At 30.9% G+C, this 72089-nt stretch overlaps 2 protein-coding genes across 2 annotated transcripts; both read right to left on the minus strand.

The window, feature by feature from the left end:
- Positions 1 to 7236: 7236 nt before the first annotated feature.
- LOC101901822 (angiopoietin-related protein 7) lies at positions 7237 to 12188 on the minus strand. The gene is made up of 13 exons (XM_059129673.1): positions 11800 to 12188; positions 11585 to 11700; positions 11360 to 11458; positions 9326 to 9424; positions 9158 to 9256; positions 8977 to 9075; positions 8773 to 8871; positions 8602 to 8700; positions 8440 to 8538; positions 8104 to 8202; positions 8006 to 8026; positions 7447 to 7944; positions 7237 to 7362 (listed from the first exon to the last, which is right to left on the minus strand). The coding sequence occupies exons 1-13, from the start codon at positions 11878 to 11880 to the stop codon at positions 7245 to 7247; spliced, it is 1626 nt and encodes a 541-aa protein (XP_058985656.1). The 5' UTR covers positions 11881 to 12188; the 3' UTR covers positions 7237 to 7244.
- Positions 12189 to 27817: 15629 nt separating this feature from the next.
- On the minus strand, positions 27818 to 59938 carry LOC101899897 (proteoglycan 4). Its single transcript, XM_059129670.1, has 4 exons — positions 59878 to 59938; positions 39828 to 40209; positions 39478 to 39762; positions 27818 to 32071 (listed from the first exon to the last, which is right to left on the minus strand). The coding sequence occupies exons 2-4, from the start codon at positions 39880 to 39882 to the stop codon at positions 28263 to 28265; spliced, it is 4149 nt and encodes a 1382-aa protein (XP_058985653.1). The 5' UTR covers positions 39883 to 40209; positions 59878 to 59938; the 3' UTR covers positions 27818 to 28262.
- Between the last annotated feature and the right edge of the window lie 12151 nt (positions 59939 to 72089).

Here is a 72089-nt window from a genome sequence, read left to right on the forward strand (position 1 = left end):
GTTCAAAGTTCGGTCCGGCCAAAATTACAGTTTTTTACCTGATTTTTTTTTTAAATTTTATTGAATGAAAGCCAAAAATGTCGGAAATAGCATCAAATCTTAGAATAAGTTTAGATTTGTTCGAATTGGTCACCTTTGGCACGAATTATGGCCTTCAAACGGCCAATGAAACCGTCAGACGCTGCCCGAATGTTGCTCAGCGGTATTTTGGCCCATTCTCGTGTTTGTATTTTTTAGTGCCAACCTTGCTTTCCAAAATCCAGAACTCCAGACACAATAGTCCCATGGATTGGTATCCGGAGATTTTGGTGGCCAATGGGCACTGGAAATGAAGCGAGGACCTCATTTTTTGACCATTCTTGGGTGCTGGCACGTGCTGAGTGCGATGGTGCTGAGTCCTGTTGGAATGTCCGAGGTCTGCAGAGGGACATAAAGGTGGAATCTAAAAAAAATTACATGCCTAGCACGACCCCAACAAAAATTTAATTAAAAAATAAAAAAAATTAAAAGTAGATTAAAAAAAAAATACCTCCCATAGATCTGGTAGAAAGAAGGCAGAATATGAAAAAAATTATTATTTTACCGCCACCAAAAATAAATAAATAAATAAATAATAAAAAGTAAATAATAAAAAATAAAAGAAAATTAAAATAATAAATTTTAAAAATATTTTTACAGGTAGATTAAAAAAAAAAAAAAATACCTCCCATAGGTCTGGTAGAAAAAAGACAGAATTTAAAAAAAATATTATTTTTGAAATAATTTAAAAAAAAAAAAAAATAATAAAAATATTATTTTTGAAATTATTTCGAATAGCTACATGATTCTCCATATTGTGTCAGCCCACCTTCAAAGGAATTTCCTTTTCATTGCTCTATCCCCATTTTCTCATTTTCCTTCAATCCAGGAGTCGTCGACTTCATATTTCTAAACTTTTCGTAACAGTGGCGCCCAACGTTTTTCAACTTTGTTGGATAGCATACAAAATTTATCAAAAAGCCTTCTAGCCATGGCAAAGAATTGAATGTGCCTTCTTTTCATTAAATTCAAGAGCCTTCGAATTCTCTTTTCTAAACTCCACGTGTCAGTGGCGCCCAACGTAGCACCACCCAACAAAAATTTAATTAAAAAAAAAAATGAAGAAAAAAAATTTTAAAATATTTTTACAGTTAAATTTTTAAAAAATACTTTCCATAGGTCTGGAAGAAAAAAGACAGAATTTGAAAAAGAATATTATTTTTAAAATTATTTCGAATAGGCCCATGATTGGCCATTTTGTGCCAGCTCACCTCCAAAGGAATTTCCTTTTCATTGTTCTATCCCCATTTTCTCATTTTCCTTCAATCCAGAAGTCGTGGATTTCATGTTTCGAAACTTTTCGTAACAGTGGCGCCCAACGTTTTTCAACTTTCTTGGATAGCATACAAAATTTATCAAAAATTTTCTAAACTCCACGTGCCAGTGGCGCCCAACGTAGCACCACCCAAATAAAAAATGAAGAAAAATATATAAATTTTAAAAATATTTTTCACAGGTAGATTTAAAAAAAATACCTCCCATAGGTCTGGTAGAAAAAAGGCAGAATTTGAAATAAATATTATTTTTAAAATTATTTTGAATAGGCCCATGATTCGCCATCTTGTGCCAGCTCACCTCCAAAGGAATTCCCTTTTCATTGTTCTATCTCCATTTTCTCATTTTCCTTCAATCCAGAAGTCGTCGACTTCATGTTTCTAAACTTTTCGTAAAAGTGGCGCCCAACGTTTTTCAATTTTGTTGGATATCATACAAAATTTATCAAAAAGCCTTCTAGCCATGGCAAAGAATTGAAAGTGCCCAACGTTTTTCAATTTAATTAAAAAATAAAATAAAATAATAAATTCTAAAAATATTTTCCACATTTAGATTTTTAAAAAATACCTCCCATAGGGCTTTGTAGAAAAAAACCAGAATTTGAAAAAAAATATTATTTTTAAAATTATTTCGAATAGGCCCGAGATCTTGTGCCAGCTCACCTCCAAAGGAATTCCCTTCTCATTTTCCAATCCCCAACACCAATAACTAATCTCAACAATATTTTGAATCACCACTTCATTTCTAGAGGCTTACGCCACTACCAACGCGATGATATAAATTATAATTATTATCGTTTTAATAATGACAAAAAACGCCTAGAAAATGTCACCACCGAGTGGCGATAAAGGCATTTTTGCACAGATTGAATGAGTTTTTTAAAAAAACAAACCCTAAAATTTAGAATTTGTGCAAAAATATAGCGAGCATTTTGAAATGCTCGTGATTTAATTTTATTTGCTCATAAATTTTCAATTATTGATTATATTGAAAATTATGCGTTATAAATAATTGGCGAGGCGGGACGTTCGATATTTATTGTGTGGCGTTCCAGTTGGCTAATATTATTATTTAGGTTTTATTAATAGCATGAAACAAATAGATGAGGTCAGAGCTGTGATTGGGTGAGGTGTTGGATGAGAAGGCCTTAGGGTGTTTTCGATGAAGAAAATAGCAAAAGCTCCTCTAGTTTTCGCAGACGACTTATGAGGGTATTTTATCAAAAAAAAAAAAAATAAATAAAATAAATAAATAAATAAATAAAAAATAAAATAAAAAAAAATAAATAAATAATAAAAAAATAAATAAAATAAATAAAAATAATAAAAAAAAAATAAAAAAAAATAAATAAATAAATAAAAAAAAATAAAAAATAAATAAAATAATAAAAAATAAATAAAAATAAAAAAATAAAAATAATAAATTAATAAAAAAATAAATAAAAAATTAGTTTTTAAAAGGACCTCCAAAAGATCGAACAGAAGTCTCCGATGGACCTTTTAGTCGAGCCTCGTATTTCCTTTTACTCCAGTTTCTAAGTTTTACGTACCAACGGCGCCCAACGTTTTTTCATCTGACGACCTACGTCTCGGAATATGGCAAAAGCTCATACGGACGAAGAAAATTCTTCATTTCACTCTTGTTTTTAAAATTTACGTACCAATGGTGTACAACGTTTTTCCATCTGGCGCCCAACATTTCCCAATCTCCAACTCATAGTAAAGATTTTTAAGTGTTTTCTTCCTCTTAATTCCAGGGGGCTTTAAATAATTTTTTTCTAAATTCCACATAACAGTGGCGCCCAACGTTTTTGAACCTGAGCGAAGGTTACAAAAAATTGTTTCGAGGGACCATCCAAACCATGGCAAATAACTGAAAGTCTCTTCTTCTTCATTAAAACCAAGGGTATACAACTTCTTATTTCTAAACACTACATGCCATTGGCGCCCAACGTTTCGCAATTTAGCCAGAGGTTAGACAAATGTCCTCGGAGGACCTTCTAACCATGGCAAAGAACTCATTGTCATTTTTTACTTTCACTCTTGTTTCTAATCTTTGCGTATCAGTGGCGCCCAACGTTTTTCAACTTGTCTTGGCGTAGGTCATACAGATATCCCCAATATCTCAATTGGTTTTCATTCTTCTCATTCCACGGGACTTTGATTTTTTGTTTCCAAACTCCAAATACCAGTGGCGCCCAACGTTTTAAAATCGTTCGGTTGGTTGATCGTTTGTCACTGTAGGAATATTTCCTCCTCTCTTCAAGTCGATACGTGCGGGGTGTTCTATGAAATGCCGTATAAAATAACTTGGGCAACACTTCCGTCTGTCGTCGTCAAAATAAGATAGCGTTGCATGTTTCCATTCTAAGTCAAAATCTCCCTTAATACATCGTTTTTTGGGAAAGATGTCAAATGCAGAATTATTCCTCATCAAATTTCACTATAAGTCACCAAAGAAAGAAAATCTCTATTTTTATTATATATCCAGAAAATATATCCATCAATGTAGACAAAAAAGGAACGCTAAAATATTTCCTATTTTTTTTGGTAAATTTTTCCTTGCTTTTTTTAAAGGTGATGCATGAAAGTAACACATCACTTCATTTAAGGTGGAAAGTCGCAAAGAAAGAAATATTCTTCATAAAATTTCACTATAAATCTCAGAAGAAACCATTTATCTAGGTCTAATGGTTTTTGAGAAAATACCATTCGAAATTCATATATTACAAGTGAAAATTTTTTGTTTAGAATTTTTTGCTGTTAATTAAACACGTTTCAATTCTAAGTCAAAATCTTCCTTAATACATCGTTTTTTGGGTAAGATGTCAAAGACAGAATTATTCCTCATCAAATTTCACTATAATTCACCAAAGAGAGGAAATCTCTATTTTCATTATATATCAAGAAAATATATGCAACAATGTGTCCAAAAAAAGGAACGCGAAAATATTTTCTAATTTTTTCATCAATTTCTCCTTAACCTTTTTTCGAGTTGATCCATGAAAGTAACACATCACTTCGTTTAAGGTGGAAAGTCGCAAAGAAAGAAATATTCTTCATAAAATTTCAATATAAATCTCAGAATAAACAATTCGTCGAGACCTAATAGTTTTTTAAGAAAATTGCGGTCGAATTTTAAATATTTCAAGTGAAAATTATGTGTTTACGTTTTTTGATGTTAGTTAAACACTTTTCAATTCTAAGTCAAAATCTCCCGTAATACATCGTTTTTTGGCAAAGATGTCAAAGGCAGAATTATTCCCCATCAAATATTACTATAAGTCACCAAAGACAGAAAATCTCTATTACCATTATATATCAAGAAAATATATGCATCAATGTGGGCAAAAAAGGAACGCGAAAATATTTCCTAACTTTTTGATCAATTTTTCTTCAACCCTTTTCGAGTTGATGCATGAAAGTAACATATGGACTCACTTTAGGCAGAAAATCTGAAAGGAAGAAATATTCTACACAAAATTTCACTAAAAATCTCAGAAGATACCATTCACCTAGGTTTAATGGTTTTTGAGAAAATACCCTTCGAAAATTATATATTACAAGTGAAAATTTTTTGTTTAAGTTTTTTGCTGTCAATTAAACACGTTTCAATTCTAAGTCAAAATCTCCATTAATACATCATTCTTTGAGGAAGATGTCAAAGGCAGAATTATTTCTCATCAAATTTCACTATAAGCCACCAAAGAAAGAAAATCTCTATTTCCAATATATATCAAGAAAATATATGCATCAATGTTGCCAAAAAAGGAACGCGAACAAATTTCTTTACTTTTTGATCAATTTCTCTTCAACCCTTTTCGAGTTAATGCATGAAAGTAACATATGGACTCCCTTTAGACAGAAAACGTTAAAAGAAGAAATATTCTAGACAAAATTTCACTATAAATCTCAAAAGGAACCATTTATTTAGGTTTAATGGTTTTTGAGAAAATACCATTCGAAATTCATATATTACAAGTGAAAATTTTTTGTTTAGAATTTTTTGCTGTTAATTAAACACGTTTCAATTCTAAGTCAAAATCTCAGTTAATACACCATTTTTTGAGGAAGATGTCAAAGGCAGAATTATTCCTCATGAAATTTCACTATAAGTCACTAAACAGAGGAAAACTCTATTTTCATTATATATCAGGAAAATATATGCATCAATGTTGCCAAAAAAAGGAACGCGAATATATTTCTTAATTTTTTGATCAATTGCTCCTCGACCTTTTTTCGAGTTGATGCATGAAAGTAACATATGGACTCACTTTAGGCAGAAAATGTCAGAAGAAGAAATATTCTACACAAAATTTCACTATAAATCTCAGAAGAAACCATTTATCTAGGTTTAATAGTTTTTGAGAAAATACGATTCGAAATTTATATATTACAAGTGAAAATTATGTGTTTACGTTTTTTTGGTGTTTATCTAACATGTTTCCATTCTAAGTCAAAATCTCCCTTAATACATCGTTTTTTGGGGAAGTTGCCAAAGGAAGAAATGTTCTCCATCGAATTTCACTATAAGTCACCAAAGAAAGAAAATCTCTATTTTCATTTTATATCAAGAAAATATTTGCATTAAAAATAATACGAGTAAGTTTTCTCTAATTTCTTCATCATTTTTTCCTTAGACTTTTTTTTTTCGAGTTTTAGCCTTAAAGTAGCCTAAAATGTAGTTTTAGGCAGATGGTATCAAAAGAAGAAATATTCTAGACAACATTTCACTAAAAATTTCAGAACAGACCATATACCTAGGTATAATAATTTTGAAGAAAATCATATTTGTATTTCATATTTTAAAAGTGGAAATTATGTATCTTCGTTATTATCTGGTCATTTATATATATTGTTTTTATCTGAGTCAAAATCTCCCTTTATACTTCATTTTTTGGGGATGGTATTAAAGGAAGAATTATTCTAGATCAAATTTCATTGCGGGTCTCTGAACAAAAGAAATTTGTACGTTCAATATGTATCATGAAAAAATATGATTAACTTTTGTTAATAAAAAAAACTGTTGTTTCTGAAAAATTTAGCACTGCTGATATTTTTATTTATTTTTTTGATAATATTTTTCCATGCTACGTCTTGATTTTAGAAATTTCTTTTGTTTTGGAGGTCACCATAAAATTCGGTCTAGAATAATTCTTCCTTTGACACTTTTTCCAAAAAATGAAGTATAATGGGAGATTTGGACTTGGTTTGGAAACGTGTTTAATTCATAGTGTATACACAATAAACACATTATTTTTTTGGTTGTAGCTCGGAGATTTCGAATGTTATTGCCTTAAAAACTATTGTACCTATAGATGTGGTATATTCTGAGATTTGTCGTGAAATTTTGTATAGAATATTTCTGCTTTTGACACTTTTGGGCTGAAATGAAATTTTATGTTACTTTCAGGCGTCAACTCGAAAAAACGCCCAAGAAAATTTGTTAAAAAAAATTAAGAAATATTTTCAGGTTTTTTGGAACCGATGTTTTTTTTCGATATACAATGGACATAGAGATTTCCTTTCTTTGGTGACTTTTAGTAAAATTTGGTGAGGAATATTTTTTTCTTTGACATCATTTTTCTAAAATAATGTTTTCTAGGAGATTTGGGCATAAATTCACATAAAGTACAACTTTAACCCTAAAATGTGTTTGTGGTGAAATATGAAATTCCTGGCGTTTAGGTAAATTTTAGACTTTTGATGTCTTCTAGAACCTATAGTAGAATTTTATGACAAATAATTTTGTAGAATATTTTATGGTGCTAAGATTTCGTTTAAGTCGAGTTTTTAACCATATTATCAAAAAAGTGTCATTTATTTAATTTTTTAAACATTTTGCTTTATATTATTCATTTATTAATTTTTTTTTTATAAAAATAACAAATTTTATGCCTTGGATCGTATCATCATCTCTGCCGATTTCAGAGTGTATTTCCAGCCATTCCATGTGCCCCAGAAAATGCCATAAACATTGTCCACCGGCTCATAGTACGAATGTAGATCACTGAAAAGACAATATTACAAAGAATTATTTCTCTCCCACTCTCTATGGGTCTCTCTCTTTCTCTCTCCCCCTATTTTTACTCACCACATTGATTGCACGGAACGCCACCAGCCGCCACCACGTTCTGCTGGGAAATTACCACCATTGTTATTATCTTTGGTAACAAATGAGGCCCCGGCATGATAGCGCAACGAATCACCAGCATCTCCGCTATAATAGCCCAACTCCAAAATGGCGTAGTTTTCCAGCTCACTGCCCACCCGGAAAATATCATATTTGGCATAACGTGTTTGATTCTGATGATCTTTGAGTACGACCAACAATTCTTGGGTCGCCCCATAGGTGGTAAGGGCATGCAGCTTTTCCAGGCCCAAGAAAAATTCACCATTTGGATTGCCAAAACCGGTTTTGTAATCTTCCCAACCCAAATCGAAGGCTACCGAACCATCCAGACGTCGCGAAATTGTCATCCATTCACGATGTTGATTGAGGGAGATTATGTCGGCGGTTTCTTTAAACGAGTAAGGCTTGGGGGTGGTATACTCGAGAATTTGCAGCGACAGGTCATGTTGGGTATTTTGGCTGGAAATGAAAGGCAAAAATGAGGGCATGGGATTATAATTTAAAAGGCGGACAGGCTTACCTCTCCTCCAGCTTATTGAATCTGAAGAAAAAAAAATAAAATTTGAAAAAAGAAGTTTTGAAAATGGGATTTTGAAAATAGTTTTCAGGTAACCTTACCTCTGTTTAACCCCCTCCAGGCTGGCATCCATCAATTTCTGGGCCTCTTCTGTGGCATTTTGGAGAGTCAGCACCACGCGGCCTTCTTGATCCTGGATTCTATTGTAAAAAAATAAAAAAGCGGAGCATGAGTAGAGGTAGCATAAAATTTAAAAATTAAATAAAAAAATAAAAAAAAATGTGTTTTAATTTAATTTAAATATTTAATTTTTTTATATTTTTTTTGTTGTTTTTTTAATGTTAAACTTATTTTTCTTTTATCAGAGGAATATAAACCTTCCGTTTTCCACAGTAGAAAAACCCCCAGGGCCTTCTCTTCCCCTTCAAATCTCTTACCTTTGTCGTATTTCCTCAAAGCCACCTTCCGTGTATTTTTGAGAATCTTTTCTTAGCGAATCGATTAAATTGGCCACCTGGACATCCTGATTATCAAGTCTACAGAAAGACAAATCAAATCTATTAATCCATTCTTGGATATCCCTTGGAGATCGAATTTACCTCTTTTCTAGCTCTGCCATGTTGGCTGCCATCGATTGTTGGGTTTGTATTTTGACTTCCTGCATTATGCTGGCAAGCTTCTCCTCTTGATCGTCTTGTCTGGAAGGGGGGAGACAGAGGAATTGAAAAAAAATATATTTTCATTCCCGAACTGGAATATAATTTCTTTACCTATTTTTTAGGTCCGAAAAGCCCGATTCCAGCAAATCTTTGGTATTTGCGGAGATATTCTCAATGAGCTGCACAAAGCGATCCACTCCCAGTTCTTGTCTAAAAAAATGGGATTAATTCAAAAAATATTTGAAAAAAGGATTTTCAAAATTTCATACACAATTTTAGACTCAATTAAATTTTCGATCCATTTGGATCTCCTACCTTTTCCCCAATTCCTCCTTGATTTCTTCCATGTATTTCTTGGTATTCATTGTAACGGCTTCCACAATATTTTTAACCAGCATCTCCTGGTCATCAAACCTAAACCAAAAAAATACAAATATAGATGCCATAGGTTTCAATTAATGGGCTCTCATGGATCTGTTGAAACCCCACAACTCACCTTTTTTCCAGCCCTCGCAAATTTTCTTCCATAGATTTTTGGACTTTCAGGGTTACCGTTTCAATGAGATTACCAATATTCTCCTCTTGCTGATCTTGTCTGGAGGGGAAAAAGCCACAAAAAGTAGAGAAAAGAAGAGAATCGAAAATTAGAGAGCAGAAAAATTACCTTTTTTGCAATTCCATGAGACCCGCTTGGAGGAATTCTTTAGACTCCGAAGAAACATTATCAACGAGACGTAGAATACGAGATTCATCCACGGAATGTCTGCAACAAATGGGAACATATTTTTGAGGATGAAATATTAAAAAAATAATCATTCTAATTTAAAAAAAAAAATATTTTTGAAGGTCCACGTTTTGCCTAAAAATATTTTTTGAAAGTCTTTCTACAGAAGTGGATTTTTTAAAAAGTTTTTTTTAAGGACCAGCGATAAACGTGGATTTTTTTAGAAATATTTTTTAAGGACCAGCGATCAATGTGGATTTTTTAAGAAATGTTTTTTAGGGACAAACCATAATTGTGGATTTTTTGAAAGTCAATCTATAAACGGTTTTTTTTTTAAATATTTTTGAAGGGTCTTTCCATAAACGGGGGTGTTTAAAAAATATTTTTAAAGATCCCCTTACATAAACGTGGATTTTTTAAAAATATTTTTTTTTAATGTCCAACAAAGGCGTGTATTTTTAAAAATATTTTTTTTAATGTCCAACATAGGCGTGGACTTTTTAAAATTTTTTTTTTAATGTCCAAAATAGGCGTGGATTTTTTAAAAATATTTTTTTTAATGTCCAACATAGGCGTGGATTTTTTAAAATTTTTTTTTTTAATGTCCAAAATAGGCGTGGATTTTTTAAAAATATTTTTTTAATGTCCAACATAGGCGTGGATTTTTTAAAAATATTTTTTGAATATCCTTCCACAAACCTGAATTTTTTAAAAATATTTTTTGAATATCTTTCCACAAACCTGAATTTTTAAAAAATATTTTTTGAATATCCTTCCAGAAACCTGAATTTTTTAAAAATATTTTTTGAATATCCTTCCACAAACCTGAATTTTTTAAAAATATTTTTTGAATATCCTTCCACAAACCTGAATTTTTTAAAAATATTTTTTGAATATCCTTCCACAAATCTGAATTTTTTAAAAATATTTTTTGAAGGTCGTGGACTTTATAAAAATATTTTTTGAAGGTCCTTCCATAAACGTGAATTTTTTAAAAAATATTTTTTTGAAGGCCCTTCCATAAACGAGGATTTTTTTAAAAAATAGTTTTTGAAGATCCTCCCATAAGAGTGGATTTTTAAAAACTAGTTTTTGAAGATCCTCTTATAAAAGTGGATTTTTAAAAACTAGTTTTTGAAGATCCTCTTATAAAAGTGGATTTTTAAAAACTAGTTTTTGAAGATCCTCTTATAAAAGTGGATTTTTAAAAAATAGTTTTTGAAGGTCCTCCTATGAACGTGGATTTTTTAAAAAAGAGTTTTTGAAGGTCCTCCCATAATAAAAATATATTTTCTGAAGGGATTTTTTAAAAATATTTTCTGAAGGGATTTTTTAAAAATCTTTTCTGAAGCGATTTTTTGAAAATATTTTTAAAGGTGCTCCCATAATAAAAATATATTTTCTGAAGGGATATTTTAAATATATTTTCTGAAGGGATTTTTTAAAAATATTTTCTGAAGGCATTTTTTTTTAAATATTTTTTAGGGTCCTCACAAAAACCTAGATTCTATAAAATTTTATTTTGAAGGTCTATTATTAAAAGGGGATTTTTTTTAAAAATATTTTTTAATGTCCTGCCATAAACTTGAATTGATTTAAATTAGTTTTTCAAGGTCTTCCCGTAAACGTGTTTTTTAAATATTTTTTGAAAGGTCCGTCCATAGACTTGGATTTTTTAAAAATATTTTTTAAATGTCTATTATTAAAAGTGAATTATGTAAAGGTTTATTATTAAAAGTTAATTTTTTAAAAATAGTTTTTGAGGGTTTCTAATTTGGGTCTTGGATTTTTTAAAAATATTTATTAAAGGTCTATTATTAAAAGTGAATTTTTAAAGGTCTATTATTAAAATTGAATTTTTTAAAATTATTTTTTGAAGGTCCTCCTATAAAAGTGAATTTTTTAAAAACATTTTTTTGAAGGTCTATTATTAAAAGTGGATTTTTTAAAAATATATTTTTCCATACTTCTTACCTTTCTCTGAGTTTCGTTATGCTGTTTTCTATGAACTTATTCGCTTCCTGTTTAAAGCTCTGCACCATCGTAGCCACATTGGTTTCCTGATCATGCTGCCTAAAATTTTCAGAATAAATATAAAACACAATCAGGGTTTTTTTTTTAATTTTCCTCTATCAAGGATTGTTTCTTCTCTTTGAAGAGAGAAAGCTTGCGGAGAATTTTCTCCGTCAATTCACTTACTTTTGCCTTAGCTCTGCAATATTTTCTCTCAATACCGATGTCTCGTTTAACAGCACATTTAACTTGGCATACAGGACACTCCAGAGACCGGCGTTATTATGTTCCGGTATGGGATCCTAAAGAAATAATTTTTATTTTATAAAATTAATTTTATTTAGATTTTTATTTTGTTTTTTTTTTGTTAATATTTTTTTTAAATATTTTTTCTCACTCACATCACTGTGGGCTATGGCCAAATGACTTTGAACCGCATTTGCTGATGCCCAAATGACAACTAGCAGATAAATAATTTTCATTTTCGTTTTCTGATTTCTGAACGCGTTTAAAGCTCTTTACGCAAGTAAAGTTCGTTAAGTACTAGTTAAGACTGGGGATAAAATATTGCTTTTTATAATTGAATTTGTTCTTGTCTTGTCGACATTGGGGGAAAAAAGTGATAAGAAGCTGAAGCTAGGCTAAGGAAATGGGTGAGAATTTTTGGGTAGTTAAGGTAGCTTGATTGTGTGATTTGCAATGGATCGGCCCCCCTCAACATGAGATCACATCGATGACCAATTTTATGCCATAATCTATATTTTTAGATTATGAAGATATTCGCAGGCCATTTTTTGAAAAAAAAATAATTTGGCAATATTATAAATAATGTTGAGACGCTTGCGTTCGACCCCATAATTGATAAATTTTTATATTTATGACATGTGGGAACAATTGTTTTTATTTCAAAAAAAAAAAATGGAAGTAACTTTTGACGATAAATGTCTCAATATTTGTAATTTTTCTAATTATTTTTTTACAAAAAAAAAAAAAAAAAAAAAAAAAAATATATAAAAAAAATTATACATACAATACAAGATCATACACATATAAACATGTGTCTGTATTTTTTTTACAAAAAAAAAAAAAAAATAATAATAATAATAAATCTAAAACATTGACAACAAATACTATCAGACACACTAACCTTTAGAATGGGTTAAGATAGCAGGCAATAATATGATGTCAACATGGCAAATTGATTTCGACAAATTAAAGCAGAAGCTAAACGGAAGTACAAATCTTTCAAAATTCACTTATTTCATGAAGATACGGGTACATTTTCCAGAATTATGACCCCTATAAAGGGAGTACTTAAAACTCCAAAAATTTTGCTAAATTTAAGTAATTGCCTTTATTTGGTCATATCTCTGGTAATATGGCAATTTAAAATCTAAGGAAACACATTCCTACTCCCAGAGGTCTTAGCTTTCAAGGGCTAGGCTTATCATAATGATATCTAGTCGGTGCCGGAAATTATAACCCCAAGAGTGCGATATTCAATTCACTTCTACGCTCTTGTAAAAATTGTTTCAATTGTTTTTATATTTTTGTTATGAACCTTTTATTTAATATATTTCAAAATTGTATTTAATTTTAAGAAAGGAGGTTCTGCAATTTACAAAACAATTTATTTTACAAAGCTACTGCAATTATTTCCGAAGTTATGGCCTCTGGAAGGCGATTACCCAAAAAACTTGAAAATTGCTTAATTTTTGGGACCTTAATTAATATCCCCATATCTCTGGTAATTTGGCAGATAAATTAGTTCTTGGAAATTGCCTTAACGTGGAAGATCTCCCTCTTTAAAATTCATCTCATTTCATAATGATAGTCGTAGGAAGTCAGAAGTTATGAGCCTAGGAGTGCGGTTATCACAGCAATTGACCAGTGTAGTATGAAACGTAACCTTAAAAAAAGCTAAATTTCAAAACTTTTGCATAAGCTAAACTAAAACTTTTGCCCAGAATTCTAAAACCAAATATTTTTTTTCGTTCAAAATCATTTAATTTCATGAAGATACCTCTATTGTTTCTCGAGTTATCGCCTCCACAAGATGATTACGCAAAATACCCGAAATGTGAGCAAATTTCAGTCACTTTCTTCTATTACCCATATCTCTGGTATTTTAGCAGCTAAAAACAATTTGAAATACAGGATTACGAAGAAGACCTCCCTCTTCAAAATACAGTTACTTTCATGAAAATATTCATCCTGTGTCGGAAGATAAGACCACACGAATGGGACCCTCAATAAAATCGTTCAGCCTAGTATGAAACAGATACTTAAAAAAATTATTTCTCAAAATTTTTTCAGAATTTTTTATTAAAATTTTTTTCTCAGAACTTTATAAACATGTTCTTTTACTTTCAAAATAATTTAATTTCATGAAGATACCCCTATTATTTCCCGAGTTATCGCCTCCAAAAGACGATTACGCAAAAGACCCAAAATTTGGGTACATTTCCGTTACTTTCTTCTATTACCCATATCTCTGGTATTTTAGTAGCTAAAAACAATTTGAAATACAATATTAACAAGGAAGGCCTCCCTCTTTTAGAAACTGTCACTTCTGTGAAAATATTCGTTCAGAGTCGGAAGCTATGACTCCAAGAATGGGACCATCAATGCAATTTGGTAGTCTAGTTTAAAAATGGTCATTACAAAAATTATATTTCGATATGTTTTCAGAATCTTTTATTGACATTTTTTCTCAGAACTTTATAAACATGTTCTTTTCCTTTCAAAATCATGTTATTTCACGAAGATACTTCGATTATTTCCCGAGTTATCGCCTCCGCAAGATGATTACGCAAAATACCCAAAATTTGAGCACATTTCAGTCACTTTCTTCTTTTACCCATATCTCTGGTAGTTTATCAGATATATATATTTTCTGAAATACAATCATAAAGAAAAAGATCTACCGCTTTAAAATTTAACTACCTTTATTAAAAATATTTGTCCAGGGTCGGAAGATATGACCACAAGAATGGGACCCTCAATGAAATCTGTCAGCCTAGTATGGAACAGATACTTTCAAAAACTTTACTCTAAATAATTTTGCGAACATTTTTTTAAAAACTTTTCCCGGAATTTTAAAACCAGATATTTATTCTTTCAAAATAATTTTATTTCATGAAAATACCTCGATTACTTCCCGAGTTATCGCCTCCACAAGATGATTACACAATATAGCCAAAATTTGAGCACATTTCAGTCACTTTCTTCTTTTACCCATATCTCGGGTAATTTAGCAGATATATATTCTCTGATATACAATATTAACGAAGAAGGCCTTCCACTTTAAAATTTAGCTACCTTTATTAAAAATATTTGTCTGGGGTCGGAAGATATGACCACAAGAATGGGACCCTCAATGAAATCGTTCTGCCTAGTATGAAACAGATACTAACAAAAACGTTGATTTTAAAACTTTCGCGAAAAATTTTTTCAAACATTTCCCCGGAATTTTGAAAATAGATTTTTATTCTTTCAAAATAATTTTATTTCACGAAGATACTTCTATTATTTCCCGAGTTATCGGCTCCGAAAGACGATGGCGCAAAAGATCCAAAATTGGTGTCCATTTTAGCCACCTTCTTTTTTTGCTCATATCTCTGGTAATATGGCAGCTAAATAAATTCTTCAAAACTTTAGGCACGAGGAAGACTTTCTTCTCACAAATGCAGCTACTTTTATGAAAATAATTGTCCGGAATCATAGTCATATAATTCCAAGAGTAGAGTAGTTAATTCAGAACTGATAGACTTTTGGTAATAATTACTCAACAAATATTCTCTGGGTTAACGGATTCGAAGTGGCAGGCCGTGTAGAAGTTTTGTTTGGTACCAGAAAATGTATTCTCGAAAAGCTCAGGGTCTAAGTTGTTCATCATTTCTCTTTTATACTATCTAAGGGTTAAGCCTGGCAAAAATAAAACTTTTCAACATCTGAGCATACTTTTAGGCGCCGTATAGATTATTTTACATTTTCGCCATTTGATCAAAATAAGAGATTATTTTATTGAAACATAACAGGGCTATGTAAAATGTTTGAGAGTTTTTTTTTAAGAAGAAATTTAAATTAACAAAAAATCATGAATTTTTTTAAAAGTCTGCCAAGAAACATTGTCTTTTTTTTAAATTTTTCAAAGCCAAAAAGTAGATTTTTTAAAAATATTTTTCCAAGACCAAAAAATTTTTTTCAGTATTTTGAAGATACTCTTTCAATGAAAAAAATAAACAATCAAAATGTGGATTTCTTTTTAAAAATATTTAAAAAAATAAGAAGTGGATTTTTTTTAAATATTTCTTCAAAGACAAAAAATATTTTTTCAATATTTTGAAGATACTTTTTCAAAGAAAAAAAGGTGTGGATTTTTTAAAATTATTTTTTTAAAGCCGAAACAAAATGGATTTTTTGAAAGACAAAAATTAAAAGTATTTTTTCAAAGCCAAAACAAAATTTGGATTTTTTAGAACATAAAAATTAAAAATTATTTTTTCAGGATTACAAAAAAATTTAGATTTAAAAATCATACATATTTTTCAAAAATAAAAAATACAAAACGTGATTTTTTTAAAAATACTTTTTTTAAAGACAAAAAATATATTTTCATTATAGATACATTTTCAAAGACAAAAACTAAATGTGGATTTTTTAATTTTTTTTTCAAAACACAAATAAATCGTATATAATTATTAAAATTATTTTTAAAGCCAAAACAAAATGTGTTTTTCTAAATATTTTTTTCAAAAATATTAAAACAAAGCTAAGATTTATTTAAAATATTTTTTCAAAAATACAAAAAGCAAAACGAATATTTTTTAAAAATATTTTTAAAGCCAAAACAATGAATGGATTTTTTAAAAATATTTTTTCAAAAATAAAAAAGACGTAGATTTTTTAAAAATATTTTTTAAGACAAAATATACGTGGTTTGTTTAAAAATATTTTTTTAAATATTAAATCAAAACGTGGATTTTTTTAAATTATTTTTTTTAAATATAAAAACGTAGATTTTTTAAAAATATTTTTTTAAGATAATAAATCAAAATGTGGATTTTTTGAAAATATGTTTTCAAAAATAAAAAATCAAAGCGTGGATTTTTTAAAAATATTTTTTCTAAAACAATAAAACATAGCGTGGATTTTTTAAAAATATTTTTTCTAAAACAATAAAACATAGCGTGGATTTTTTAAAAATATTTTTTCTAAAACAATAAAACATAGCGTGGATTTTTTAAAAATATTTTTTCTAAAACAATAAAACATAGCGTGGATTTTTTAAAAATATTTTTTCTAAAACAAAACATGGATTTTTTAATTTTTTTTTCTAAAATAATAAAACAAAGCGTGGATTTTTAAGAATATTTTTTTCAAAAATAATAAAGGGAAGCGTGGATTTTTTAAAAATATTTTTTTTTAAAATAATAAAACAAAGCGTGGATTTTTTAAGAATATTTTTTTCAAAAATAATAAAATGAAGCGTGTATTTTTTAAAAGTATTTTTTCATAAATAATAAAACACAGCGTGCATTTTTTAAAAATATTTTTTCTAAAATAATAAAACAAAACATGGATTTTTTAAATTTTTTTTTTTAAATAATAAAACAAAGCGTGGATTTTTAAGAATATTTTTTTCAAAAGTGATAAAGCGAAGCGTGGATTTTTTAAAAACATTTTTTCTAAAATAATTAAGCAAAGCGTGGATTTATTTAAATATTTTTTCTAAAATAAAAATTTGGATTTTCAAAAATAAAAAAAGTGATTTTTTAGAAATAAAATGAAGCGTGTATTTTTTAAAAACATTTTTTCTAAAATAATTAAGCAAAGCGTGGATTTATTTAAATATTTTTTCTAAAATAAAAATTTGGATTTTCAAAAATAAAAAAAGTGATTTTTTAGAAATAAAATGAAGCGTGTATTTTTTAAAAGTATTTTTTCATAAATAATAAAACAAAACGTGCATTTTTTCAAAATATTTTTTCTAAAGATTTTTGGATTTTTAAGAATATTTTTTTCAAAAATAATAAAGCGAAGCGTGGATTTTCTAAAAACATTTTTTCTAAAATAATTAAGCAAAGCGTGGATATTTTTAAATATTTTTTCTAAAATAAAAATTTGGATTTTCAAAAATAAAAAAAGTGATTTTTAGAAATATTTATTTCAAAGATAAAAAACAAAACTTGGATTTTTTAAAAATATAATAAATAATAATATTTTTTTATGTATAAAAAAGATTTTTTTTAAATACACAATATAAAATATTTTTTCAAATATAAAAAACGTGGATTTTTTGAAAATATAAAAATATCTTTTTCAAATTAAAACAAGTAAAAGAGCTGTAAGTTCTGCTGGGTCGAACTTTGAATACCCTCCACCATTTGGAACGAATTTGGCAATTCTTAAAAACAATAAAATCCGTTAAAAATTCTATTAAAATCTTAAAAATACCGAAACTAGCTGTTATATTAGGGTCTATACGACGACATGGACCTGCATACGTAAATTTAGTCATAAGCCATCACAATATTCAAATGCGAAACTTAAAAGAAATCGGTGAATAATAAAGCTAAAGTCATGAAAATACCGAATATTGGGAGGAACCGTTATATTTAAAAAAAAATTGGATTTTTTAAAAATATAAAATATTAAAATAATTTTATCTAAAGTAAATAAAACCAAACGTGGATTTTTTTTAAATATAAGATACAAAAATAGTTTTACGAATATAAAAAAGCGGATTTTGTAAAAATATAAAAATTCTTTTCGAATATAAAATAAATGGATACAATATAAAAATATTTTTTTCAAATATAAAAAAAACTTGGATTTTTTTTTCAAAAAAAAAAAAAAATTATAATAAAAAAATATTTTTTTCAAATATAAAAACAGTCTGGATAAAAAATATTTCTTTCAAGGCTAAAAAATAATATGTAAATTTTTTTTTAAATATTTTTTCAGAGATAAAAAAATAAAATATTTTTTTCCAAAAATAAAAAACAAAACGTGGATTTTTTAAAATATTCAAAAATGAAAACTCGGATTTTTTAAAAATATTTTTTTTTTTTAAATGAAAACTCGGATTTTTTTAACAATATTTTTTTAAGAATAAAAAATCGTTGATTATTCAAAAATATTTTTTCAACAATAAAAAAACCTGATTTTTTTTCTAAATATTTTTTTTTCAAAAATAAATAAAGTTGGATTTTTTTTAAAAATATTTTTTTCGTGAATTTTTGTTCCAAAAATAAAAAAACGTGTGCTTTTTTTCAAAATAAAAACAGAAGGTGGATTTTTGAAAAATATTTTTTAAATTATGGAGATACTTTTTTCAAAAAAAAAAAAAAAAAAAAAAAATGAGATAAAACGAGGATTTTTTAAATATATTTTTCAAAGACAAAAAAAATGTTTTCAATATTTTTAAGATATTTTTTAAAGATAAAAACAAAATGTGGATTTTTCAAAATCGTTTCTAAATATATTTTCAAGAATATTTTTTTAATTGTTTCCAAACGAAACATACAGGGCTGTCATAGAAACCAATTTTGTCACTATTGGTTTTAAAAACGACAAGAAAAAATGCTTTGGTGTCATGAAAATCAATGTTATCGGTTTTATTTTGGAATTAGAATTTTATCGGTTTTGGTTGTCATAGAAGCCAATATTATTGGTTTTGTTATTGGAAATAAACCAAGTTGCTTAGAGCTGTCACTTTTCATTTGGACTAAGAGTGGATTTTTTAAACAATTTTTAAAGGATTTTCAAAGGACTAAAAATGTGGATTTTTTAAACAATTTTTAAAGGATTTTCAAAGGACTAAAAATGTGGATTTTTTAAACAATTTTTAAAGGACAATAAACGTGGATTTTTTGAAGAATTTTTAAAGGACTATAGACGTGGATTTTTTAAAGAATTTTTAAAGGACTATAGACGTGGATTTTTAAAGAATTTTAAAGGACTATAGACGTGGAATTTTTAAAGAATTTTAAAGGACTATAGACGTGGAATTTTTAAAGAATTTTTAAAGGACTATAGACGTGGATTTTTTGAAGGACTATAGACGTGGATTTTTTGAAGGGCTATAGACGTGGATTTTTTAAAGAATTTTTAAAGGACTATAGACGTGGATTTTTTAAAGAATTTTTAAAAGTTATTTAAAGGACTATCAAAGAATTTTAAAGAATTTTCAATAGGATATTTAAAGGACCATAAACGTGGATTTTTTAAATATTTTTTAGAGGATATTTAAAGGACCATAAACGTGGATTCCTTAAGGAATTTTTAAAGGATATTTAAAGGACCATAAACGTGGATTCCTTAAGGAATTTTTAAAGGATATTTAAAAAACTTTAAACTTGAATTTTTTAAATATTTTTTAAAGGATATTTAAAGGACCATAAACGTGGATTCTTTAAGGAATTTTTAAAGGATATTTAAAGGACTATAAACGTGGATTCTTTAAGGAATTTTTAAAAGATATTCAAAAAACTTTAAACCTGATTTTTTTAAATATTTTTTAAGGATATTTAAAGGACCATAAACGTGGATTTTTTAAGGATTTTTTAAAGATTTTTTAAAGGACTATAATCGTGGATTTTTTAAAGATTTTTTAAAGGATATTTAAATGACCATAAACGTGGATTATTTGAGGAATTTTTAAAGGATATTTAAAAAACTTTAAACGTGGATTTTTTAAATATATATTTAAAAATAAGAAAACGTGTATTACTTAAAAATACCTTTTCAAAGGCAAAAACAAAAGGTTGATTTTTTTTTAAATATTTTTTTTTTAATTTTTGTTAAATAATTTCAAATATTTTTTTTTTCTATTTATTTATTTATTTTTTCCTTGAATATTTTGATATATTTTTCGATGAATTTTTCAAATAGATATATATTTTAATCAATCCCTCTGGAGCAAGAGAGTGCATACAATTTGGTTAAAAAAAAACAATTTTCGAACTTTTGTTGATAAGATAACCGGCGAGGGTACATTGTAATGAGTAATTGCTAAAAGCGACCATTTACGCTACTGAAAGAAATTCTACTCTTTCCAAACACCATATGCGGTGGCTTTATTCCATTATAGACATTGCAATATCGCAAATGGTATCAGTCGCATTCGTCTAACAAACCCGTAAACAATTACGAAATTGCTCTCTATTTTCGCCAAAAAAAAAAAAAAAAAAAAAACAATGGATCCTCCTGTCCCAAAAAGTTTGACAACTCATCGTCCCACCATTGAGGATGTCCTTCGACCACCAAAACAAATTATTGTAGATCTGGGAAATGCCACATTGCCAAGATCGAGGGGCAAAAATGCCAATCAAAATGAAAAACCCCCCCTGTCGAACTTCGTTCGTGGTGATCAACAACAACAACCACAACAATTTGTACGTTGGCGTAGCTTCAATACCGGAGAGAAAAATAAAAATGTCTCAACAACTTCTGTGGCAGTTACGGGCCTAAGGCCAACGGGTTTGGATAAATTGCTGGCCCAGGAGGAGAGGGGAAAGGAAAAAGTGCTCAAAGCGAACAATAATTCTCAAAATGGGAAAATCACAAAGACCACCCCGGTGAAGGCTGGGGATCAAGGGGAGCGAAAAACTGGGGAAATTTTCCAGGCCCAGCCAGCTATTGTAGGGAAGAAAATCCACCTTAAGAATATGGATACGATGCAGTCCAAGGAGGAAAGGGAAAATGAAAAAACCCTTGAGGCGCAGAATGGCAAAAATGAAGAGCCCCTCAAAAATGAGGGAATTTTTAAGGCCAGGCCGGTGAAGGTGCTGGACCAGGAGGTGGACAAAGAAGGGGGTATTTTCCAGGCCCGGCCAGCCATTGCAGGCGAAGAAACTAATAACAACAATAATGCGACGGCAGATAATGACATTGAACAACCAACCAACCAACCAGAGGAGGAAATACAAAAAGCCATTAACATACTTTTAGGCGCAGCCAAGGATCACCGAGGCAAAGTCTCTAAACAAAGTGCGGCGAACGCTTCAATAGTTGCCGAATATGCCAAAAACAATACTCCCTTACAACTGAATCTGTCCAGTCCGGGCTCGGTGATAGTCATTAGCATAGCCAACACAGGCAACATGGGCAATTCTAAGGCCACGCCCAGCGAGGCCGATATTGTGCCACAACGTAGGGCGAAAACTTCAGTGCCAAAAACTCTGACACCATTTCAAAGGGAATTGGAGCAGGAATTGAAAGCCATTGGCCAGAAGAGTCTGGAAAATAACTGATGTAGGAGTCGGAATGGGATAATTCTAAATAAAAATTAATTAACAAAAAAAAAAAAAAAAAAAAAAAATCCAAAAAAAAAAAAAATTAAAAAATTTAAAAAAAAAAATCAAAAAAAAAAAAAAAATCAAAAAAAAAAAAAATGAAGCTGGTATTTTGAAATTTTTCCCAAGGGTCAGTCTTGGTAAGTAGGGGTGAGATAAGACCGGGTTCTTCGAAATATAACGCTACCTCCCTATATTTGGTATTCCGGTGAATAACGTCGCTAAAATCATCAAAATCCCGAATATCGGGAGGTAACGTTATATGGGGGCTATACGAAGACGTGGACTTGCATAAACAATTTTCTGTCATAGGCTGTGGTATCCATTACGAACTTCAAATACCAAATTTGAAACAATTCTGGTGAATAATGTCGCTAAATTCATCAAAATACCGAATATCGGGAGGTATCGTTATATGGGGTCTATACGAAGACGTGGACCTACATGGCCGATTTTCTGTCATAGGCTGTAGTATCCATTGCGAACTTCAAATACCAAATTTGAAACAATTCCGGTGAATAACGTCGCTTAAATTATGAAAATACCGAATATCGGGAGGTACCGTTATATGGGGGCTATACGAAGACATGGACCGGCACAGACAATTTTCTGCCTTAGACTGTAGAATCCCTAATGAACTTCAAATACCAAATTTGAAACAATTCCGATGAATAATGTCGCAAAAATCATCAAAATACCGAATATTGGGAGGTATCGTTATATGGGGGCTATACGAAGACGTGGACCTGCATAGACCATTTTCTGTCCTAGGCTGTAGTAGCCATTACGAACTTTAAATACCAAATTTGAAACAATTCCGGTAAATAATGTCGCTTAAATCATCAAAATACCGAATATCGGGAGGTATCGTTATATGGGGGCTATACGAAGACGTGGACCTGCACGGACAATTTTCTGTCATAGGTTGTAGTATCCACTAGGAACTTCAAATACCAAATTTGAAACGATTCCGGTGAATAATGTCGCTAAAATCGTCAAAATACCGAATATCAGGAGGTATCGTTATATGGAAGCTATACGAAGACGTGGGCCTGCACAGACAATTTTCTGCCATAGGTTGTAGTATTCATTACGAACTTTAAATACCAAATTCGAAACAATTCCGGTAAATAATGTTGCTAAAATCATCAAAATATCGAATATCGGGAGGTACTATTATATGGGGGCTATGCGAAGACGTGGACCCACACAGACAATTTTCTGTCTTAGGTTGTAGTACTTATTGCGAACTTCAAATACCAAATTTGAAACAATTCCGGTGACTAATGTCGCAAAAATCATCAAAATACCGAATATTGGGAGGTATCGTTTCAATACCAAAAGTCCTGTAGACATAATATACATTTGAGTAAAATTTTATCAACCTACTTCATTTTGTTCGGAAGCTAGAGTGATTTCCACAGATGGATAGACGGACGGACATGGCTAAATCGAATTCATAGCTCCACATAAATAAGAAGTTCCGATTTTTTTTTGTAATTTCTTTAAAAACTTTATTTATAATACAGTTTTATTTAAACAAAAAAAAATCATACAACACGTTAATTGTTTACAATTCAATATCAATATAATAATTAAATTATTTTTTAAAAATATCATTTTTTTAATAGAATATAAAGTATATATATATAAAATAAACAATATTTTTTATATAGAAAAATAAACAAAAAAAAAAAATAATAATATATAGATATAACTTCGATAATGTGTAAAAATAATTATTAATTTTAAAAATATATATTTATATAATTTACAATTATTAACAAAATGTGAACCATTTGCTTAAAATAACGAAAAAAATTAAAAAATTAAATAAAAATAAAATAAAAATTAAAATCATGGAAATTTTGAAATTTCCCATTTTCCAGAATGTGAGTGGGGCCAATGTGGGGTTTGATTTATTTTTTCAAAAAAATTTTTTTTCAAAAAAAAATTTCAATTTTTTTTTTCAAAAAAAAATCAATTTTTTTTTTCAAAAAAAAAAATTCAATTTTTTCTCCTCATGCCAAAGACCCCTCGCTTGATTGGCCCTCTCATCTGTGAAAAAAAAAATATTAAAATCGTTTTTTTTTTCTTTATAAAATAACAACATTTGGAAACTTTATCAAGACCAGTACCTTTAAAGAGTTGGGGAGTTTTTTTTATAATTTTTTTTTTTCTAAATTTTAATTTACATAAGCATATTTGTGTTGGTTTGTTTGTTTTTTTCCTTAAAACATAATTTTTATAAATTAAATTATTTTTTATATATTTTGTGACTTAAGTAAGGGGGGTGTTTTTGTTTTTTTTTTTTTTTAATAAACATACGCGTTAAGCATGGTTTAGAACCAAGTTTCACTAGAAAGTTTTAACTAAATGACAAAGAAAAAAAATTAACTTAATTTAAATTAAAAAAAAAACTAAATTACACAATTTTAAGAAAATAAAAAACAAGACACAAGGACATAACAAAGTTTACAAAGGCGAACCAGAGAGTCTGTAAAAAAATTATATTTTCCAGAGAAATTCGTATTTAGAGCAAGAGAGGGGGGAGGTAGTAGGGGGTGCTGAATAACAATTTCATGATCTTGAGGCAATTTTTTGAAATTGGGATTTTCTAAAAATTTACAAGTCAATCCAAGAGCATAAAATATCAATAATTGGTCGATTTTTTTTGGGAATTTTTCAAAGTAAATTTTTTTTTGCTTAAATCTGAGCGTTTTTTGATGGAAAAATTTTGGATAAAAAAGATTATTACTATTTTTATTATTTTTTTCCCAATTTCCTTATACCAAAAAAAATAAATAAATAAAAAAAAAAGAAAAATTTTGGTCGAATTATAGGGCATTAAATTAAATTAGAAAACAAAAAATTTGGTCGAATTTTTGGGCATTTTTTAAATGGGATTTTCAAAAAGTTCGGGATTTAAAGAGAAAATCAATGGAGAGATATTCATGAAATTTGTTTTTGAATATTGAGTTAATGCTATTAACAATTTATGGCCAGTTCGACCAAAAAAAAAAAAAAAAAAAAAAAAAAATTACCAAAAATTGGTCGATTTTTCTGAACGTTATTTAATTTGGAATTTTTTAAATGTAGACAAGTCAATCCAAGCTATTACTTATCTTTTTTAATAAAAAGGATGAAATATCAATAGTTGGTCGATTTTTTTTGGGAATTTTTCAATGTTTATTTTCTGCTTAAATCTGAGCGTTTTTGGAGGAAAACATTTTCATAAAAAAATATAAACATAATTTTTCCCCAATTTCCCCCCCCAATACCAAAAAATGGTCGAATTTTTGGGCATTTTTTAAATGGGATGTTCAAAAAGTGCGGGATTTGAAAAGAAAATTAATGGAGAGACATTAATGAAATTAGGTTTTTGAATGTTGATTTAATGCTAATACCAATTTTTTGCCAGTTCGACCAAAAAAAAATTACCAAAAATTGGTCGATTTTGATGAACGTTATTTAATTTGGAATTTTCAAAAAATTTACGAGTCAATCTAAGCTATTACTAATTTTTTTGATAAAAGGGATGAAATATCAATAATTGGTCGTTTTTTGGGAATTTTTCGAAGTGAATATTTTTGCTTAAATCTGAGCGTTTTTGGAGGAAAACATTTTCATAAAAAATATAAACATAATTTTTTTCCCCCAATTTACCAATACCAACAAATTTAAATTAAATTAAAAAAAAAATTGGTCGAATTTTTGGTCATTTTTTTTTTAATGGGGTTTTCAATATTTCCGGGATTGGAAGAGAAAATCAATGGAGAGATATTCATGAAATTTGTTTTTGAATGTTGATTTAATTCTATAACGACCAAATTCTATATTCGACCAAAAAAAAAATCTACCAAAAATTGGTCGATTTTGCTGGAATTTATTTAATTACGAGTTTTTAAAAGAGGACAAGTCAATCCGATATACTAAGCATTTTTTTTAAGTTCAAAGTTGCTTCGACCAAAAAAAAAAAAAAAAAAAAATGTAGTACCAAAAATTGGTCGATTTTGCAGAACGTTATTTAATTTTGAATTTTTAAAAATTTACAAGTCAATCCAAGCTATTACTCGTCTTTTTTGATAAAAAGTATAAAATATCAATAATTGGTCGAATTTTTTTTGGGATTTTTTTTTGGGAATTTTTTTTGGGAATTTTTGAAAGTGAATTTTTGTTGAATCTAAGCATTTGGAGGAGAATTGGTAGATTTTTTTGGGAAATTTTGAAAATGTTTTTTTGGCAGAATTTCTAGTGCCTCAACATGTCGACCAATTATAACAATTTAATTTTTGGCTTTTGATTGTTCTCCCTGGTTATCTACATTAAAATTGTACATATCAAAAATTGGTCGAATTTCCTTCGAAATTCTTGGGAAGTGAACGGACTCTAAAAGAAAGTAATCGATAAAATAAACACTTTGGAGACTTTCATTAGGGCATGCCATGACTATTCATTGTCAAAAAAAAAAAAAAATTGGTCGATTTTTTGGGGGATTTTTAAAATCGGACATTTGGTAAATTTCTGAATTTCCAGTGAGACACTATAACTATTTGCCATGGAAAATGAATTATGGTATGATTTTTTTCGACTATTTCTAATTTAAAATTTAATATACCAAAAATTGGTCGAAATTCTAAGGAACCAAAAAAAAAAAAAAATAAATAAAAATAAATAAATAAATAAAAAATTCATGTCAAATACATTGGATGCATTCAGTCACTATTCTGAGGGCATTCAAAGACTATTCATTGATAAAAAATAGAAAAATTAGACCAATAAAAAATTTTTGGGCGGTTTTTCAAATCGGACTTTTGGCAAATTTTTGGACTTCCAGCGATGCATTATGACCATCTGCCGTGAAAAATTAATTTCGGTACAATTTTTTCTACTTTTCCTACTTTAAAACTTAATATACCAAAAATTGGTCGAATTTTAATCGCAAATTTTTTGGGGAAAAATTTTTCCTCGATAAAAGAAATTCTTCTGTGGCTACAAAAAAGCAATTTAGTTTGGAAAAAAAAGAAAAAAAAAAGAAAAAATGTTTTACCAAAAATTGGTCGAAATTTTTGGACATTTTTTTAAAATCGAATTTGGCTTTGTTTTGACTTTCCACGACATGTGATGGCAATTTATGTTTGTAGAAATGTATATTGTAATAAATTCCTTTCATTCTTTTAAAAAAATTCTACCAAAAATTGGTAAGACCTTACATACCAAAATTGGTCGAATTCTTATAGAACGTTTAAAATGCATGTCAAATACATTGAGAGAATTTCAAATACTATTCTTAGGGCATTCAAGACTATTCATTGAGAAAAATAAAAAAAATTATACTAATAAAAAATTGGTCGATTTTTTTTGTGGGATTTTTCCAATCGGACTTTTGGCAAATTTTTAGATTTCCAGTTATGCATTATGCCCATCTGCCGAGGAAAATTAATTTGGATAACAATTTTTTTGTAGTTTTCCTAAAAAAAACTAATATACCAAAAATTGGTCGAATTTCAATTGATTTTTCAAAACGGACTTTTGGCAAATTTTTGGATTTTCAGTTATGCATTATGCCCATCTGCCGAGGAAAATTAATTTGGATAACAATTTTTTTTTCTAGTTTTCCTAATTTAAGACTCAATATATCAAAAATTGGTCGAATTTCATTTGCAAATTTTTTGGGGAAAAAAAGTTTCTCTATTAAAAAAGAAGTTCTTATGTGACCACAAAAAAGCAATTTAGTTTAAAAAAAAGAAAAAATTCTACACCCAAAATTGGTCGAAATTTTTGGAGATTTTTTTAAATGGAATTTTTGCCAAAATTTTAACTTTCCTCTGAAATATGATGATAATCTATTTATTGTAAACATTTATTTTGAGTTTTTTTTTCCATTCTTCTAAGTTCAAAAATTTTTATACCAAAAAAATTGGTCGAATTTTTTAAATGGGAAAATGTTATTTTTAAGCCATTCAGAGGTGTCATGTGAGACAATGCATAGCAAAAAATCAAAAATTGTATCAACAAAAAAATTGGTCGAATTTTTTTGGGTATTTTTCAAAACGGACTTTTGATAAAATTTTGAGATGACTATCATTAGTTATAACCATATTGCAAGGAATATTTATTTTAGAATTTACTTTTTTCACAAAATTAAGAAATTGGTCGAATTCTTAAAGAACCTGCAAAAAATTTCATGAATACTCTTCCAAACAAGGTTTTTTATGGAAATTCTCTTCTCTCTTTCTCTCTCTCTCTGCTTATTGAAACCCCGTTAATTTGTCTACTCCTTCAAAAAATTCCCCTAAAAAATCCAATTGTCTTCTGCTGCTACTTTCTCCCTTTCTCATTCGACCATAATTTGTTTCAGAAAATCCCTCTCTCTCTCCCTCTCATCAGCACCCACATCGAACCCCCGTTAATTTTTCTTTTCCATAGCAACGAATTCGCCTTAAAAAATCTGTTCTCTTTATCATTTTTCTCTCCCTGACTCTCTGACAATTCTCCCTCTTTTGCTCCCCCTATCAATTCGCCCTATCAAAAGCTCATTTGCCTGCCACTGCCAAGCTAATCTAAGACTTTTTCAAATCGTTTCTCTTGAAATTTCGTATAGCTTCCATTAATTGGTCACGGGGATGGTTGGCGGGTAGGGGCGACCGTTCGCCGGTGACAGGTTTTAAATTGACACTCATGAACATGGGTGGTGGAATTGGGGCCTTGGGTGTTGTTGCTGCGCCCACAGCTGGGACTGGAGGTGGTGTTGTTGTACTTATGACAGGAGCGGTTTTTGGTGTTTGAGGTTTGGGTTTAAGTGGTGGGCTGGGGTTGGAGAGGGGCGTGGTGGTGGTGGTGGTGTTGACAGCTTTTAAATTTAAATGTAATTTGGCACTGGTGGCGGCAGGCTTGACCATGCTGTTCGTGTTCGTATTCGTGACTTTCAATTCACCATTCGTAAAAGCTTTGGCTTGGGTTGGTGTCTGGGCTATGTGCCTTTCCTTCTGCTGCTCCTCTTGGGCCAATATTTTCTCCTTGAAGCCAGTGCGTCTTAGGGTGTTCTGGCCAAAAGGTGCCGGAGTGACATCATTTGCGCTCACCACCATTGATTTGGTTTCCCGTTCCACACGTTTGCCGGAAGACGAGGTGGAGCGTAACAATTGTGGTCCTGGGGCCACATTTTCATTGACCACCATCATGGATTTGGTGTCCCTCGCCGCCGCCGCCTCTTCGCGTTTCGTGGATGGAGAACGCAATAACTGAGGCCCTGGTGGGGTGGTAGGGCTGGAACTTGTGCTAAGCATGGCTGTGCTGGTGAAACGTTTGTTGTTGCTGCGTGGCAGTGTTGCCACATTGACAATACTCTGGGTTTGTGGCTTGAGTACGGATTCTACAGTGGGCCGTTGTGGAGTAAATTTCAGACTGCCATTGGGAATGTTTTTCACCGGCGTTGGAGGTTTGCTGGCCTTCTCAGCAATGGGAGTTGGAAGGTCATTATTGCTGGCCTTCAGCTTGGCCTGGACTTCCACCTTGTCCACAACCACATCCGGCAGTGGCTTCACCAGGATGGGTACCTTAAATTCTTTCTCTGGTATACCCATGCGTTGTATGGTATCCGTTTTGACAATGGGGGCTGCATCTGACTGTCCGAGACTTGGCAGGGTTTTGTTGCCGTTCTGCTTTCCCCCGAAAATGTAGTCTCCCTCATTTTTGATGGCCACCACCTGGGCCTTGGGCCTTTCACTCCAGGTGGAAAAATTAATGCTGGGCGGACCAGAGTAACGATAAACTTTGGGTAATTCTTTGGGTTTGGGTGACTCTCGAATTTCGGATGATGCATCCTCGGAATTGGACACACTGTCCTGACCCGAGAGCGTAGTCTGCCAAAGTTTTTTGTCCTGTTCCTCAGCATGACTTTTGGTTTTCAGTTCCAGGCTGGCAAATTTCAACTCTTCCGAAGGTCTCCGGGTATTGACTTCTATGGCTTGATGGTCCTGTTTCAGCTCCTGCTGCTCCAAACTATTTTTACGGGAATTCAAAATGGTCTTCATGACCTCTAAACTTTGCAGGGAAGGTGATTCGCCAATGCTTAGCTCACTGGAGGAACGTCGACGATTTAGATTACCCGCCATCTGATCCAATGACATTTGTGAGGAGGTACGTTTGCCGAGATTAGCTCCGCTCTCTGGCGTTGTTATGGCTGTGCTGTGGAAGGAGTCGGAACGATTGACGGAACGTCGCTGTTTAAGGCTGGTCACACTGTTGCGCTTGCGATAGAGTTTTTCTTCGTCGGGGGCATTTGTGGGTGATTCCAGTTCCGTTGGCTGTTCTTTGGGGGACATTTGGGCGCCGGATATTTTGTTGAGTTGGTTTTCGGTATTCGTTTCTCTTTGGGTCTTATCATCCTCAGGCAATGATGGCTGGTCCTGCTCCTTTGCAACTTCTTTGGATTCGACTGTAGCCATTTGGGTGGCATTAACATCGCCTCTGATCTCTTCCCTTTGCGGCAATTCCTTCCTATCCAATTCGCCTTTTTTGGTTTCTTCTGGACCCATTTGGGCGCCATTTGAAATGTCTGAACCACCTCTGTTGCCATCCCTTTCCTGTAATTCCTTCCCCTCCTTTTGCACCTCTTTGGGTTTGGTTAGGCACGTTTGGGCGCCAGCTGTTATACTGAAGTTGCTCAGGGTATTCGGTTTGGCCGACTCGATTTCCGGTGTTTCCTCGGACTTTTTAATCAGACTATCCAAAGCGTTATCCTGAATTATGGCCGACAATTCGCCCACACAACTCTGCAGCGGAGTTTGGGGTGTGGTGACTTTGGTTTTCTCCGCCAGCGTGGTTTCCTGTTTGAGTACCTCAAAATTGAGGACAGGTCTCTCGACAATCTTTGGTGTTATGGGATTTTCCTGTTCCGCTGCAGGTGCCGGCGGCTCAAAGGCGGCTTCTGCAAATTTGCCATCGGCAAAATTTGGTGGCGGTGAAATGGGTATGGCAAAATTCCAGGACGATGTTTCCGAAGGCGTCCCCGAACAGGGGACCTGGGTGAGGGGGGTGTTTAGCTCGCTATCGGTTTCCTCCTGGCCTGCATTCAGTAGAGTCAGCTCCTCCAGGGTTTTGGTTTCATTTAGCGGTTTTACCAATGTCTTGCCCAGCTTGAAGTTATAGACCTTGACCATGTCATCATCATCGGAGGATGATTCAAAATTCGATTTCACATCCAAATGGGACACCTCAGAGGGTAGGCTGTCGGGTATGGGTGAGGGTACGGGTTCCCCAATGCCCGAGTCGGCCTGCTTGGAAACGTTGTCGTCTTCGATGGGGCGTTTTAAATTCTCCAACTGGGTTTCATAGCAAACATCCATGTCGGGAGGTTCACAGGAGAGGGAACGTGGTTCTGGAGTGGGCGTGCGATTCAACATGACCTTGGACACATTGTGGCGTGGCTTGTCGGCCCCAACCTCCTGGGGGGTGTTTAGCATGGTGGTGGTGGTAGTTACACGAGGTTGAGGTTTGGGCATCATGTCACTGGTCAGATCTTCCCTGCTCATGGATCTCTCGGCCGGTTTGGGTGTGGCTGGCGTACTGGGTTCCGAATTGACATTGCTGGAGGCAATGGACTCAGTGTCATCAGTGTCCAGGGAATTTCTGGTTGCCGCAGGAGCCGGTGGGGCCACAGTTTTCTTTTTGGCAGCCACCACCACCACAGGTACCACCTTTTTGCGTGGTGAAGGTTCCGGCAACCTACCCACCTCAGGACCTGCTGGCCCCGTTTCGCCATTGAAATTATTCGAATTCAGGGCATTCTTTTTCTGGACCTGGGCATACAACACGGTATCCTCGGTATAGCCATTGCTAAGATTTTTGTTGGCCACATCCAGCTTCTCAGGCTCCTCCTCCTCCTCCTCCTCAGCCAGATGGCCATTACATTTATTGCCATTGATATCACTCTGCGCAAATGAAAAGGTACTCGACGGAGAACTTAGATTTGGTGTTGACACAGAAAAATCTTTGGTGGCCAAAGTGTTTTGTTCCCCCCTTTCCGGTATGGCCGCCTGGCTGGGCGGTTTGGGGGCAGCCCGTTTTTTCCTTGGCGGTGCTGCAATTTTTGGTTGTGCACTCCTCGGCCTTGTGCCCGACGAATCCATTGAGTTCAGGGAATTTGTCGAACTATATGGACTAGTGGTTTTTGCAGTATGCTTCGAATTGCGTCCGCTGAACTCTGACGAGGTCAACGATTCGCGGATTATGGTGGTGCGTTGCAGCTTCATAATCTCATCGCTGTTGAAGTTGTTGTCGTATGACTCGGATTTGTGACACAGACGTATTTCGGAGAGACCCACAGCGCCAATGGTCAGATCGCAGCTGTAGACTTGACTAGCATCAACTGGAAGAGAAAGAGAGAGGGAGAGAGAGAGAAAAAGAGAAAGTTAATAAAAAGTAATGATAAAAAATGGCGCCCAATTAAAAACACTAAAAAATGGCGCCCAACGTTTTTTTGGAGAGAAAAAAATGAAATAATTAGAAAAAAAGGAAACAAGTAGTTAAGTTCGGCCGGGCCACCACTTGGAAGGAACTTGAATTTTTTCAAACAAAAAAAAAAAAAAAAAAAAAAAAAAACCGAAAACTACCACTTAATTGAAATTCGTTATATGGGGGCTATACGAAGACGTGGACCTGCACAGACAATTTTCGGTCATAGGCTGTAGTATCCATTACCAACTCCAAATACGAAATTTGAAACAATTCCGGTGAATAATGTCGCTAAAATCATCAAAATACCGAATATCGGGAGGTACCGTTATATGGGGGCTATACGAAGACGTGGACCTGCACAGATAATTTTCTGTCGTAGGCTGTAGTATCGATTTCGAACTTCAAATACCAAATTTGAAACAATTCCGGTGAATAATGTTGCTAAAATCATGAAAATACCGAATATCGGGAGGTATTGTTATATGGGTGCTATACGAGGATGTGGACCTGCACAGACAATTCTCTGTCATAGGCTCTAGTAGCCATTACGAACTTCAACTACGAAAATTAAAACAATTCCGGTGATTAATGTCGCTAAAATCATCAAAATACCGAATATCGGGAGGTACCGTTATATGGGGGCTATATGAAGACGTGGACCTGCACAGGCAATTTTCTGTCATAGGTTGTAGTATCCGTAACGAACTACAAATACGAAATTTGAAACAATTCCGGTGAATAATGTCGCTAAAATCATCAAAATACCGAATATCGGGAGGTACCCTTATATGGGGGCTATACGAAGACGTGGACCTGCAGAGAAAATTTTCTGTCATACGTTGTAGCATCCATTTCGAACTTCACATACCAAATTTGAAACATTTCCGGTAAATAATGTTGCTAAAATCATCAAAATACCGGATATAGGGAGGTTCCGTTATATGGGGGCTATACGAAGACGTGGACCTGCAGAGACAATTTTCTGTCATAAGTTGTACACTCTATTAAGAACTTCAAATACGAAATTTGCAACAATTCCGGTGAATAAAGTCGCTTAAATCATCAAAATACCGAAAATAGGGAGGTACCGTTATATGGGGGCTATACGAAGACGTGGACCTGCACAGACAATTATCTGTCACAGGCTGTAATATTCGTAACGATCTTCAAATACGAAATTTGAAACAATTCCGGAGAATAATGTAGCAAAAATCATTAAAATACCGAATATCGGAAGGTGCCCTTATATGGGGGCTATACGAGGACGTGGACCTGCAGAGGCAATTTTCTGTCTAAGGCTGAAGTACCCATTACGAACTCCAAATACCAAATTTGAAACAATTCCGGTGAATAATGTCGCTTAAATCATGAAAAAACCGAATATCGGGAGGTATCGTTACATGGGGGCTATACCAAAACGTGGACCTACATGACCCATTATAAATACCAAAGATCTTGCAGACATAATATACATTTGAGTAAAATTTTATCAACCTAATTCATTTCGTTCGGAAGCTAGAGTGATTTCCACTGACGGACGGCCAAATTAAAATAACAAATGGCGCCCAACGGAAGTCAAATTTTTTTTTTGACAAAAAATGAATTTAGGCCTCAGGGAAAGGGAATTCTGATTAAATTTCAAGTTCAATCAACGGAGAATATTTTTCTAATGGATGATGGAATGTAAAATGGGATTTTATTTAAATTATCATTAAAAAGCCTAAAAGTGGCGCCCAATCAATTTTGAAGAAATGGCGCCCAATAATTTTTATGAATTTTTTTTGTGGAGAATTTTTGTAAATTTTTGCAAAAGTATGTAAAGTGCTCAAAATTTCCGAAGGGATTTTGTTACAAAAATATATTCCTAAATATTGAATATTGAAAAGTTGAGCCTTGAAGAGAATTGTGGCGGCGCCCAACGTTTCTGATACCTTTTTGGCCGAATTAAAATAACAAATGGCGTCTAACGAAATTCAAAGCGTAAAAATGGCGCTCAATGAATATTGTAAAAATGGCGCCCAATCAGTTTTGTAAAAATGGCGCCCAATTAGTAACCCACAAAAGTTAAAAAAAATAAAAAACCAATAAGGAAAGGTTAAAGGTCACCAACTATATGATACACCACACCACTATGCGTATTTAGTAGAGCTTCCGCAACAAATAAAGTTTATATTGGGAATTTATGTGAAGCAGATCATATCAACTATGAACCTTTTTGGAAAGCATATCTTGGCTTTAGGGCGGTCACAATTTGGAAAATATATCCAATTCTGAATCGATTTCAAAAAAAAAAAAAAAAAATTGACGGAGGATTGAAACATCGGATGAAGCAAATATATGGGATCTATAGCTATATCTGAACCGATTTTTACCAAATTTGAGGTACTCGCATCTAGGCTAAGTTTCGTCGGAAGTGCCAAAATGCAGGTCATTTGGACTGATATTGGCCATTTGGTGCAGAATAAACCTGAAATAGGTTGAAGATATATATGGGAGCTATATCCAAATCCGAACCGATCTTGATAAAATTTGGCAGAGGTATTTCCGAGCTCTATAGGATTTCTGGTACCAAATATCATTTATGTGGAGTGCATATTCCGCATGTGAGGCACTTAAAACCCCAAATCGGACGAAACATATATATGGGAGCTAGAGCTATATCTGAACCGATTTCCACCAAATTTGAGGTACTCGCATCTAGGCTGAATTCCATTGGAAGAGACAAAATTCAGGTCATTTGGACTGATATTGGCCATTTGGTGCACAATTAACCCTGAATCGGCTGAAGATCTATATATGAGATATATCCAAATTTGAACCGATCATGATGAAATTTGGCAGAGGTATTTCCGAGCTCTATAGGATTTCTGGTAAAATCACTCATGTGGAGTGCATATTACGCCTGTGAGGTACTTAAAACCCCAAATCGGATGACACATATATATGGGAGCTATAGCTATATCTGAACGGATTTTCACCAAATTTCAAGTACTCGTATCTAGGCTGAATTCGGTCAGATGTGCCAAAATTCAGAGCATTTGGACTGATATTGGCCATTTGGTGCACAATTAACCCTGAATCGGCTGAAGATCTATATAGGAGCTATATCCAAATCTGAACCGATCTTGATGAAATTTGGCAGAGGTATTTCCGAGCTCTATTGGATTTCTGGTACCCAATATCATTTATGTGGAGGGCATATTACGCATGTGAGGCACTTAAAACCCCAAATCGGATGAAACATATATATGGGAGCTATAGCTATATCCGAACCGATTTTCACAAAATTTGAGGTACTCACATCTAGACTGTTTTCGGTCGGATGTACCAAAATTCAGGTCATTTGGACTGATATTGGCCATTTGGTGCACAATTAACCCTAAATCGGATTAAGATATATATGGGAGCTATATCCAAATCTGAACCAATCTTGATAAAATTTGGCAGAGGTATTTCTGAGCTCTATAGGATTTCTGGTACCAAATATCATTTATGTAGAGTGCATATTCCGCATGTGAGGTACTTAAAACCCCAAATCGGACGAAACATATATATGGGAGCTATAGCTATATCTGAACCGATCTTCATAAAATTTGGCAGAGGTATTTCCGAGCTCTATAGGATTTCTGGTACCAAATATCATTCATGTGGAGTGCATATTACGCATGTGAGGGACATAAAACCCCAAATCGGATGAAACATATATATGGGAGCTATAGCTATATCTGATCCGATTTTCACAAAATTTCAGGTACTCGCATCTAGACTGAATTCGGTGGGATGTGCCAAGATTCAGTTCATTTGGACTGATATTGGCCATTTGGTGCACAATAAACCAAAAATCGGATAAGGATATATATGGGAGCTATATCCAAATGCGAACCGATCTCAATAAAATTGTACAGAGGTATTTCTGGGCTAGATCTGATATCTGACATCTGGTGAAATAAATTCCGTCGGAAGTGCCAGAATTCAGGCGATTTGGACTAATTTTTAGCCATTTGGTGCAGAAAAAACTGAAATTGGTTGAAGATATATGTGGGAGCTATATCCAAATCTGAACCGATCTTGATAAAATTTGGCAGAGGTATTTCTGGGCTATATCTGATATCTGTATCTGACATCTGGTGAAATGAATTCCGTCAAAAGTACCAAAATTCAGGCCATTTGGACTAATTTTTAGCCATTTAGTGCAGAATAAACCTGATATCGGATAAGGATATATATGGGAGCTATGTCCAAATCTGCTCCGAGCTCGGTAAAATTTTGACCGAGCCATTTCTGGGCTAGATCTGATATCTGGTACCAAATATAATTTTTTTCCTAAATATTTTCAATTTGGCGCCTAACGTTGGGCTGAAATAAGGATTTTTTGTTAAATTTAAAATATGGCGCCAAGCTATATCCAAATCTCATCCGATCTCGATAAATTTTTGTCACAGGTATTTCTGGGCTGTATCTGATACCTGGTTCGAAATATAATTTTTTTCCTAAATATTTTCAATTTGGCGCCCAACGTTGGGCTGAATTAAGGATTTGTTTTTGTTAAATTTAAAATATGGCGCCCAAGCTATATCCAAACCTTATCCGATCTCGATAAATTTTTGACACAGGTATTTCCGAGCTGTATTTGATATCTGCTACCAAATATCGTTCTTTTTCCTAAATATTTTCAATTTGGCGCCCAACGTTGGGCTGAATTAGAAGGATTTTTTTTTTTGTTAAATTAAAAATATGGCACCCAAGCTATTTCCAAACCTTATCCGATCTCGATAAATTTTTGACAGAGGTATTTCTAGACTGTATCTGATATCTGCTACCAAATATCTATTTTTTTCCTAAATATTTTCAATTTGGCGCCCAACGTTGGGCTGAATTAAGGACTTTTTTTTGTTAAATTAAAAATATGGCGCCCAAGCTATATTCAAATCTCATCCGATCTCGATAAATTTTTGACACAGGTATTTCTGGACTGTATCTGATACCTGAAACCAAATATCATTTTTTTTTCCTGAATATTTTCAATTTGGCGCCCAACTTTGGGCTGAATTAAGGATTTTTTTTGTTAAATTAAAAATATGGCGCCCAAGCTATATCCAAATCTCATCCGATCTCGATAAATTTTTGTCACAGGTATTTCTGGGCTGTATCTGATACCTGGTTCGAAATATAATTTTTTTCCTAAATATTTTCAATTTGGCGCCCAACGTTGGGCTGAATTAAGGATTTGTTTTTGTTAAATTTAAAATATGGCGCCCAAGCTATATCCAAACCTTATCCGATCTCGATAAATTTTTGACACAGGTATTTCCGAGCTGTATTTGATATCTGCTACCAAATATCGTTCTTTTTTCCTAAATATTTTCAATTTGGCGCCCAACGTTGGGCTGAATTAGAAGGATTTTTTTTTTGTTAAATTAAAAATATGGCACCCAAGCTATTTCCAAACCTTATCCGATCTCGATAAATTTTTGACAGAGGTATTTCTAGACTGTATCTGATATCTGCTACCAAATATCTATTTTTTTCCTAAATATTTTCAATTTGGCGCCCAACGTTGGGCTGAATTAAGGACTTTTTTTTGTTAAATTAAAAATATGGCGCCCAAGCTATATTCAAATCTCATCCGATCTCGATAAATTTTTGACACAGGTATTTCTGGACTGTATCTGATACCTGAAACCAAATATCATTTTTTTTTCCTGAATATTTTCAATTTGGCGCCCAACTTTGGGCTGAATTAAGGATTTTTTTTGTTAAATTAAAAATATGGCGCCCAAGCTATATCCAAATCTCATCCGATCTCGATAAATTTTTGACAGAGCAATTTCTGGACTGTATCTGATATCCGCTACCAAATACCATTTTTTCCTGAATATTTTCAATTTGGCGCCCAACGTTGGGCTGAATTAAGGATTTTTTTTTGTTAAATTAAAAATATGGCGCCCAAGCTATATCCAAACCTTATCCGATCTCGATAAATTGTTGACAGAGGTATTTCTGGACTGTATCTGATACCTGAAACCAAATATCATTTTTTTTTCCTGAATATTTTCAATTTGGCGCCCAACGTTGGGCTGAATTAAGGATTTTTTTTTTGTTAAATTAAAAATATGGCGCCCAAGCTATATTCAAACCTTATCCGATCTCGATAAATTTTTGACACAGGTATTTCTGGACTGTATCTGATACCTGAAACCAATTATCATTTTTTTCCTGAATATTTTCAATTTGGCGCCCAACGTTGGGCTGAATTAGAAGGATTTTTTTTTTGTTAAATTAAAAATATGGCACCCAAGCTATTTCCAAACCTTATCCGATCTCGATAAATTTTTGACAGAGGTATTTCTAGACTGTATCTGATATCTGCTACCAAATATCTATTTTTTTCCTAAATATTTTCAATTTGGCGCCCAACGTTGGGCTGAATTAAGGACTTTTTTTTGTTAAATTAAAAATATGGCGCCCAAGCTATATTCAAATCTCATCCGATCTCGATAAATTTTTGACACAGGTATTTCTGGACTGTATCTGATACCTGAAACCAAATATCATTTTTTTTTCCTGAATATTTTCAATTTGGCGCCCAACTTTGGGCTGAATTAAGGATTTTTTTTGTTAAATTAAAAATATGGCGCCCAAGCTATATCCAAATCTCATCCGATCTCGATAAATTTTTGACAGAGCAATTTCTGGACTGTATCTGATATCCGCTACCAAATACCATTTTTTCCTGAATATTTTCAATTTGGCGCCCAACGTTGGGCTGAATTAAGGATTTTTTTTGTTAAATTAAAAATATGGCGCCCAAGCTATATCCAAACCTTTTCCGATCTCGATAAATTTTTTACAGAGCTGTATTTGATATCTGGTAACAAATATAATTTTTTCCTAAATATTTTCAATTTGGCGCCCAATGTTGGGCTGAATTAAGGATTTTTTTTGTTAAATTTAAAATATGGCGCCCAAGCTATATCCAAATGTGCTCCGATCTCGATAAATTTTTGACAGAGGTATTTCTGGACCTGAAACCAAATATCATTTTTTTTTCCTAAATATTTTCAATTTGGCGCCCAACGTTGGGCTGAAATAAGGATTTTTTTCGTTAAATTTAAAATATGGCGCCCAAGCTATATCCAAATCTCATCCGATCTCGATAATTTTTTGACCGAGCAATTTCTGGGCTGTATCTGATATCTGCTACCAAATATCGTTTTTTTTTCCTGAATATTTGCAATTTGGCGCCCAACGTTGGGCTAAATTAAGGTTTTTTTTTTGTTAAATTAAAAATATGGCGCCCAAACGCCCGCCACTTACCTGGATTACGAAATTCATATTTCTGCGGATCCAGCAATTTATTGTCGCACACCAAATCCAGTAGTTTACTCAGCGGTACCCGGGCGCCCAATCGCGTCACATACAGCTGATCTTTGGGCAGTAGGACGGTTATGCGAAACGTTTGCTCGAACGGAGCATTTGTGGTGGCAGCTGGCAATGGTGTTATCCGATTATATTCCAGTTGACTAGTTTCGTTGATGTTTGTGCTGGAGATGGATAGATTTGTGCTGGATTTGGAGAGTTTGCCATTGGACATGGATTTGTCTGGAAGAGAGAGAGGGGGGGGGGAGGTTAAAACAGGTTATTTTTGCCATAATTCAGCTACTTACCCTTGTTTTTGCGTCCCAACCAACGGTTGAGGGTGGAAAAGCCGGATTTACTCATGTTTTCGTTACAATTTTCGCCGGCTGAGGGTGGGAGGAAAAGAAATCTTAAATTGAGGCCTAGGAGCCTGTGTAGGCTTTGTGCGGTTCGTTGTGTTTTTTGTTCCAAAAAAAAAATCGTTGCTTCTTCTGAGAGTTCCGTTTACATTGCCTTTTCCCCTCTTCAGATTGGTTGCAACATTTTGTAAAAAGTTGTGCGAAAATTCCGTTCCTTTAGTTAAAAATTTTTAGTTTTTTTGGTAAGGCCTTGTCCAGATAATGGCTTGATTATTCAGACACCGCTTTCCGTTTCACTCGTTCAACTCAACTAAATAAATTTTGCAGATTTCTGTAAAGATAAACGGAGGTAGAAAAGCATGAAGTTATAAAAGAAGAAACAGAAAAAACTAATCTTATCTGGAGAATCGAGGCAAATAAATGCCCCGGAGATGATAAGCAGACTATAACATCGTCATCGTCCATATTATCTGGAACAAGAATTATTTTGCGTTTTTTTTTTAATTTTTTTTCAATTTTTTTTTATTTGCCATCAAAAGAAGTGACAGTTTTTTGAAGGAGTTTTCAAAGAATTCTTGGATTAATTTCAGGAATCGGGTTGTGCAAACATTTTGGCATGGGAGACATGTGAAAGCGAAAATTTATGGCTCAAATCAAGAGAATTTTGGAACAAAAATATTTGGTAGGCAAAGGTTATCGTGCAGGCATCCGATGACTGCTTGTGTGCAGGAAAACATAAACATGAGGTCATAACTAATTCCCTGTGGCAATGAAATTTCAATTTCAAATATTTGCTGCAAAGTAGTCGCATAAACCAATAATGGCGCCCAAGAAGGGTCTACAGGGTGAGATAAAGAAAAAAAACTGCAACAAAGTCGAACGCCATAATTTTTACATTTTTTTTTCAAATTGGATCCTGCGTCCTGATGGATTTTTCAAATAAATTTTTATCAAGGACCAGCAGACCCATAAAACTTGGATTTTTTAAATAATTTTTTTGAAGGACCAGCAGACCCATAAACATGGATTTTTCAAATATTTTTTTTCAAGAACCATTAGACCCATAAATGTGGATTTTTTAAATATTTTTTCAAGGATCAGCAGACCCATAAACGTGGATTTTTTTTAATATTTTTTTGAAGGACCAGCAGACCCTTATCTTGGATTTTTTAAATAATTTTTTTAAAGGGCCAGAAGACCCATAAACGTGGATTTTTTAAATAAATTTATTCAAGGACCAAAAGACCCTTAAACGTGGATTTTTTAAATAAATTTATTCAAGGACCAAAAGACCCTTAAACGTGGATTTTTTAAATAAATTTTACCAAGGACCAGCAGACCAGTAAATGTGGATTTTTTAAATAAATTTATTCAAGGACCAAAAGACCCTTAAACGTGGATTTTTTAAATAAATTTATTCAAGGACCAAAAGACCCTTAAACGTGGATTTTTTAAATAAATTTATTCAAGGACCAAAAGACCCTTAAACGTGGATTTTTTAAATAAATTTATTCAAGGACCAAAAGACCCTTAAACGTGGATTTTTTAAATAAATTTATTCAAGGACCAAAAGACCCTTAAACGTGGATTTTTTAAATAAATTTATTCAAGGACCAAAAGACCCTTAAACGTGGATTTTTTAAATATTTTTTTTTCCAAGGACCAGCAGACCCATAAACGTGGATTTTTTAAATAATTTTTTTCAAGGACCAGCAGACCCATAAACACGGATTTTTAAATAAATGTTTATCAAGGACCAGCAGACCCATAAAACTTGGATTTTTAAAATAATTTTGTTGAAGGACCAAAAGACCCTAAAACGTGGATTTTTTAAATAAATTTATTCAATGACCAAAAGACCCTTAAACGTGGATTTTTTAAATAAATTTATTCAAGGACCAAAAGACCCTTAAACGTGGATTTTTTAAAAAAAATTATTCAAGGTCCAAAAGACCCTTAAACGTGGATTTTTTAAATAAATTTATCCAAGGACCAAAAGACCCTTAAACGTGGATTTTTTAAATAAATTTATTCAAGGACCAAAAGACCCTTAAACGTGGATTTTTTAAATAAATTTATTCAAGGACCAAAAGACCCTTAAACGTGGATTTTTTAAATAAATTTATTCAAGGACCAAAAGACCCTTAAACGTGGATTTTTTAAATAAATTTATTCAAGGACCAAAAGACCCTTAAACGTGGATTTTTTAAATAAATTTATTCAAGGACCAAAAGACCCTTAAACGTGGATTTTTTAAATAAATTTATTCAAGGACCAAAAGACCCTTAAACGTGGATTTTTAAATAAATTTATTCAAGGACCAAAAGACCCTTAAACGTGGATTTTTTAAATAAATTTATTCAAGGACCAAAAGACCCTTAAACGTGGATTTTTTAAATAAATTTATTCAAGGACCAAAAGACCCTTAAACGTGGATTTTTTAAATAAATTTATTCAAGGACCAAAAGACCCTTAAACGTGGATTTTTTAAATAAATTTATTCAAGGACCAAAAGACCCTTAAACGTGGATTTTTTAAATAAATTTATTCAAGGACCAAAAGACCCTTAAACGTGGATTTTTAAATAAATTTATTCAAGGACCAAAAGACCCTTAAATGTGGATTTTTTAAATAAATTTATTCAAGGACCAAAAGACCCTTAAACGTGGATTTTTTAAATAAATTTATTCAAGGACCAAAAGACCCTTAAACGTGGATTTTTTAAATAAATTTATTCAAGGACCAAAAGACCCTTAAACGTGGATTTTTTAAATAAATTTATCCAAGGACCAAAAGACCCTTAAACGTGGATTTTTTAAATAAATTTATTCAAGGACCAAAAGACCCTTAAACGTGGATTTTTTAAATAAATTTATTCAAGGATCAAAAGACCCTTAAACGTGGATTTTTTAAATAAATTTATTCAAGGACCAAAAGACCCTTAAACGTGGATTTTTTAAATAAATTTATTCAAGGACCAAAAGATCCTTAAACGTGGATTTTTTAACTAAATTTATTCAAGGACCAAAAGATCCTTAAACGTGGATTTTTTAAATAAATTTATTCAAGGACCAGAAGACCCTTAAACGTGGATTTTTTAAATAAATTTATTCAAGGACCAGAAGACCCTTAAACGTGGATTTTTTAAATAAATTTATTCAAGGACCAAAAGACCCTTAAACGTGGATTTTTTAAATAAATTTATTCAAGGACCAAAAGACCCTTAAACGTGGATTTTTTAAATAAATTTTTTCAAGGACCAAAAGACCCTTAAACGTGGATTTTTTAAATAAATTTATTCAAGGACCAAACAATATGTTTTTCTTTTTTTTATTATTTTTTTTAAGATTCCATCAATTTTTGACCCGAAAATTAAATTTCATTGTTTGTGATTTTTCTATACAGTTAAAAATATTTTTCTATTTTTTTTTTAATAATTCTTTTATTATTTTTTTAAGTTTCTATCAATTTTTGACCTAAAATTAAGTACTGCCGCCCTGTTGTTGGGCGCCATATTTATTATTTCTTAATAATTTTTGTTTGTGATTTTTCTAACGTTCCCTGACTTCATCTCCTCCCCAGTATTTTTTTTTGACTCTGTGGTTATCATCGATAATTGTTTTTTATTGTTATTTAATGACTGTATTTATGTTTTCACATTCGTTGCTATCTTAACTTTGATATGAAATATAAACAGAGAAGACAAAAAAATAATAATAATAAAAAAAATAAATAAATGACATGTACAAATTTAGTCACGTCCAGTTCGCTGCTGACAATTTTTTTTGTTGTTGGTTGTCTCTTTAGACGACTACTGTCAATCACTGAGATATTTAGCAGTGACTACTTTTAGTCATCGTCATCATCATCATACTTTGGCAGTCAATTTAATAATAAAATTTTGATAATTGTTAGGAATGTGGAATTCCTTTTGGGGTTTTTGGTTTATGATTGACATGAAAGATATGAAGAAAAAAATAATAATAAGCCATAAAAAAATTTAAAAAATTAAAAAAAAATATTTTTATTTTTATAGCGTTTGAATTGACACATATTTTCCTTTCATTATGACGTCATAAAAATTAGTTTTCTTTTTCAATTTCTTTTTTGTAATTTCTGTAACGATTGGGGATGGCTTCTTAGATATTTAATCCACCTTGGGATTATGGTATTGAAAACTTAAGCTTCTTATAGAAAATCCTTGATATGATTTGGGTGCAAAGAATACTTCGATAAAAATCGGCTTTACCCTGGATGACATCATTTATTTGAACGCTGGTATTTTCTCATCTCCCAAGGTAAAAACGTAACATTGAAACCTAAAACCAACTTTAAATTAAATTGAATAATGGCAAATATGAATGTGAATAAGACGAACATCCCGTAAAAACTAAATTCCAATTTGCCTCCCTTATTTGCCGCATTAAAACCTCCAGTGGCGCCCAACGTGGGGCTGAACAAAAATCATTACAAACTTAATATGGATGTGGATAGGCACAAAATTTTTAGGGTATTCGAAAAAAAGGAAATGAGAATAAAACGAAAATTCCGAAAAACAAAACAAAATTCCAATTTACCCCCTTAATTTGTCTCATTAAAACCCCCAGTGGCGCCCAACGTGGGGCTGAACGAAAATCTTTGCAAAATTAATATGGATGTGGATGAGCACAACATTTTTGGGGTATCCGAAAAATCGATATTTGAAACGGAATATTTCAAAATATATGTTCTATACAAAAACTCAAGTGGCGCCCAATGAGGGGATTGAATTGCTGTGATATGTGAATTTTTAAGAAAGCAAAAAAAACTATTTTGTTTTTGAAAACTTGACTTTTGGACATATTTTTTTTGACTCTGAACAATTTTTATTTAACATGTGGTGCAAAATCCCTAGTGGCGCCCAATGTGGGTTGGAATTGATGTAATGACTAAGTGTCCATTTTTGGAAAGCATATATTTTGGTTTTGACAAAAAGGACTGTTTTTTTTAGAAAAAGATGTGAGGTTGACTGCTGAACTGAACCTTCATCAGAAAACCAAAAAAAAAAAAAAAAAATAATAAAAAAATAATAATTTTTGATAAAAATTTAAGCACTTTCTGGGAGAGGTACCAGAAGTGAACCAATAAATTCCAAATTCACATCAGTTCTCGGTTTGAGAAAAACATTGAGATATACCAGGTTTAAAAAGAATTGCTGACGTGTTCCGCAAATTATGAGAGCTATAAGTATTGAAAATTGTAACCCTTTGTGGGGGAGGTGTTGGTCGATATATTCCACCTTTACAGCAGAACTTGTGCTAGTAAAAATAAGGGAGATGTGTGAAATTTGAAGGGAATCGGATGCTTGTTCCGAATTTTATGAGCGTTTTGGTTATTTAAAATTGTAAAGTATTCAACATTGTAACCCTTTGTGGGGGAGGGGTGGGCCACAGCAGATCTTGTGCTAGAAAAAATAGGGAGATGTGTGACATTTGAAGGGAATCGGATGCTTGTTCCGAATTCTATTATCGTTTTGGTTATTTAAAATTGTAAAGTATTGAAAATTGTAACCCTTTGTGGGCGAGGGGTTGGTCGATATATCCCACCTTCACGGCAGAACTTGTACTAGTAAAAACTGTGAGATATGTGAAATTTAAAGAGAATCGAATGTTTGTTCCGAATTTTGTGAGCAATTTGGTTATTTCAAAATTGTAACCCCTTTGTGGGGGAGGTACCATATGGAGTGGATCCATATATTCCATCTCCCCGCCAGATCTTGTGTTGATAGAAATATTTGGATGTGCGATCGTTGAGGAGAATAGGGTGTTTCGATCGCATTTTTATGAGCATTTTGGCTTTTCAAAATTTTGACCCTTTTGTGGGGGAGGTACCAGGAGTGGAAGACCGATTTGTACCACCTTCACACCAAATCTTGCGTTAGTAGAAAGAATCGAATATTTATTTCAAATATTATGAGCATTTTGGTTTTTCTAAAATTTGAACTTATTTTTTGGGGGAGGTATCAGAAGGAGTACAGCGATACCTACCATCTTTACACTAGATTTTGTGTTGATAGAAACACTTAATAGACCTTTCCAAAACATAAGGTACTTCGAATACGAAATATGAAACAATTCCGGTGAATAATGCCGCTAAAATCATCAAAATACGGAATATCGAGAGGTACCGTTATATTGGGGCTATACGAAGACGTGGATCTCCACAAACAATTTTCTGTCACAGGCTGTAGTTGCCATTTCGAACTTCAAATACGAAATATGAAACAATTCCGGTGAATAATGTCCTTAAAAACATAAAAATACCGAATATAGGGAGATACCATTATATGAGGGCTATATGAAGACCTGGAGACGCATAGGCAATTTTCTGTCACAGGCTGTAGTTGCCATTTCGAACTTCAAATACCAAGTTTGAAACAATTCCGGTGAATAATGTCGCTAAAATCGTCAAAATACCGAATATCGGAGGGGCCCGTTGTATGGGGGCTATAGGAAGACGTGGACCTGCACAGACAATTTTCTGTCTTGGTCTGTAGTATCCTTTTCGAACTTCAAATACCAAATTTGAAACAATTTCTGTGAATATTGTACATAAAACCATCAAAATACCGAATATCGGAGGGACCCGTTGTATGGGGGCTATACGAAGACCTGGACCTGCATAGACAATTTTCTGTCATAGGCTGTAGTACCTATTATGAACTAAAAATACCAAATTTGAAACAACTCCGGTTAATAATGCCGCTAAAATCATCAAAATACCGAATATCGGGGGTACCCTTATATTGAGGCTATACTAAGACGTGGACCTGCACCGACAATTTTTTGTCTTGGTCTGTAGTATCCTTTTCGAACTTCAAATACCAAATTTGAAACAATTCCGTTGAATAATATCTTAAACGTGGATTTTTTAAATAAATTTATTCAAGGACCAAAAGACCCTTAAACGTGGATTTTTTAAATAAATTTATTCAAGGACCAAAAGACCCTTAAACGTGGATTTTTTAAATAAATTTATTCAAGGACCAAAAGACCCTTAAACGTGGATTTTTTAAATAAATTTATTCAAGGACCAAAAGACCCTTAAACGTGGATTTTTTAAATAAATTTATTCAAGGACCAAAAGACCCTTAAACGTGGATTTTTTAAATAAATTTATTCAAGGACCAAAAGACCCTTAAACGTGGATTTTTTAAATATTTTTTTTTTCCAAGGACCAGCAGACCCATAAACGTGGATTTTTTAAATAATTTTTTTCAAGGACCAGCAGACCCATAAACACGGATTTTTAAATAAATGTTTATCAAGGACCAGCAGACCCATAAAACTTGGATTTTTAAAATAATTTTGTTGAAGGACCAAAAGACCCTAAAACGTGGATTTTTTAAATAAATTTATTCAATGACCAAAAGACCCTTAAACGTGGATTTTTTAAATAAATTTATTCAAGGACCAAAAGACCCTTAAACGTGGATTTTTTAAAAAAAATTATTCAAGGTCCAAAAGACCCTTAAACGTGGATTTTTTAAATAAATTTATCCAAGGACCAAAAGACCCTTAAACGTGGATTTTTTAAATAAATTTATTCAAGGACCAAAAGACCCTTAAACGTGGATTTTTTAAATAAATTTATTCAAGGACCAAAAGACCCTTAAACGTGGATTTTTTAAATAAATTTATTCAAGGACCAAAAGACCCTTAAACGTGGATTTTTTAAATAAATTTATTCAAGGACCAAAAGACCCTTAAACGTGGATTTTTTAAATAAATTTATTCAAGGACCAAAAGACCCTTAAACGTTTATTTTTTAAATAAATTTATTCAAGGACCAAAAGACCCTTAAACGTGGATTTTTTAAATAAATTTATTCAAGGACCAAAAGACCCTTAAACGTGGATTTTTTAAATAAATTTATTCAAGGACCAAAAGACCCTTAAACGTGGATTTTTTAAATAAATTTATTCAAGGACCAAAAGACCCTTAAACGTGGATTTTTTAAATAAATTTATTCAAGGACCAAAAGACCCTTAAACGTGGATTTTTTAAATAAATTTATTCAAGGACCAAAAGACCCTTAAACGTGGATTTTTTAAATAAATTTATTCAAGGACCAAAAGACCCTTAAACGTGGATTTTTTAAATAAATTTATTCAAGGACCAAAAGACCCTTAAACGTGGATTTTTTAAATAAATTTATTCAAGGACCAAAAGACCCTTAAACGTGGATTTTTTAAATAAATTTATTCAAGGACCAAAAGACCCTTAAACGTGGATTTTTTAAATAAATTTATTCAAGGACCAAAAGACCCTTAAATGTGGATTTTTTAAATAAATTTATTCAAGGACCAAAAGACCCTTAAACGTGGATTTTTTAAATAAATTTATTCAAGGACCAAAAGACCCTTAAACGTGGATTTTTTAAATAAATTTATTCAAGGACCAAAAGACCCTTAAACGTGGATTTTTTAAATAAATTTATCCAAGGACCAAAAGACCCTTAAACGTGGATTTTTTAAATAAATTTATTCAAGGACCAAAAGACCCTTAAACGTGGATTTTTTAAATAAATTTATTCAAGGATCAAAAGACCCTTAAACGTGGATTTTTTAAATAAATTTATTCAAGGACCAAAAGACCCTTAAACGTGGATTTTTTAAATAAATTTATTCAAGGACCAAAAGATCCTTAAACGTGGATTTTTTAACTAAATTTATTCAAGGACCAAAAGATCCTTAAACGTGGATTTTTTAAATAAATTTATTCAAGGACCAGAAGACCCTTAAACGTGGATTTTTTAAATAAATTTATTCAAGGACCAGAAGACCCTTAAACGTGGATTTTTTAAATAAATTTATTCAAGGACCAAAAGACCCTTAAACGTGGATTTTTTAAATAAATTTATTCAAGGACCAAAAGACCCTTAAACGTGGATTTTTTAAATAAATTTTTTCAAGGACCAAAAGACCCTTAAACGTGGATTTTTTAAATAAATTTATTCAAGGACCAAACAATATGTTTTTCTTTTTTTTATTATTTTTTTTTAAGATTCCATCAATTTTTGACCCGAAAATTAAATTTCATTGTTTGTGATTTTTCTATACAGTTAAAAATATTTTTCTATTTTTTTTTTTAATAATTCTTTTATTATTTTTTTAAGTTTCTATCAATTTTTGACCTAAAATTAAGTACTGCCGCCCTGTTGTTGGGCGCCATATTATTATTTCTTAATAATTTTTGTTTGTGATTTTTCTAACGTTCCCTGACTTCATCTCCTCCCCAGTATTTTTTTTTGACTCTGTGGTTATCATCGATAATTGTTTTTTATTGTTATTTAATGACTGTATTTATGTTTTCACATTCGTTGCTATCTTAACTTTGATATGAAATATAAACAGAGAAGACAAAAAAATAATAATAATAAAAAAAATAAATAAATGACATGTACAAATTTAGTCACGTCCAGTTCGCTGCTGACAATTTTTTTTGTTGTTGGTTGTCTCTTTAGACGACTACTGTCAATCACTGAGATATTTAGCAGTGACTACTTTTAGTCATCGTCATCATCATCATACTTTGGCAGTCAATTTAATAATAAAATTTTGATAATTGTTAGGAATGTGGAATTCCTTTTGGGGTTTTTGGTTTATGATTGACATGAAAGATATGAAGAAAAAAATAATAATAAGCCATAAAAAAATTTAAAAAATTAAAAAAAAATATTTTTATTTTTATAGCGTTTGAATTGACACATATTTTCCTTTCATTATGACGTCATAAAAATTAGTTTTCTTTTTCAATTTCTTTTTTGTAATTTCTGTAACGATTGGGGATGGCTTCTTAGATATTTAATCCACCTTGGGATTATGGTATTGAAAACTTAAGCTTCTTATAGAAAATCCTTGATATGATTTGGGTGCAAAGAATACTTCGATAAAAATCGGCTTTACCCTGGATGACATCATTTATTTGAACGCTGGTATTTTCTCATCTCCCAAGGTAAAAACGTAACATTGAAACCTAAAACCAACTTTAAATTAAATTGAATAATGGCAAATATGAATGTGAATAAGACGAACATCCCGTAAAAACTAAATTCCAATTTGCCTCCCTTATTTGCCGCATTAAAACCTCCAGTGGCGCCCAACGTGGGGCTGAACAAAAATCATTACAAACTTAATATGGATGTGGATAGGCACAAAATTTTTAGGGTATTCGAAAAAAAGGAAATGAGAATAAAACGAAAATTCCGAAAAACAAAACAAAATTCCAATTTACCCCCTTAATTTGTCTCATTAAAACCCCCAGTGGCGCCCAACGTGGGGCTGAACGAAAATCTTTGCAAAATTAATATGGATGTGGATGAGCACAACATTTTTGGGGTATCCGAAAAATCGATATTTGAAACGGAATATTTCAAAATATATGTTCTATACAAAAACTCAAGTGGCGCCCAATGAGGGGATTGAATTGCTGTGATATGTGAATTTTTAAGAAAGCAAAAAAAACTATTTTGTTTTTGAAAACTTGACTTTTGGACATATTTTTTTTGACTCTGAACAATTTTTATTTAACATGTGGTGCAAAATCCCTAGTGGCGCCCAATGTGGGTTGGAATTGATGTAATGACTAAGTGTCCATTTTTGGAAAGCATATATTTTGGTTTTGACAAAAAGGACTGTTTTTTTTAGAAAAAGATGTGAGGTTGACTGCTGAACTGAACCTTCATCAGAAAACCAAAAAAAAAAAAAAAAATAATAAAAAAATAATAATTTTTGATAAAAATTTAAGCACTTTCTGGGAGAGGTACCAGAAGTGAACCAATAAATTCCAAATTCACATCAGTTCTCGGTTTGAGAAAAACATTGAGATATACCAGGTTTAAAAAGAATTGCTGACGTGTTCCGCAAATTATGAGAGCTATAAGTATTGAAAATTGTAACCCTTTGTGGGGGAGGTGTTGGTCGATATATTCCACCTTTACAGCAGAACTTGTGCTAGTAAAAATAAGGGAGATGTGTGAAATTTGAAGGGAATCGGATGCTTGTTCCGAATTTTATGAGCGTTTTGGTTATTTAAAATTGTAAAGTATTCAACATTGTAACCCTTTGTGGGGGAGGGGTGGGCCACAGCAGATCTTGTGCTAGAAAAAATAGGGAGATGTGTGACATTTGAAGGGAATCGGATGCTTGTTCCGAATTCTATTATCGTTTTGGTTATTTAAAATTGTAAAGTATTGAAAATTGTAACCCTTTGTGGGCGAGGGGTTGGTCGATATATCCCACCTTCACGGCAGAACTTGTACTAGTAAAAACTGTGAGATATGTGAAATTTAAAGAGAATCGAATGTTTGTTCCGAATTTTGTGAGCAATTTGGTTATTTCAAAATTGTAACCCCTTTGTGGGGGAGGTACCATATGGAGTGGATCCATATATTCCATCTCCCCGCCAGATCTTGTGTTGATAGAAATATTTGGATGTGCGATCGTTGAGGAGAATAGGGTGTTTCGATCGCATTTTTATGAGCATTTTGGCTTTTCAAAATTTTGACCCTTTTGTGGGGGAGGTACCAGGAGTGGAAGACCGATTTGTACCACCTTCACACCAAATCTTGCGTTAGTAGAAAGAATCGAATATTTATTTCAAATATTATGAGCATTTTGGTTTTTCTAAAATTTGAACTTATTTTTTGGGGGAGGTATCAGAAGGAGTACAGCGATACCTACCATCTTTACACTAGATTTTGTGTTGATAGAAACACTTAATAGACCTTTCCAAAACATAAGGTACTTCGAATACGAAATATGAAACAATTCCGGTGAATAATGCCGCTAAAATCATCAAAATACGGAATATCGAGAGGTACCGTTATATTGGGGCTATACGAAGACGTGGATCTCCACAAACAATTTTCTGTCACAGGCTGTAGTTGCCATTTCGAACTTCAAATACGAAATATGAAACAATTCCGGTGAATAATGTCCTTAAAAACATAAAAATACCGAATATAGGGAGATACCATTATATGAGGGCTATATGAAGACCTGGAGACGCATAGGCAATTTTCTGTCACAGGCTGTAGTTGCCATTTCGAACTTCAAATACCAAGTTTGAAACAATTCCGGTGAATAATGTCGCTAAAATCGTCAAAATACCGAATATCGGAGGGGCCCGTTGTATGGGGGCTATAGGAAGACGTGGACCTGCACAGACAATTTTCTGTCTTGGTCTGTAGTATCCTTTTCGAACTTCAAATACCAAATTTGAAACAATTTCTGTGAATATTGTACATAAAACCATCAAAATACCGAATATCGGAGGGACCCGTTGTATGGGGGCTATACGAAGACCTGGACCTGCATAGACAATTTTCTGTCATAGGCTGTAGTACCTATTATGAACTAAAAATACCAAATTTGAAACAACTCCGGTTAATAATGCCGCTAAAATCATCAAAATACCGAATATCGGGGGTACCCTTATATTGAGGCTATACTAAGACGTGGACCTGCACCGACAATTTTTTGTCTTGGTCTGTAGTATCCTTTTCGAACTTCAAATACCAAATTTGAAACAATTCCGTTGAATAATGCCGTTAAAATCATCGAAATACCGAAAATCGAGAGGTACCGTTATATGGGGGCTATACGAAGACCTGGATCTGCATAGACAATTTTTTGTCGTAGGTTGTAGTACCAATTATGTGTATCAAATACGAAATTTCAAACAATTTCTGTGAATATTGTACCTAAAATCGTCAAAAAACCGAATATCGGTAGGTAACGTTATATGGGGGCTATACGAAGACCTAGACCTGCATAGACAATTTCCTGTCTTAGGCTGCAGTTTTCATTACGAACTAAAATTATTATTATTATTACTAAAATTATTAAAATACTGAATATCGGGAGGTACCGCTGTATGGGGGCTATACGAAGACGTGGACCTGCACAGACAATTTTCTGTCTTAGGCTGTAGTATCCATTATGAACTTCAAATACCTAATTTGAAACCATTCCGGTGAATAATGTCGCTAAAATCATCAAAATAACGAATATCGGGTGGTACAGTTATATGGTGGCTATACCAAAACATGGACCTACATGGCCCATTTTCAATACCAAAAGTCCTACAGACGTAGTATACATTTGAGTAAAATTTTATCAATCTACTTCATTTCGTTCGGAGGCTAGAGTGATTTCCACAGACGGACGGACATCGCTAAGGCGACATAGAATTTTATGCTGATCAAGTATATATATACTTTAAAAAAATATTTTTTCAAAATAATACAAGACATGGATTTTTTTAAAAAATATTTTTCAAATTATTACAAGATGTGTTTTTTTTTAAAAATGTTTTTTCAAAATATTACAAGACGTGGATTTTTAAAAATATATTTTTTCAAAATATTACAAGACGTGGATTTTTTAAAAATATATTTTTTCAAATTATTACAATACGTGGATTTTTTTAAAAAAAATATGTTTTCAAAATAATACAAGATGTGGATTTTTTTAAAAAAATATGTTTTCAAAATAATACAAGACGTGGATTTTTTTAAAGAATATTTTTTCAAATTATTATTATTATTATTACTTTATGGGATCTAAAATGTATGTTTCGAGGTGTTGCAAACAAAATGACAAACTTAATATACCCACCATACTATGTAGGGTGAAGGGTATAAAAAGCTAAGCAAATTTTGGCCACAGACCTACAGCAGCCCTAAAGTATGCAGCATACATCACATAAACTCCATGCGAATCATATGATTGATGGAAAAAATCGCATAAAAATAGACACACATTTAATTGAAATTTCATTGAGATTCGTCATGATTCGTTGTGATTATTTTTGCGTGTTTCATATTCCAGGGATTTGTCATAGGCGACTGTTTAATCGATACAGGTACTTGTCGGTAAAAAAATACAAAAACAAAATTTTCTTGTTGTTGGTGTTGTTCTGATTATTGTACAAATATACGACACTCGAGTGTGACATGTATTTGACGTTGATACAAAAAAAAAAAAAATAAATAAATTAATAAAAAAAAAAAACAACAAAAACCCAAATGCAAACACTTCAAATGTGGAATTAATTGCACTTTTCCACTCAATACTACGGTTACGACCCACATTTGCTGGAGTATGGTTATGAAATTCTATTTTTATTTTGACCAATATTTTTTTATTTTATTTTTTTTTTTTTGAATTACTTTAGAATTTTCCCACCTTCCTCTCTTTTGTCACTTTTCCAAAATTCCCATCAAAAAAGTCAATGAATTTAGAATATTTCGTTTTTTCCTTTGGCATGGATAATGTTTTACGAAATCACGTTTATTTCAATCAATTGCCGATTTTTTTTTCTAACCGTAATGAGCGTTTTAGCCCTAAGCACTAACCGTATGAAACTGGCCAAAAAAAAAAAAAAACAACAACACCTTAGCCGCAGAGAGAGAGAGAGTAGCTCGTTTAGAACTTTACCTAGTCAAATAGAATGGCAAATAAGGCATTAGCTTTCTTCTCAAGCAGGAGCTGGGAGAGGGGAGAGGGGGGAAGAAATTGAACAAACAAACAGCAAAGAGCTTTGCTTCGTACGTGCAAAGAGAGCTTTTATTTATTGAATTTGTCAATGAAGTGCGGTGTAAGGTAATCACAATACTCCTCTCTCCCGCTCTCACTCTCACTCCCCAACAGTAAATTACTCTTCTCCACACACAAAAGTGAAGATGTTGATTATTATCAACACCGTCGCCGCCACCGTCACCACCAACACAGTGCCTGACATTCCAATAACATGCGAAATAACTGAGTAATTAATTTTATTCAAGCAATAACAATGGCAAAACGACAGCAACAACAACAACAATGACGAGAGCAACACCAACAAACGCAGTAACAAATATCTACCAAATTTATCAGATGATTCTCGATCGATAGAAAAACAGAAAAAATTATCAGCAACAACAACAACAACACAGGGAGTTCGTTTGTTGCATTCGTCAGTGCATGACATGGTGAGACAGTGTTTTGCATGGGCCAAATATAACCAATTCACAATAGCAAATTACATGTTTAAAGAGTGATGCATACTTTTAGGCAAGTATTCAGCCCCCATACAAGGGAAATCCTCGATATTCGGTACTTTGATGATTTTAGCGTCATTATTCACCCGCATTGTTTCAAATTTGGTTTTTAAAGTTTGTAATGAATACTTCAGCCTTAGACAGAAAATTGTCTGTGCAGGTCCACGTCTTCGTATAGCCCCCATATAACGGTACCTCCCCATATTCGGTATTTTGATGATTTTAGCGTCATTATTCACCGGAATTGTTTCAAATTTGGAGGTTGAAGTTCGTAATGGATGCTACAGCCTAAGACAGAAAATTGTCTGTGCAGGTTCATGTCTTCGTATAGCCCCCGTATAACGGTATCTCTCAATATTCGGTATTTTGATGATTTTAAAGACACTATTTACCGGAATTGTATTCGAAGTTCGTAATGGATACTACAGCATAATACAGAAAATGGGCAATGTAGGTCCACGTCTTCGTATAGCCCCCATATAATGGTACCTCCCGATATTCGGTATTTTGATTATTTTAGCGACATTATTCAGCGAAATTGCTTCAAATTTGGCAATTGAAGTTCGTAATGGATACTACAGCATAAGACAGAAAATGGGCAAGGTAGGTCCACGTCTTCTTATAGCCCCGATATAGCGGTTCCTCCCGATATTCGGTATTTTGCTGATTTCAGAGACATTATTCACAGGAATTGTTTCGAATTTGGTATTTAAAGTTCGTAATGAATACTTCATCCTATGACAGAAAATCGTCTGTGCAGGTCCACGTCTTCGTATAGCCCCCATATAACGGATCACCCCGATATTCGGTATTTTGATGATTTAAGCGACATTATTCATCGGAATTGCTTCAAATTTGGTAATTGAAGTTCGTAATGGATACTGCAGCCTATGACAGAAAATTGTCTGTGCAGGTTCACGTTTTGGTATAGCCCCCATATAATAGTACCTCTCTTTATTCGTTACTTTGATAATTTTGATGTTGCACGGCTACATTCGGTATTTTTAAGATTTTAATAGAATTTTTAACGGATTTAATTTTTTTTTTGAAAATTTCCAAATTCGTTCCAAATGTTGGAGGGTATTCTAATTTCGACCCGGCGAACTTACAGATTTTTTTCTAGTTATACCCTCATATGCCATATAGCTGGCTAAAGAGATCCGTTTTTTAGGTATGAATTATTGAATATTTTAAAATGACCATAACTTCTTAAATACTGAGTTTTCGGCGTTTTGGAGAAGGAAGCAAGATAGACCCATAGTTATTTTTGAGGATATCCATAGAATCACTTTCTGAGTCGATTTAGGCATGGCAGTCATTTATTATCTGATTGAGATGAAAAAAATATTTATTTGGCCCAAGGTCGAACCCTATTGAAATTGATGAGAATCGGTTTAAATTTAGATATAGCTCCCATATATATCTCCAACCAATTTCAGGTTATTTGTGCACCAAATGGCCAATATCAATCCAAATGACTTGAATTTTGGCACATTCAACCGAATTCGCTCTAGAAATAAGTACTTCAAATTTGGTGAAAATTGGTTCAGATATAGCTATAGCTCCCATATATATGCTTCATCCGATTGGGTGTTCACATTCGTAATATGCACTCCACAAGAATGATATTTAGTATCAGATATAGCCCAGAAATACCTCTGCCAAATTTTATCAAGGTCGGTTCAAATTTGGATATAGCTCCCATACCGATTTCGGGTTAATTGCACCAAATAGCCAATACCAGTCCAAATTACTTGAATTTTGGCATATCCGACCAATTTTAGTCTAGAAGCAAGTTCATCAATTTTGGTGAAAATCGGAAAATCCCATAACGGCTGATCCCAGTATTTTAAAGTACCACAAGGAAAATCTGCGTATGCCGGTGATAAGGCTATTCGTTTTCTTTTTTTTTTTTTTGAAAATCATACTTAAAGGGTACGAAAAGTATTAAAAATTTAATATTTTTTTTTTGGACAAACGGAATGAGCTAGAATTCTGGAATTTGCAATGAGAGTCATTGAGTGCGGGATATATTTTTGGAAATTCAAATTTTGAGATAAAACGTAGATTGTTTAAAAAATATTTTTAAAATATTTGATGGCGTAGATTTTTTAAAAAGTGGTATTAAAAAATCAAAATATTGCAACGTGACGTGGATTTTTTTAAAAAATATTACATGATAATTTTAAATGTCCAAGATTTTTTAAAAATATATTATTTTTCATAAGTTTAGAAGTACTGGATTTTTTAAAAAATATTTTTTCACCATATTACAAGACGTGATGTTTTTAAAAAAAAAAAATGTATAATATTAAAAGGCGTGGATTTTTTTTTTTTAAATATTTTTTAATAATTTTAGAAGTCCTGGATTTTTTAAAAAATATTTTTTCACAAGTATTACAAGACGGGGATTTTTTAAAAAATAATTTTTGATAATTTTAAATGCCCAAGATTTTTTAAAAATATATTATTTTTCATAAGTTTAGAAGTCCTGGATTTTTTAAAAAAATATTTTTTCACACTATTACAAGACGTGGATTTTTTAAAAATATATTTTTTCAAAATATTACAAGACGTGGATTTTTTAAAAATATATTATTTTTCATAAGTTTAGAAGTCCTGGATTTTTTAAAAAAATATTTTTTCACAATATTACAAGGAGTGGATTTTTTAAAAAATATATTTTTTCAAAATATTACAAGACGTGGATTTTTTAAAAATATATTTTTTCAAAATATTACAAGACGTGGATTTTTTTTAAAATATATTTTTTCAAAATATTACAAGACGTGGATTTTTTTAAAGAATATTTTTTCAAAATATTACAAGATGTAGATTTTTTAAAAAAAATATTTTTTCAAAATATTACAAGATGTGAATTTTTTAAAAAAATATTTTTTCAAAATATTACAAGACGTGAATTTTTTTTAATTTTTTTTCGAAATATTACAAGAAGTGGATTTTTTAAAAAAATATTTTTTCAAAATATTACAAGACGTGGCTTTTTTTTTTAAATATTTTTTCAATAAATTAGATGGCGTGGTTTTTTTTAATTTTTTTTCGAAATATTACAAGAAGTGGATTTTTTAAAAAAATATTTTTTCAAAATATTACAAGACGTGGATTTTTTTTTTAAATATTTTTTCAATAAATTAGATGGCGTGGTTTTTTTAGAATTATTTTTTCAAAATATTACAAGACGTGGATTTTTTCAAAATATTACAAGACGTGGATTTTTTAAAATATATTTTTTCAAAATATTACAAGACGTGGATTTTTTAAAAATAGATTTTTTCAAAATTATAAGGCGTGGTTTTTTTAAATTATTTTTTTAAAATTACAAAGCGTATATTTTTTTATAAATATTTTTTTAAAATTATTACAAGGCGTTGTTTTTTTTTAAATTATTTTTTCAAAATATTACAAGACGTGCATTTTTAATAAATATTTTTTTTTTAAATTATTACAAGGCGTGTTTTTTTAGAATTATGTTTTCAAAATATTACAAGACGTGAATTTTTTAATTTTTTTTTTTCGAAATTTTACAAGAAGTGTATTTTTTTAAAAAAATATTTTTTCAAAATATTACAAGACGTGGATTTTTTTAAATATTTTCTCAACAAATTGATGGCGTGAATTTTTTTTTTAAATAATTTTTTAAAAATATTTTTTCACAATATTAAAAAAAAACAAAAACAAAAAAATATTTTTTTTCGAAATATTACAATACGTAGATTTTTTTAAAAAATATTTTGTTCGAAATTTTGTATGTCCTGTATTTTTTTACAAATATTTTTTCAAAATATTAGAAAGCCTACATTTTTTTAAAATTATATTTTTTAAAAATGTTAGGTTTTTAAAAAAATATTTTTTAAAAATATCAAATGGCGTGGATTTTATTAAAAAAATATTTTTTTTTTATAAATATTAAATGGCGTGGATAAAAACAGTATTTATTCAAAATATTAGAAAACGTGGATTGTTTAAAAAATATTTGTTCAAAATATGAGAAGTTTCAAAATTTTTTCCAAAATTTTAGTAACCGCGAAATTTTTTAAAAATTATTTTTTATTTATTTTTTTTTTTTAATTAAACCTGACTTCAAATTTTTCTGTTGCACTCCAATCTTAGGTAGGGCTTCCTCTCTTTTAATGTTTTGGCACTTTCCCTCAATAGATAAATGACTTCTTTGATGGTCTTAATTAAATCACGGGCTTAGTACTTAATAGTACTATATTTGGTACAATTTGGTACTGGGTTTGAAATCTAGGGAATGTTGAACTATTGTTTCGCTCATTATAACTAGTTTTGGACCTTTTCGAACCAATTTTCTAAGAATGCAAATCCAATATTTATAATTCCAATATTTATATTAATATACATTTCACGTTTCTTATAAATTCTACCATAAAAAAACAAGATTCAAAAATTTTGTGAACGGAATAATATTTTTTTTTTAAATTTTGTATTTTTTTGGCATTGGAAATATTACTCACAAAAATAAAATAAAAAAATAATTATTTTGTTTGTAATAAATATTTGAAGGTTAAGGTTATTACACTTAACGAATTTTTTAATATTTATTTTTTAATAAAATAATAAAATTTATTTAAAGAAAAAACCCACACAATTCAATACCGTAAAGATGGATGACATAACTCTGATACCTCAGGGACAGTTACTACATTTTTTAGGATTTTTAAACGTGCTCCTGACGTGTCTTGCTGCTATTTTACTCTAAAGTAGTAGCTGAGCAATTTTGGTAGCACGTTTTTAACATAACAGCCCATTGATCATGAAAATAAAAATTATTGATAATTGTTTATATTTTTTTGCTGATGTAATACCTATAATTTTCTACAAATATTTTTAGAAAAATACCTTTAAGCGATAAAAATATATTTTTTAAAATTACCTTTCATTCATTACAAAGCGAATATTATTCCGTTACATTAAAAACTTGAAATTTGCAAAATCTGAAAATAGAAAAATGAAAAAATATTATATTAAATATTTGTTTGACAAAATAAAAAATTTAAAAATAAAAAAATATAAAAAAAATCAAAAAAATTTTAAACAATGCGATTTTTTCTAAATAGAAACGCGATTTTTTCTATATAGGAAAAATCTGCAGCAACAGATTTTTTTCTACACAGAAAAAAAACTTCACCAACTCAATTTTTTCTATATAGAAACAAGTAAAAAAGCTGTAATTTCGGACGGGCCGATCTTTCAATACCCTCCACCATTTGGAACGAATTTGGTAAATTTCAAAAAAAAAAAATCCGTGAAAAATTCTGTTAAGAATCTTAAAAATACCGAATGTAGCCGTTATATTAGGGTCTAAACGACAACCAATGCAAATTTTTTCTATAGAAAAAAGTTCGATCAATGAACGAATTTTTTCTATAGAAAAAAAAATCGACCAATGAACGAATTTTTTCTATAGAAAAAAAAAATCGACCAATGAACGAATTTTTTCTATAGAAAAAAAAAATCGACCAATGAACGAATTTTTTCTATAGAAAAAAAAAAATCGACCAATGAACGAATTTTTTCTATAGAAAAAAAAATCGACCAATGAACGAATTTTTTCTATAGAAAAAAAATCGACCAATGAACGAATTTTTTCTATAGAAAAAAATTCGACCAATGAACGAATTTTTTCTATAGAAAAAAATTCGACCAATGAACGAATTTTTTCTGTAGAAAAAAATTTCACCAATGAATATTTTTTCTATAGAAAAAAATTTCAGCAATGAATATTTTTTCTATAGAAAAAAATTTCACCAATGAATATTTTTTCTATAGAAAAAAATTTCACCAATGAATATTTTTTCTATAGAAAAAAATTTCACCAATGAATTTTTTTTTCTATAGAAAAAAAAATTCACCAATGCAGATTTTTTTCTATAGAAAAAAAAATTCACCAATGCAGTTTTTTTTCTGTAGAAAAAAAAAATTCACCAATGCAGATTTTTTTCTATAGAAAAAAAATTCACCAATTAATATTTTTTCTATAGAAAAAAAATTCACCAATGCAGATTTTTTTTCTATAGAAAAAAATTCACCAATGCAGATTTTTTTCTATAGAAAAAAAAATTCACCAATGCAGATTTTTTTTCTATAGAAAAAAAATTCACCAATGCAGATTTTTTTTCTATAGAAAAAAGTTTGACCAATGCAAATATTTTTCTATAGAAAAAAGTTTGACCAATGCAAATTTTTTTCTATAGAAAAAAGTTTGACCAATGCAAATTTTTTTCTATAGAAAAAAGTTTGACCAATGCAAATTTTTTTCTATAGAAAAAGTTTGACCAATGCAAATTTTTTTCTATAGAAAAAGTTTGACCAATGCAAATATTTTTCTATAGAAAAAAGTTTGACCAATGCAAATTTTTTCTATAGAAAAAAGTTTGACCAATGCAAATTTTTTTCTATAGAAAAAAGTTTGACCAATGCAAATTTTTTCTATAGAAAAGTTGACCAATGCAAATTTTTTTCTATAGAAAAAAGTTTGACCAATGCAAATTTTTTTCTATAGAAAAAAGTTTGACCAATGCAAATATTTTTCTATAGAAAAAGTTTGACCAATGCAAATTTTTTCTATAGAAAAAAGTTTGACCAATGCAATTTTTTTCTATAGAAAAAAAAATTCACCAATGCAGATTTTTTTTCTATAGAAAAAAAATTCACCAATGGAACATTTTTTCTATAGAGAAAAAATTTCACCAATGGAACATTTTTTCTATAGAGAAAAAATTTCACCAATGGAACATTTTTTCTATAGAGAAAAAATTTCACCAATGGAACATTTTTTCTATAGAGAAAAAATTTCACCAATGGAACATTTTTTCTATAGAGAAAAATTTCACCAATGAATATTTTTTCTATAGAAAAAAATTTCACCAATGAACATTTTTTCTATAGAAAAAAAATTCACCAATGCAGATTTTTTTTCTATAGAAAAAATATTAATTAATATTTTTTCTATAGAAAAAAAATTCACCAATTAATATTTTTTTATAGAAAAAAATTCACCAATTAATATTTTTTCTATAGAAAAAAAATTCACCAATTAATATTTTTTCTATAGAAAAAAATTCACCAATTAATATTTTTTCTATAGAAAAAAATTCACCAATTAATATTTTTTCTATAGACAAAAAATTCACCAATTAATATTTTTTCTATAGAAAAAAATTCACCAATTAATATTTTTTCTATAGAAAAAAAATTCACCAATTAATATTTTTTCTATAGAAAAAAAATTCACCAATTAATATTTTTCTATAGAAAAAAATTCACCAATTAATATTTTTTCTATAGAAAAAAAATTCGCCAATTAATATTTTTTCTATAGAAAAAAAATTCACCAATTAATATTTTTTCTATAGAAAAAAAAATCACCAATTAATATTTTTCTATAGAAAAAAAATTCGACCAATGCAAATTTTTTCTATAGAAAAAAATTTCACCAATGAATATTTTTTCTATAGAAAAAAATTTCACCAATGAATATTTTTTCTATAGAAAAAAAATTTCACCAATGAATATTTTTTCTATAGAAAAAAATTTCACCAATGAATATTTTTTCTATAGAAAAAAATTTCACCAATGAATATTTTTTCTATAGAAAAAAATTCCACCAATGAATATTTTTCTATAGAAAAAAATTTCACCAATGAATATTTTTTCTATAGAAAAAAATTTCACCAATGAATATTTTTTCTATAGAAAAAAATTTCACCAATGAATATTTTTCTATAGAAAAAAAAAATTCACCAATGAACATTTTTTTTATAAAAAATATTCAGAAATTTTAATATTTCTGTTAAAAAATTTCACATTTTATAATTTTGTATCAAAAAAATTCCCCCAATTTTTATTTTCCATGGAAAAAAATTCAAGGCCATAATTTCCTGCATTCCAGTGAAATAAAAATATTTTGAAACAAATAAAACCTAGTGACACACCGTCATGGTATTTTTTTTAACCACCCATGCCAATGACTCGAAAAATCCCATCATTCATTTCCGCGGCAAAGTGCGAGCGACTCAAAACTAGTAGCCCCTACTTATTGTGAATTAAAACATGATTTTGAAAATATTTTTTTGTTTATTTATAAAATTTGTGATTTATTTATTCTATGCTTGTCAACAATGTTGTTATTGGTCTAAAGCGAGTGTTGCCATTGTTTTTTTTTTTTTTGTGCCACAATTGAGGCATTTTAAATAAATAAACAATAAAAACTATCCAGTTTTGGGAATATACCCTCAATGGCTGAGTGATATATTGGGTCGGTTGGTTGGTCGGTCGATTGATTATTTATTATTTTTTATTTTTTATTTTTTTTTTCTATTCAAAACTCATTAAAGGTTAATGGCCTTTATATGTAGGTGTCATTACTGTCATTCATATTCTGTAACAATTAGCCATGGTAAGGCAAGGCAACCGATCAGCCGACCCACCAACCAACCAACCAGCCATATTTGTAAACAAACTTTTAATGAAGCTCATTACCAAGTTGGTGGAGTTTGGGGTCTAACTGTTATTTTGTTTTGGCCTTTATTGCTGTTGTTGTTGTTTTTTTTTTTTTTTTTAATTTTGAATGGGCCATAGAATTTATAATTTCTGCAGTGTTTATTTTTTATGACGCGAAGAAAAAAATAATAAAATAAACAAAAATTATTTTATTGTGTCATTGGAATTTATAATTGCCGATTATTAAAAAAAAAAAAAACTGGGTAATTGTCGAAAATAATTTTGAGTTTTATAATCCAAACCCAAATCAAATAGCAATACCATAATCAAAAAATTGCCAAAGTTTATTTTTGATAAAAACGGTGCCGTTATTTCTGGAACTCCAAATATGTAACGGCCGTTAGAAGTCTGAATATTTCTAAAGGCCAAATTAATTCAAACCATTTTTGAATTTTTTTTATAAAATTTCCCCTACCAAATAAATCATTCAACAAAAAAAAAAAAAAAAAAAAAAAAATAAATAAATAAATATTTTCAACTTGACCCTCAACCCGTTAGATATGCCCGGGGTGATTGCCTTATGCTTTGGAATTTTTAATCTACCCCTTGAAGGTAATACCAACTTATCATTGGGGAGACACAACAACAGTTATCGTTTTGAATATGAATAGATTTAAATTTAATAAATATTTACTAAAAAGGCTTAGATAATACTATTAAAAAAAAAAAAAAAAAAAAAAAACATATATTTTAGCAATGGTGCGTGTGTGTGCTTGGGTAATAGAATTTTTATAATCCATATTCAAATTTCAAAGGTCAGAGACAATTCAATTCAAAAAATTATCAATAATTTTTAGATAATACTTCAGTTTTGATAAGTTGTTAAAGAAATTGATCATTCTACAAAAAAATGTCCATTGGAGAACATTTTCAATAGAAAAATTTCCATTGGTGATCTTTTTCTATAGAAAAATTCGCGTTGGTGAAGTTTTTCTATAGAAAAATTCACGTTGGTGAACTTTTTTTCTATAGAAAAAAATTTCATTGGTGAACTTTTTTCTATAGAAAAAAATTTCATTGGTGAACTTTTTTTCTATAGAAAAAAAATTTCATTGGTGAACTTTTTTTCTATAGAAAAAAATTTCATTGGTGAACTTTTTTTCTATAGAAAAAAATTTCATTGGTGAACTTTTTCTAAAGAAAAAATATTCATTGGTGGACATTTTTCCATAGAAAAAATGTTCATGGGTGAACATTTTTCCATAGAAAGTTCACCAAGAAAAAATGTTCATTGGTGGACTTTTTTCCATAGAAAAAAACTAGAAAAAATGTTCATTGGTCGAACTTTTTTCCATAGAAAAAAATTTGCATTGGTCGAACTTTTTTCTATAGAAAAAATTCGTTCATTGGTCGAATTTTTTTCCTATAGAAAAAATTCGTTCATTGGTCGAATTTTTTTCCTATAGAAAAAATTCGTTCATTGGTCGAATTTTTTTCCTATAGAAAAAATTCGTTCATTGGTCGAATTTTTTTCCTATAGAAAAAATTCGTTCATTGGTCGATTTTTTTTCCTATAGAAAAAATTCGTTCATTGGTCGAATTTTTTTCCTATAGAAAAAATTCGTTCATTGGTCGAATTTTTTTCCTATAGAAAAAATTCGTTCATTGGTCGATTTTTTTTTCCTATAGAAAAAATTCGTTCATTGGTCGAATTTTTTTCCTATAGAAAAAATTCGTTCATTGGTCGAATTTTTTTCCTATAGAAAAATTTGCATTGGTCGAATTTTTTTTCTATAGAAAAAATTTGCATTGGTCGAATTTTTTTTCTATAGAAAAAATTTCCATTGTTGATTTTTTTTTGTATAGAAAAAATTTCCATTGTTGATTTTTTTTCTATAGAAAAAGTTTCCATTGTTCATTTTTTTCTCTATAGAAAAACATTTCCATTGGTGTAATTTTTTTCTATAGAAAAAATCGCGTTGGTGAACGTTTTTCTATAGAAAAAATCGCGTTGGTGAACGTTTTTCTATGGAAAAATTTCCATTGGTGAAAGTTTTTCTATAGAAAAAATGTTCCATTGGTGCACATTTTTTTCTATAGAAAAAATGTTCCATTGGTGAACATTTTTTTCTATAGAAACACATTTTTTTTCTATAGAAAAAATGTTCCATTGGTGAACATTTTTTTCTATAGAAAAAATGTTCCATTGGTGAACATTTTTTTCTATAGAAAAAATGTTCCATTGATGAACATTTTTTTCTATAGAAAAAATGTTCCATTGGTGAACATTTTTTTCTATAGAAAAAAATTTCCATTGGTGAAATTTTTTCTCTATAGAAAAAAATTTCCATTGGTGAAATTTTTTCTCTATAGAAAAAAATTTCCATTGGTGAAATTTTTTCTCTATAGAAAAAATTTTCATTGGTGAAATTTTTTCTCTATAGAAAAAAATTTTCATTGGTGAATTTTTTTTTCTATAGAAAAAATATTCATTGGTGAATTTTTTTTTTTCTATAGAAAAAATATTCATTGGTGAATTTTTTTTTCTATAGAAAAAATTTCCATTGGTGAAATTTTTTCTCTATAGAAAAAATTTCGATTGGTGAAATTTTTTTCTGTATAGAAAATATTTCCATTGGTGAATTTTTTTTCTATAGAAAAATTCGCGTTGGTGGACGTTTTTCTATAGAAAAAATTCCCATTGGTGAATTTTTTTCTATAGAAAAAGTGTTCCATTGTTGTAATTTTTTTCTATAGAAAAAGTGTTCCATTGTTGTAATTTTTTTCTATAGAAAAAGTGTTCCATTGAGGTAATTTTTTCCTATAGAAAAAGTGTTCCATTGGTGTAATTTTTTTCTATAGAAAATAATTTCATTGGTGAATTTTTTTTCTATAGAAAAAAATTTTTCATTGGTGAACTTTTTCTTTTCGTTTAAATATTTATAGCTTAACTTTGTCTGTGCGGTTTTGCTGCGTCAAACCTAATTTTTTGAGATAAAATTCTCCAATTATGTTTCAAGATAAGATAACGTTTTATTTTTCTTCTCCCGACAATCTTGTTTCGGCAAGATGTTTAGACCATACCCGAAACTTACGTGGTTTTCAGCTGGCATATATTGACTTCTATTTTTTATCAACTGCAGAAGTTTCATTGAAAAATTATTTTTTTCTTTAAAATTTTTAAAAAATTTATGTTTGGTTTATCTTCCACTTTTAATTTTTTTTTAAATAATTGTTGTTGTTATTTCACTTGAATGAAGTTTTTAATTTGGCGCATTTAAATAAATTTCTTATCGCTCACAAAAAATTCTTTGAACACCTTTTCATTCACATTTCAATTTTTGTCGTATGCAAAGTTACGCACTCACTGACTGACACACGGCGGACACACGGACGACTTGAAACATGTATGTGGAACTCGGTCAAACGTCACGTTACAACTGAACCAGAACGGCACAAATTCTCCAGATATTCGCGAAAAGCATTGGACTCCATAGCCAACCACACACCTCACCCCTCCCACCTTCAGACCGACCCAAACGTCGGTGAGTGCGAACATTCGACTGATAAGAACTCTAATTTTACCGGAGTATCGCTGTTTTGCGCTCTTTATTGCCTGAGACCAAAGTTGGTGGCGGGAGCCTAGAGGTGATAGCAATTAGCAAACGGATGCGTTTTGTTATAATTTTGACCGAATTTTCAGCTAAGGGTGCGGAAGTTAGTTTTGAACGAAGAATCCATTAACTCAAAGTGTGGGTCCTTTTTATGGGTGAGGCTTTCGTGATTTGGCAAGCTATGCAATTATCGTTTCAAAATAATGAATTGATTTTATTGATTTCAAACGGGAGGGAGAGGAGAGGAACACGATGGCAAGATAATGAAAATAAAGGCAAGTGGTCGTAAATTGTTCAGGACAATTTAGATAATGGTGGTGGCGATAGTTCAACAATAGAAATTTCTATAGAGAAAAACTTCACCAACGCAATTTTTTCTATAGAAAATAACTTCACCAACGCAATTTTTTCTATAGAAAAACTTCACCAACGCATTTTTTTCTATAGAAAAGCTTCACCAACGCAATTTTTTCTATAGAAAAAAGTTCACCAATGCCAATTTTTCTATAGAAAAAAGTTCACCAATGCCAATTTTTCTATAGAAAAAAGTTCACCAATGCGAATTTTTCTATAGAAAAAAGTTCACCAATGCGAATTTTTCTATAGAAAAAAGTTCACCAATACGAATTTTTCTATAGAAAAAAGTTCACCAATGCCAATTTTTCTATAGAAAAAAGTTCACCAATGCCAATTTTTCTATAGAAAAAAGTTCACCAATGCGAATTTTTCCATAGAAAAAGTTCACCAATGCGAATTTTTTCTATAGAAAAAAGTTCACCAATGCGAATTTTTTCTATAGAAAAAAGTTCACCAATGCGAATTTTTTTCTATAGAAAAAAGTTCACCAATGCGAATTTTTTTCTATAGAAAAAGTTCACCAATGCGAATTTTTTTCTATAGAAAAAAGTTCACCAATGCGAATTTTTTTCTATAGAAAAAAGTTCACCAATGCGAATTTTTTTCTATAGAAAAAAGTTCACCAATGCGAATTTTTTTCTATAGAAAATTTTCACCAATGCCAATTTTTCTATAGAAAATTTTCACCAATGCGAATTTTTCTATAGAAATTTTTCACCAATGCGAATTTTTCTATAGAAAATTTTCACCAATGCGAATTTTGCTATAGAAAATTTTCACCAATGTCAATTTTGCTATAGAAAAACTTCACCAATGCCAATTTTTCTATAGAAAAACTTCACCAATGCCAATTTTTCTATAGAAAAACTTCACCAATGAAAATTTTTCTATGGAAAAACTTCACCAATGAAAATTTTTCTATGGAAAAACTTCACCAATGAAAATTTTTCTATGGAAAAACTTCACCAATGCGAATTTTTTCTATAGAAAAAAAGTTCACCAATGCGAATTTTTTCTATAGAAAATTTTCACCAATGCCAATTTTTCTATAGAAAATTTTCACCAATGCCAATTTTTCTATAGAAAATTTTCACCAATGCCAATTTTTCTATAGAAAATTTTCACCAATGCGAATTTTTCTATAGAAAATTTTCACCAATGCGAATTTTTTTCTATAGAAAAAAGTTCACCAATGCCAATTTTTCTATAGAAAATTTTCACCAACGAAAGGTTTTGTTTAGGAAAAGTTCACCAATGACAATTTTTCTATAGAAAATTTTAACAAATGGCAATTTTTCTATGGAAAAGTTTCACCAATGGAAATTTTTCTATAGAAAAATTTCACCAATGGAAATTTTTCTATGGAAAAAATTCACCAGAAAAATACACCAATGAACCTCATTGCTCTTCTCCGATTTTTAATTAAAAACACTTATGTTTTATTTAATTTTTTTTTTCACAGTCTGGGTTTTTGCTTCCACTCCGTTCTTATCTTATCAAAATACGTCACCCCGTTGGCTATCGGCACGTTTATTTTCTTTTCGTTTTTTTTTTGCCATACGTTAATACACTACTGCCACCATTGGCGTTGAAGTGAAATTGATTGACCACAGAATGTCTTTACAAATCGTTGCACTTCTCCTAGATCCACTGACGTTTTTCTTTGAGTGTAGTAGCTTAGAATGACTTAAAATTGAGTTTTCCTTTCCAGATTGGACGTCTGCTTGGATTGCACTTTAAACTGAAACTGATATGCAATTTTCTAAGATATTCTTAATTTATAATTAAGTTATTTGATTGGAGGTGTTGAAGATTTTATGGAATATTGAAAATTATCCAAAGTACCACGCGTATTCACTTTGTTTCATATTTTCTAGCTGACGTGTGGGATTTGGATGTTTCAATGCTGTCATAACTTCATGGCTGGAATCTTCCTAGATGTGTTTTTTGGGTACCCTACAAAAGCGAATTTTTTTAACTGAATTTTTCATTTAAAAAAAAATCGTTGGTGATTTTTTTCTAAAGAAAAAATTTCATTGGCGAAAATTTTCTATAGAAAAAAATCGGGTTGGGGAAATTTTTCTATAGAAAATGTCTCAATGGAAAAATATTTCCATAGAGAAAATTTTGTTAATAAAGCTTCTATAGAAAAAAATCAACTATTGAATTTTATTCTATAGAAAAAAATCAACAATGGAATTTTTTTCTATAGAAAAATAAATTCAACAATGGAATTTTTTTTATAGAAAAAAAATCAATAATGGAATTTTTTTTCTATAGAAAAAAAATCAACAATGTAATTTTTTCTATAGAAAAAAAAATCAACAATTGAATTCTTTTCTATAGAAAAAAAATCAACAATTGAATTTTTTTCTATAGAAAAATAAAATCAACAATGGAATTTTTTTCTATAGAAAAATAAAATCAACAATGGAATTTTTTTCTATAGAAAAATAAAATCAACAATGGAATTTTTTTCTATAGAAAAATAAAATCAACAATGGAATTTTTTTCTATAGAAAAAAAAATCAACAATGGAATTTTTTTCTATAGAAAAAAAATCAACAATGGATTTTTTTCTATAGAAAAAAAATCAACAATGGAATTTTTTTCTATTAAAAAAAAATTTCTACAATAGAATTTTTTCAAAAAAAAAAACATTAATCAAAGGAATTTTTTTCTATAGAAAAACTTCACTGACGGAAATTTTTCTATAGAAAAACATCACCGACGGAAATTTTTCTATAGAAAAACACAACCGACGGAAATTTTTCTATAGAAAAAGTTCACCAACGCATATTTTTCTATAGAAAAAGTTCACCAACGCATATTTTTCTATAGAAAAAGTTCACCAACGCATATTTTTCTATAGAAAAAGTTCATCAACGGAATTGTTTCTATAGAAAAACTTTACCAATGGAATTTTTCTATAGAAAAACATCACCGACGGAAATTTTTCTATAGAAAAACATCACCGACGGAAATTTTTCTATAGAAAAACATCACCGACGGAAATTTTTCTATAGAAAAACATCACCGACGGAAATTTTTCTATAGAGAAAACATCACCGACGGAAATTTTTCTATAGAAAACATCACCGACGGAAATTTTTCTATAGAAAAACATCACCGACGGAAATTTTTCTATAGAAAAAACATCACCGACGGAAATTTTCTATAGAAAAACATCACCGACGGAAATTTTTCTATAGAAAAACATCACCGACGGAAATTTTTCTATAGAAAAACATCACCGACGGAAATTTTTCTATAGAAAAACATCACCGACGGAAATTTTTCTATAGAAAAACATTACCGACGGAAATTTTTCTATAGAAAAACTTCACCAACGGCATATTTTTCTATAGAAAAACTTCACCAACGCATATTTTTCTATAGAAAACTTCACCAACGCATATTTTTCTATAGAAAAACTTCACCAACGCATATTTTTCTATAGAAAAACTTCACCAACGCATATTTTTCTATAGAAAAACTTCACCACGCATATTTTCTATAGAAAAACTTCACCAACGCATATTTTTCTATAGAAAAACTTCACCAACGCATATTTTTCTATAGAAAAACTTCACCAAACGCATATTTTTCTATAGAAAAACTTCACCAACGCATATTTTTCTATAGAAAAACTTCACCAACGCATATTTTTCTATAGAAAAACTTCACCAACGCATATTTTTATAGAAAAACTTCACCAACGCATATTTTTCTATAGAAAAACTTCACCAACGCATATTTTTCTATAGAAAAACTTCACCAACGCATATTTTTCTATAGAAAAACTTCACCAACGCATATTTTTCTATAGAAAAACCTTCACCAACGCATATTTTTCTATAGAAAAACTTCACCAACGCATATTTTTCTATAGAAAAACTTCACCAACGCATATTTTTCTATAGAAAAACTTCACCAACGCATATTTTTCTATAGAAAAACTTCACCAACGCATATTTTTCTATAGAAAGAGTTCACCAATAGATATTTTTCTATAGAAAAACTTCATCTATGGATTTTTTTCTATATAGAAAAAGTTCACCAACGCATATTTTTCTATAGAAAAAGTTCGCCATCGCATATTTTTCTATAGAAAAAGTTCGCCATCGCATATTTTTCAATAGAAAAAGTTCGCCATCGCATATTTTTCTATAGAAAAAGTTCGCCATCGCATATTTTTCTATAGAAAAAGTTCGCCATCGCATATTTTTCTATAGAAAAAGTTCACCAACGCATATTTTTCTATAGAAAAAGTTCACCAACGCATATTTATCTATAGAAAAAGTTCACCAACGCATATTTTTCTATAGAAAAACTTCACCGGCGGAAATTTTTCTATAGAAAAACTTCACCGACGGAAATTTTTCTATAGAAAAACTTCACCGACGGAAATTTTTCTATAGAAAAACATCACCGACGGAAATTTTTCTATAGAAAACATCACCGACGGAAATTTTTCTATAGAGAAACATCACCGACGGAAATTTTTCTATAGAAAACATCACCGACGGAATTTTTCTATAGAAAAACATCACCGACGGAAATTTTTCTATAGAAAAACATCACCGACGGAAATTTTTCTATAGAAAAACATCACCGACGGAAATTTTTCTATAGAAAAACATCACCGACGGAAATTTTTCTATAGAAAAAC

This window comes from Musca domestica, unplaced genomic scaffold, assembly GCF_030504385.1.
Source record: "Musca domestica strain aabys unplaced genomic scaffold, Musca_domestica.polishedcontigs.V.1.1 649, whole genome shotgun sequence".
NCBI classification, from domain to species: domain Eukaryota; kingdom Metazoa; phylum Arthropoda; class Insecta; order Diptera; family Muscidae; genus Musca; species Musca domestica.

Bases quoted from the DNA above. Each gene is read 5' to 3' on its own strand.
- LOC101901822 (XM_059129673.1), bottom strand. From the start codon at position 11,880: ATGAAAATTATTTATCTGCTAGTTGTCATTTGGGCATCAGCAAATGCG. The intron at 9,425-11,359 runs GTAAGAAGTATG...CATTTGTTGCAG, and splicing joins ATAACGAAACTCAGAGAAAG to ACATTCCGTGGATGAATCTC. The intron at 8,027-8,103 runs GTAAGGTTACCT...TTTTTTCTTCAG, and splicing joins CTGGAGGGGGTTAAACAGAG to ATTCAATAAGCTGGAGGAGA.
- LOC101899897 (XM_059129670.1), bottom strand. From the start codon at position 39,882: ATGAGTAAATCCGGCTTTTCCACCCTCAACCGTTGGTTGGGACGCAAA. The intron at 39,763-39,827 runs GTAAGTAGCTGA...TCTCTCTTCCAG, and splicing joins GTTGGGACGCAAAAACAAGG to ACAAATCCATGTCCAATGGC. The intron at 32,072-39,477 runs GTAAGTGGCGGG...TTTCTCTTCCAG, and splicing joins ATATGAATTTCGTAATCCAG to TTGATGCTAGTCAAGTCTAC.